The 72,089-nt window shown below is 32.2% G+C and overlaps 4 protein-coding genes across 5 annotated transcripts; 2 read left to right on the top strand and 2 right to left on the bottom strand.

The window, feature by feature from the left end:
- Positions 1-3,582: 3,582 nt before the first annotated feature.
- LOC141698253 (alkaline ceramidase TOD1) lies at positions 3,583-6,216 on the top strand. Of its 2 annotated transcripts, none has more exons than XM_074502919.1 (4): positions 3,583-3,854; positions 4,110-4,316; positions 4,655-5,215; positions 5,609-6,216. In XM_074502919.1, the coding sequence occupies exons 1-4, from the start codon at positions 3,593-3,595 to the stop codon at positions 5,956-5,958; spliced, it is 1,380 nt and encodes a 459-aa protein (XP_074359020.1). In that variant the 5' UTR covers positions 3,583-3,592; the 3' UTR covers positions 5,959-6,216. The 2 variants fall into 2 exon arrangements, with proteins under 2 accessions (XP_074359020.1, XP_074359021.1); XM_074502920.1 differs by having other exon boundaries at positions 3,583-3,886; positions 5,609-6,209.
- Positions 6,217-38,460: 32,244 nt separating this feature from the next.
- Positions 38,461-39,189, bottom strand: LOC141695232 (uncharacterized). The gene has a single exon (XM_074499491.1). It carries the CDS (start codon positions 39,031-39,033, stop codon positions 38,602-38,604), a length of 432 nt encoding a protein of 143 aa, XP_074355592.1. The 5' UTR covers positions 39,034-39,189; the 3' UTR covers positions 38,461-38,601.
- A 10,245-nt stretch (positions 39,190-49,434) lies between these two features.
- On the top strand, positions 49,435-50,202 carry LOC141696536 (uncharacterized). Its single transcript, XM_074500664.1, has one exon. It carries the CDS (start codon positions 49,435-49,437, stop codon positions 50,200-50,202), a length of 768 nt encoding a protein of 255 aa, XP_074356765.1.
- A 5,759-nt stretch (positions 50,203-55,961) lies between these two features.
- Positions 55,962-56,492, bottom strand: LOC141696535 (uncharacterized protein At5g01610-like). Its single transcript, XM_074500663.1, has one exon. The coding sequence runs from the start codon at positions 56,490-56,492 to the stop codon at positions 55,962-55,964; it is 531 nt and encodes a 176-aa protein (XP_074356764.1).
- Positions 56,493-72,089: the final 15,597 nt, after the last annotated feature.

The following is a 72,089-nucleotide window of genomic DNA, read 5'->3' as shown; positions in this document are numbered from 1 at the left end:
ATGTACGGCTCTATATTATTACTGAGTTCACTACTAACTTAAAATTAACTTACTCAATTTTAAAAGATAAAAAATGCATAATTAAAGTCAGAATAACTTGCAATCATAATATACAACAATGTAAAATTTACATTATTGTTAATATTAAAGTTGATTTTAATGAAAAATATTAGTTTTTGAAATTCAACGTATGTATGTATGGGAAAATGTTAGTTTTTTATTTACACTACTGTTAACAAAGTAAAATTAAATTATATGTATGTGTGTGTGTTAGCATGTAAATTATTGTATGTTACATCTCTTAGTAAATTATGATGGTTTCAATTATTTATATGCTAAATATCTGATTTATGTACATGTATAATCATTATTAACATCTAGTGAGACAATTGATTACTTACATATCATGCATTTATAATTATTCAAAAATTAAAATTATATAATAAATAAATTGCTATAATTTATATATGGTATTCACATTATCACTGACAAACAATCCATATCTATTTTTTACGCAACCGGATATCAATCATGGTTGTAACATAAAAAGAATTATATATTTTTAAGACTTATTATTGATATTCATGATTTTTTTAAGAATTCGAAAGAAATATTGTATTTATATCGTTATTTAAACCGTTTTTAAGTTTCTTTCATTACGACTCTAATATTTTTTCATATAATAATTTGATAACATTTTATACTATTATCCTAAAATTAAAAAAATTCAGTTCGATAAAGTTTTATAAATATCAGTTGAATTGGTTGATTCTTTCAAATTATTGAACAATATATATTTTTTCCTTAAATAATATAAAATGCATTGAATCAAATGCTACAATATAATATAGATATAACTTTTATTTGAATAATTCAAAATTTTAAAATAATTTAAAATATTTGTACAATATTATCTTGATCAATGAATATTGCTGATCTAAAAGAATTCTTTTTAAAAAGCTAGTTTTTTTAAAATGAAAAATTAAAAATAAATCGATTTAATATATCATCGTAGTTTTAACAAATCTCGTGAGATCTCATTTCAAATTTCAAATATTCTTAAAATCGGGGCAAATCCTAAAAATAATAATGCCTTACCAGTGAAGTTAGTAATTTTAATATAAATAATCAGTTGACTTGATCATATAAAGACCTCAAACACATTAATGTATATTAACATAAGATATTAAAAAAATTCACGTTATTGGAAAGATATTCTCGCCGACCTTGTAATTTAAATTTACTAAACGTAGAATGTGACGATGTTTTTCGGCCGGGTCATGTAGTCAAATTTCGAGTATTTTTTGAATAATGGGCCAAGTTCTAAAATGCATTGACTCATTATAATTCGAACTTATCTAAATATGTAATACCAATATAGATTATTTATATATAAGCGATTCTATTTTCAATATTTTTTTAAAAATTATATATGTACATTTTAATTACCTTTTATAATAAAAAAATATGTTAAAAATATATGAGATATATTTTCAAACTAAAAAATGATTAATGAATAGGATAATAATTCATTTATGTACTATGCCTAATTTTATATCTGGAATTTAATTCTTTAAAATTAATTGTACAAATATTCAACTAGGTATCCTTTTTTTGTGAAATTCAAGTAAGTATTTTTAAATTTAAATAAAATATTTATTTAGCACAGTTACATATTATGTTTATGATAAAAAATATATGTGACAATATGGTGTAGTGTTAAGAGGTTGTATAATTGAATGAAATAACTTGAGTTCGATTCCCACAAACCACATCTTTTATAATTTAGTTTTTTCAGTGAGACTTTTTAATCTCATGAAATTATACCCTTATTCTCATATTATATATAGAAGAGATTACACATGCCATGATCACGTAAATATATGGGAATAGAAATCTTGATGTCATCATGAAATATGAGTTAAGAAAAGTAGAAAATGTTTTAATCATGAAAAAAAATTCATCCGTATGTGTAACTTCACATTTTAACGATGAACTTTTCAATATATGTGATATGTAGCAAGCTAGGGAGAGTCCCACCGAGCGGGCACTCATTTTAAAAATTTTATTATAATATATATTAGCTTAAATTCCGTGCGAAGCACGGGTTCTTATTAATATTTAAAATATATATATATATATATATATATATATATATATATATAGAAATCGCGCGGTGCGGTGTCTTTTGTGGTTTGGGACTTTGCTCTCGTGGTTCAAACCGCACTGCACCGCACCGCATATTATTATAATATATATATATGTATAATATTATTGTACCTTTATAATAAATAAATAATTAAAATATTATAATCCCTTTATAACATAAATAAATATATATAATAAGTATATATGTAGTAACGTTGTAGGTTATAGTGGATGGTTGAATGCTACCGTTTATTATTTTTTTGTGAATGACTAAGATAATTTGAAATTTTATTTGATCTGTGCCAAAAAAATAGAAATTATAGTTCATGATCCAGATTTACTAAAATTATATTTTGAAGTAATACTATCAAATTGGAACTTATTTATTAATTCATTTATTGATGCATTGAAAATTGTAAACCGCCATATTTAAATTTATTATTTTCATAAAGAATTTAAACCGCTTAAACCGCACCACACCGCACCGTACCACACCGCAATTTCGTGGTGTGGTTAGCGCGGTTTAAGGCTTACACGGTGTGGTTACGGTTTGAGAATTTGGACAAACTACACCCACGGTTTGGTTTGCAGTTTTTGTCCAAACCGCACCACACCGCATCGCGAACACCCCTAGTCTCTCCTTAGTGAGAGTTTTGGTATTTCTCTCCTTTATTTGTGAGAGTATGATTTTTGATTTAATGATAAAAGTTTCGATGGGATTGCAATTATGATCGATAGCTCAAACGAGATTAGTTCCAACTGGATGTGATGAAGCAGTACATGTAAATATATCATATTCAACAAATGGCGTAATTGTTTGTCCAAAATAGATGGATTGATCAGCTATTATTTCTGTTTTATGTTTGGTCGACGCAACTATCTTTGTAGATGTCATATGACTTTTCTTTATTTAATTAATTTCTTACTCAAAAAAAAGGATACATATTATATTTACAATATTTTAAAAGATATTTTGAACCTCTCTATTTTATAAAATTGAATAGATACTCTATAATACCTTAAAAAGTTTCAAAATTATTTCCTTTTTAAATAATGATACCTTGTTTATTTATAAATACGTAACTATCTCCTTTATAACTTAAAATATTTATCATACTTTAAATATGTTAACATATATTTTAATTATGAATATTTTCAATTTTATTACATGTATGATAATATATGTAAATTATGTTATACTTGGAATGCATTTATTGGATTTCATCAATGTAAATTACTTAAAAAAAATTCAAATATCCTACCTACCAATAGTATATCTCACAAAATCTCCTGAGATTTATCAGAGACCAAGGTGATTTATTAGAGTAGGTAATCTGGCCCTGTATTGAAATTTCAGTATCTTACTTTTTATTAATAAAATAAATTAATTCGTAAAATATTAGAGTTGGCTATCAAAGAAGTAGAGTCTGTGTTTCTTTCTATTATGGGAATGGCAACTGCTAAGGCGAAGTTTACGAAACCACTTCTCTTCCAATCAAAACTCCTTTGTTTTTCTGTATTCTATCTCTTCACATCTCTGTTTTTAGCTCTTTATGTAAATCTCTCTTCCACCAATTGCATTTTAAGATCATCTCCTTTTGATCCAATTCAATCTCCTCTCTTTACTTACCCTTCTTCTTATGGACAACACAAACATGCCCTTCCCACTCTTCACTCCTCTTGCAGTTCCCCTGTTTTCTTCTCCGGTAAACATGAATATATTTAGGCTCGCGCTCAGGTGAGAACATTCTCGGACTCACGTATGATTCAACAATTTTTAATTTTTTTTTTATTGCATTACAATGCATAGAAGAAGTGAAGAACATGTGCAAATCAATTATTCTCAATTGTCACACGTTAAAACAGTTCTCATCAGAGCGCGGCCTTTAATGTATATATACAAAAGATCTCTTTGTTTTAAATGTTTTTCCTTTCATTTACGATATTCTATTTATTGTCAGATTATTGGATGGTTTTGCAAGAGATTCAAGAATTTTTAAAAAATTCTACCTCATTGGGATCAAAGGCTGTGAAATATATGAAGAAAAATGCCGATAGTTTTGGGGGAAATTTTAGTGCTAGGAAGAGATATTCTGATTTTGATTATGAAAATAAGGATGTCAATATTCCATGTGGATTCTTTAAGAAATTTCCGGTCAGTTTGTCAGGTTAGTTCTGCGGTTCTTATTCTTTCCTTTTCTTGTTTTCTATGTTTGCTATTAGATGCTTAGATTTTTTGTTGGATTTTACTTTTTGCATAAGAATATGTTGTTGATGAAACATATGAAAGCTGTATTGGCAATCCCTAGGAACACAGGCATTATACAGAGAAAACATTTTCCCAAAAAACAAAACTTTCTGAACAAAAACCTGAGCTTAATTTCAGAACAAAAAATATATTCATAATTACTTTTTCTTAACCTTCAGCTTGAAACTATGTATTTACCATAACTTTTCAGATTTTGAAACGACTTTTCGTTTTTCTGTGGTTTAATAATGTTTTCAGATAGGATTGCCATGCAAGCCTGCGATGGAGTAGTGGTGGTCTCAGCTATATTCAATGATCATGACAAAATCCGGCAGCCTAGAGGACTCGGATCAAAAACCCTTGACAGTGTTTGTTTCTTCATGTTTATAGACGATGCAACTCTTAACGGACTGTATTATCACAAAATGGTGTCTAGACTAACAAAAAACCATAAAATTGGGGCATGGAGGATAGTAAAAGTATCTAGTGAACATTTATATGAAAATGCAGCTATGAATGGGGTGATACCTAAGTACTTAGTTCATCGACTTTTCACAAACTCAAAATTTAGCATTTGGGTGGATGCAAAAATGCAGCTAGTAGTTGATCCATTGTTGTTGATTCATACTCTGATTATCAAGGCAGACGCGGATATGGCTATGTCTAGACATCCATTTTTTGTCCATACGATGGAGGAAGCTATGGCTACTGCTAGGTGGAAGAAATGGGGGAACATTAATAGCTTGAGGATGCAAATGGAATCGTATTGTGAGAATGGATTGGAACCCTGGTCTTCAAAGAAACTACCATACCCTTCAGGTATTTTATTCATAAAGTTTAAACTATTAGCCCATGTCTTAAAAAGTTGATTATATTGTGTGTAAACTTTAAGGTTAGTAGATCAAGTGGATTAGTGGATATAAATATGTTGCTACAATCTTCAAGGCTAATGAATTATGGAGTACTAGTATGTCACAACTTATAAACATAAATGTTGTAACCAGCAAACAAAACTCACGCAAAAAAATGATAGGGAAGATTCGTTCAGTGCCATGATTAGTTCTACATACAAGTACACACTGAAATAGCACACCAAGTATGAGTTTCCATACCCTTTGTACGAACTCTATATAGTGCATTGATGATTGATGACTTGTGTGGCCTGACTTGTCCTAATCATTACAGTTTCCATGTGATTTTCGTTTTGTACAGATGTGCCGGATAGTGCAATAATCTTGAGGAGGCATGGAGTTGCTAGCAACCTATTTTCATGTCTTTTATTCAATGAATTGGAGGCTTTCAATCCAAGAGACCAACTGCCTTTCGCATATGTGAGGGATTTTATGAAGCCGAAGTTGAAGCTCAACATGTTCGATGTTGAAGTGTTTGAGCAAGTGGCATCTGAGTACAGGCACAACCTTAATAATGTTAAAGTTACTGGTGCTCGATTTAGAGATAAATTAAATAGTAATACAGCCCTTTCCAACATGTTTAGCAGTAACGGTAGTTTCAGTAAGTGCCATGGATATCTTTCAAAAATGTGGGGTGAACTGCATGACTGAATTTCTTAAGTAATTTTTTTTGTTCATGTAAAATGCTATAGTTGATATCGGAATAGATTAATTCACTATGTGGTGTAATGATACTTTCACAAAGAAAAAAATTATAGAGATCGCAAACTAGATAGTCCCGTGAGTTTGTTTATAGCTAGAACATTCATGTGTTTTGATTACTGGCCCTGTGTTGGTTGTAAACTTACTGCGAGGGATTCATGATCAAACCGGCAGGTCTGAAGTGTTAATGCTGCATAATTCACACTAGTTTGGATTGTGCCTCAGAAATTCAGAACTCGAGCATTGTTTTCATTTTTGACTAACATGTAGTTTGAATGAAATTACCATACCTTTCAAAAACAAATAATCCATATCTACCTGATCACTGAATTGCCTTGATCCATTTCGTTTCGGATGTTAACTGATTACATGTTTAGCAGTAACGGTAGTTTCAATAAGTGCCATGGATATCTTTTAAAGATGTGGGGTGAATTGCATGACTAAATTTCCTAAGTAATTTCCTTTTTTGTTCATGTATAACGCTATAGTTGATATCGGAATAGATTAATTTAGAGGTTGGTGCAATGATACTTTCAAAAAGAAAAAAATTAGAGGTCGATGATTTGAAACTTGCAAACGAGATGGTCCAGTGAGTTTGTTTATAGGTAGAACATTCATGTGTTTTGATTACTGGCCATGTGTTGGGATTCCAGGCCCTGTGTTGGTTATAAACCTATTTTATATCGTGAAATTCATGACGATTACTGGCCTGTGTTGGTTGTAAACGTATTTTATATGGTGAAATTCGTGATCAAACTGGCAGGTCTCAAGCAGTGTTAATGCTGCATAATTCACACTAGTTTGGATTGTGCCTCAGAAATTCAGAACACATGAATTTTTTCATTTTTGAATAACATGTAGTTTGAATGAACTTACCATGCATTTCAAAAACAAATAATCCATATCTACCTGATCACTGAGTTGCCTGATCCATTTTGTTTGGGATGTTAGATTACATGTTTTTTACTATTAAGTATGAGGTATTGGTGAAAACTATAAAATTAAAATTTTGAAGTCAGGAGATTATTTTTCTTATTGTTCGGTCGACACACTTATCCATTTTGTTATTGTTCGGTCGAAACACTTATCCATTATTTTTATAGTAGAATTTCATTAGTATCAATACTTATCTATTATATTTATACCCTAAAGCTTTATCATATGATTTTCATTGGAGGACAATTTCTGTGGGATGCTTGCCGATGAGGTATTACCGGTCTCTTCTCAGCTTTTAAGTTGATTAACATATATATTTAAATACATTTAATTTTTACTCTGATAACATGGTCGTCTTAGCAAATGACCTCTTGAGTACAGTCTGATAAAAAATTTCAAAAGCACTCAAAACTGAAATATATGAACTCTCTAAACGGGCTAACTAACTATCATGCATGCTAGGTCCCACTTCTTAGGCACTGCAGATGATGTTGAATTTGCAGGGACTAAAATGATGTTAAATTTACAAGTTTAGGTGATGCTAAAACAAATATATCCCTCTCTGCAGCTTTTCCTTCACTGTTGTGCGCTTGGGGAGTGGTCAGAGAGCTGGACAGAACAAGAAGTCAAGAACTTATTAAGGAAGATTTTTCTGTTTTTGGTAGATTAAATCAAAGACCAAAGACATTAAATCAGTGAATCTTCTTTAGTTGCAGCTTTCTAAAATTTGAAAATCGGCATTATTAGGTGAATATAGCTCATTAATCCGATAATAGTTGATTAATCGGTACATTAATCGGAAACAATTTAATTAATTAAATAATAATATACAATTCTATTTAATCTCAATATGATTTCATAAGAATTAAAAAATAATTTCACTTATAATTAGTTCATATTTGAAATTTAAGTGATTTATACATATTTTTTTATAGTTATTTCATATATAATAATTAATACTCACTAGTCAGTACCTATTACAACAAAAATATGTAGTTTTGCTAAAGTGGCTTTAGGATTTTTCCTACAGTTACTTTAGGATCCTTTTTGTATATGAACATAGTTCGTGGAAAACATCAATAGAAAGTATTTTATCTAATTTTATAATTTATATTTAGCAAAAAAAAAGAAATTTATAATTTATCTTAGACAAAATTAATAACAAAAATTTCAAGACTATAATGAATGATAGAATACTCAAAACTTAGAATGTTCACGTTTTACTGTTTAAAATTTGAACATATATTATTTTTGATTATGATTATTACAAATTTAAAAACATATTTCATCAGATAACAATTATTCATACACACACTTATGAAGGTCCATTGACATTTAACGACCAAAGAACTCATGCATATGCTAATGCCTGTGAGTTCTCATTTGTGAAAAGCACAAGTTTCAATTGATCTGCTAGTTAATAAAAGAATAAAATGATCTTTGCTGATGAACTTATATTTGATTTATAGGGTTTTTGGAAAGACACATATACAAAATTAGACACCATTTATGATGAGATATATGAGAGAATTATTGTGTGAATAAAAAAAAAGGAGAGAATTATTGTGTGAATAAGAAGAAGTAGAGATAGTGTCCAAGAATAATCATTTTAAATTTGTCACCAATAATTTCAAGCAACTGCCGCAAACTGTCTTGGTACGAAACTAGGTTTATTTTAATTTTTTCTTTTAAAGCAAATTATAACAACTTACACGTTATTTCCAACAAAGCTGTGAAATCAAACATAAGATTCTAAAGACACAATAAACATTGCTATTTAGCTTCCATGTATATTTATTTGTTTAATGGTATTAAGTAGGAGATAGGATTATAGTACTTTAAATTTTCCAATCTCATGTTTGTTTTATAAAAAATTAGTGAAAGGTTATCCAAGTATTATAATCCTTTAAATTATCTTATCCCATTTTTATTTTGTTGGAGTAGAGGATATGATTATAATCCCATCTAATGCTTGGTGGGAGGAGGTATTGTTTTATACCCTCCTACAAGTCATTTTTTAAAAGATTATAATCCCCCTCATTGTTATCCCATAAGAAACAAACATAGGATTGGAAAATTTAAAGGACCATATTCCAATCCCAAGTAGTATCCCACAAAACAAACATAGCATAAAATTTTAAAGGATTATATTCCAATCCTATACTTAATCCTTTCAAACAAACTTAGGATTGGATTATTTAATCAGTATGACTAATTTTGATAGGATTAGTTATCCCCGAATTATTATCCCGGGATTATAATCCCATGAAACAAACATGGCCTTAGAGTATCTCCAACGGAATGCAACAGCTGTTAGCTAAAATTTTTTGATGACAGTATCATATATATATTATTTCAGTGAAACTGTTGTATTAGTTAGAAGGTTCTTCTTGAGATCATGTCTCATTGTTTTTTAGTCCTAATAATACCATACCCTTCAGGTATTTTATTCATAAAGTTTAAACTATTAGTCCATGTCTTAAAAAGTTGATTATATGCTGTGTGAACTTTAAGGTTAGTAGATGATGTGCTATAATATGTTCCGACAATCTTCAAGGCTAATGAATTATGGAGTACTAGTATGTCACAACTTATAAAACAAATTGTCCTACGTAACCCAGAACAAAACTCTCGCATCAAAATGATAGGGAAGATTCGTTCAGTGTCATGATTAGTTCTACATACAACTACAAACTGAAATAGCGCACCAAGTATGAGTTTTCATACCCTTTGTACGAGCTCTATATAGTGCACTGATGATTGATGACTTGTGTGGCCTGAATTGTCCTAATCATTACATATGTCCATGTTTCCATGTTATTTTTGTTTTGTGCAGATGTGCCTGATAGTGCAATAATCTTGAAGAGGCATGGAGTTGCTAGCAACCTATTTTCATGTCTTCTATTCAATGAATTGGAGGCTTTCAATCCAAGAGACCAACTGCCTTTCGCATATGTGAGGGATTTTATGAAGCCGAAATTGAAGCTCAATATGTTCGATGTTGAAGTGTTTGAGCAAGTGGCATCTGAGTACAGGCACAACCTTAATAATGTTAAAGTTACTGGTGATCGATTTAGTGATAAATTCAATAGTGATACAGCCTTTTCCAACATGTTTAGCAGTAACGGTAGTTTCAGTAAGAGCCATGGATATCTTGTAAAGATGTGGGGTGAATTGCATGACTGAATTTCCTAAGTAATTTTATTTTTTGTTCATGTAAAACGCTATAGTTGATATCGGAATAGATTAATTCAGTGGTTGGTGTAGTGATACTTTCACAAAGAAAAAATTTTAAGAGGTCGATGATTTGAAACTTGCAAACGAGATTGTCCTGTGTGTTTGTTTATAGCTAGAACATTCATGTGTTTTGATTACTGGTCCTGTGTGATTGTTAATTCACACTAGTTTGGATTGTGCCTCAGAAATTCAGAACACATGCATTTTTTTCATTTGTGAATAACATGTAGTTTGAATGAACTTACCATACATTTCAAAAACAAATAAATCATATCTACCTGATCACTGAGTTGCCTTGATCCATTTCGTTTCGGATGTCGGATGTTAAGTGATTACATGTTTTTTACTATTAAGTAACCAGGTATTGGTGAAAACTATAAAATTAAAATTTTGAAATTAGGAGATTCTTTTTCTTATTGTTTGGTTGATACACTTTTCCATTATATTTATGGTAAAATTTCATTAGTATTAAAACTTATCTGCTATTAAGGCTTCTGTCTAGGATATCATATGGTTTTCATATCATATGGTTTTCATTGGACATTTATAAGTTCTGAAGAGTTGGCGTTTGGCGTAACAAGTATAGACATTTAACTTGAGTAGATGTGTAACAGCCCGCACTTCCTGACCATTAATTCTAAACCAAAACTAAAATAAAATACAATTTACTAATACGAAAATCTATTACAAAGGCCGCTATTACAAACGCGCAGCTAAAAGCAGAGTCCAAAAGTCAATCTACTCCAATTCTAAGGTCCTCGAACTCCAATACTAACCAACTCGAGTCTTTTAGACGAAAACTAAAATATTAAAAGAATGAGCGGCGAAGCCCAGTAAGCAACTACCGTTTGACGGCTCAAAATAATATTTTAAATCTTTTTCGAAAACAGAATTTAAACATTCTTGACACATAACACAGATCACACAAAATCATACATATATTCGATAACAAGGTGAATAAAGATGCACATGATATAATCAATAATCATAATCAAACGCATTCTATAATCCACATAATCTAAATTCTTAATCAATCAATAAATCTTAATAACAAATTCTTATCTTTAGTCCCACAGTCCTAAATCACACTTTATGCCACACTTTGCCAGTGACCGCCATCTTATACTTTATGCCACACTTCCCAAGTGACCGGGTTCTAATTCTTATTCGATGGGGGGGCTAGTTCACATCCCTCTTCAAGTGTAACCAAATCTTGACAAGGTATCGATGTGTTCCGGAACGTGCGCAAACTAGTTCTAAGTTCTAAGTATCACATTGTCCAGTGATCGGATTCTAATTCTTATACGTGATTAAGACGGGGGATTTATTTGAATTCGTTTCTTATCAATCACATATTAATTTCATACATACGACAATCAAAACAAATATTTGAGCACATGAATCAAACAATATAAGATACATTACACAATAATACGGTACAATAAAAATTCACTTGCGTAATCAAACAGATAATTCAAGTTTCAAAATATACGGAACAACGAATAATCACTTACAGAACACGTAAGCAACAAATAATACAGAGCAACGAAAGTTACTTGCCTCAATCACGCAAACAAATAATTCACATTAGAATACACAATCAATCCTTAGCAACCCATCAAAAACGAAACATCTAAAATCTCGATCTTCTCCATCACTCCAATTCTGATCAGATCCTTATTGAGCCTTTTTGACCCTTTAAACGACATTTTCTTGGAAAACACAAAGCACGAAAGTTGTAGAGAACAAAAAGATCTTTCCGAAAAGTCCAGAATCACTGAATTCTGACTCATGAAGAATTTACTACGAATTTTACAAGACTGCTGATTTATGAAGAAAAGCCCCTACGAATTTTGATATTAAAAATGAGGAAAACGAATAGGATGTATTTATAACGATACAAAACTCTATATCTTAACCTACAAGTTATCCATATTAGAATCTGATCCAAATTTTAGGACCAATAGTCTAACCCAATTTTGAATCCTAGTCCTTATCTAATTTTAATCTTTTTTATTCTATTATTCTTTTATTAATCGAATTCTAAAAAAATTACGGGATATTACATACTACCCACCTTAAAAAAAATTTGGTCCCCAAATTGACAACAAATCTATACGTCTTCTTTCGCTAATCTCCTATAGGACAAACTTAAACTATGGTCCACAAGATCGAATCCTAGGGAATGTAGTAGTCCCATAACTAACACACTCCGAAGAACAATATGCTCTCATACCAACTGTAATAGCCCGTATTTCCTGATCATTAATTCTAAACCAAAATTAAAATAAAATACAATTTACTAATACAAAAAATCTATTACAAAGGTCACTATTACAAACGCGCAGCTAAAAGCGGAGTCTAAAAGTCAATCTACTCCAATTCTAAGGTCCTCGAACTCCAATACTAACCAACTCGGGTCTTTTAGATGAAACCTGAAATATTAAAAGAATGAGCGGCGAAGCCCAGCAAACAACTACCGTTTGACGACTCAAAATAATATTTTAAATCTTTTTCGAAAACAGAATTTAAACATGCTTGACACATAACACAGATCACACAAAATCACACATATATTCGATAACAAGGTGAATAAAGATGCACACTATATAATCAATAATCATAATCAAACACATTCTATAATCCACATAATCAAAATTCTTAATCAATCAATAAATCTTAATAACAAATTCTTATCTTTAGTCCCACAGTCCTAAATCACATGTTATGCCACACTTTGTCTGTGACCGGCATCTTATACTTTATGCCACACTTTCCAAGTGACCGGGTTCTAATTCTTATCCGATGGGGGGCTAGTTCACGTCCCTCGTCAAGTGCAACCAAAACTTGACAAGGTATCGATGTGTTCCAACATGTTAAAGTCGCATCTGAGTACAGGCACAACCTTAATAATGTTAAAGTTACTGGTGAAAGATTTAGAGATAAATTCAATTGTAATACAACCTTTTCCAACATGTTTAGCAGTAACGGTAGTTTCAATAGGTGTCATGGATATCTTTTAAAGATGTGGGGTGAATTGCATGACTGAATTTGTTAAGTAATTGATATCGGAATAGATTAATTTAATGGTTGGTGTAATGATACTTTCACAAAGAAAAAATTTAAAGAGATCGATGATTTGAAACTTGCAAACGAGATGGTCCCGTGAGTTTGTTTATAGCTAGAACATTCATGGGTTTTGATTACTGGTCCTGTGTTGGTTGTAAACTTACTTTATATCGTGAGATTCATGATCAAACTGGCAGGTCTGAAGTGTTCACTACAAAAAAAATGGGTAAATACAACCGAAAAAACCCGGTTGTATTTAGTTAAATTCGACCGTTTTTGGTTGTATTTAGCTAAATACAACCGGTTTTTGGGCCGGTCAAAAATGCTCGGGTAATATTTAGTAAACCGGTCGTATTTAGTATACGAGCGGCTAAATACAACCGCTTAAATTCGACCGAAATCGGTAGAATTTGTTTTCCACCTAAAATTTGAAAATCCCGCCCAAAAATTTGAAATTTTGAATTTTTTTGAAACTTCCGCCTAAAACATAAATTCGACCGTATACGGTTATAAACATTGTTCTAAATTCGACCGAATGCGGTCGAATTAACGAGCACCAGATTTTAAAAAAAAAACCTCGCCGGAAAAATTCTCAAATTCCGGCGAGTTTCAAAAAATACAATAATCATTCCAATAACTCCGATGTTGCAAAAAAAAGGATTTTTTCGGTCCAATTTCACACAACAAATTAGTTTGCATCATTTCCACAATTCAAATATAACCTCAACAAAAACATATCAATTATATAATGCATTTTCCGATTAAAATCATAACTTTCCGGCCAAACTCAAAATCATGTAAATCTCAACAAAATTCAACAAACTAGTATCCCAAGCATAGCTAATAACGTACAATCGATTATCAATAATTATATTAACATAAAATAAATCATCAAGAACAAATATATGAATCAAAAATCATACCAAATTTAATTTATACAAATTTCAAGTTTTCACTTCAAAAAATTCATACATATACTCCTCCAACTTTCTTAAACACAAACCCATAATAAAAAAACGAATTTAAAACACCAAATTTTAATGACCCATCTAAGTTTTTGTTCGAAAAATAAAGATAAAAAATGGTTTTTGAGATGCGGGTGATTGAGTTGTAGAAAAATAGAAGAAAAGGGAATTGGTAAAGGAATAAAGAGGGATTGGCCGGAAAAAAAATAAAAAGTTGGCCGGAAAAAGAAAAAGGAAGGGGGAGGGGAGCAGGGGGAGGGGGAGGGGAAGAATGAACAGGGGGAAAGGGAACGAGGGTGGGTGGGAACTGGGGTGGGGGGTTATAAAGTAAAAATAAAAGTATTTTATTTTATTAATTTTGTTTTTATATAATGTAAAATCAATCGTCAGATTATTCTTTTAGTGGTTGAATCTCGTGCGTTGGATAAAAATCACGGGGATCGCTGAGGTGTCACTATACTCAACTGTTATCGGTTGAATTTAGGAGTGTCATTTTATAAAATCAACCGAGATATACTATCTATTTTATTTTATAAAAAAGTCAAAATAATTTTTTAAAAATTATTATAATTATTTAATCATTCTTTTAATAAAAAATAAAAATTTTATAATTTGATTTAAGAGCTCCTTATTTTAATAAAAAATTTGGGACTAAAGAGTAATAAGAAATACTCGTCAAACTACTGATTGACTGCTAAAATAGTTGAATTTTAAAATAGGAAACCAAAAATATTTATTTTTTCTAAAATTTTTATCATATCACTAAAATATATATATCTTGACATACTTAAGGTTGGATCATTCATAAATAATTTTTAAAAAATCAAAACATCAGTATGGGACTAAACACTAGTAAGAAGTACATGTCAAAGTAATAGTTGACTGTTAAAATAGGAAACCAAAAACATTTATTTTTTTATAAAAATTTTACCATATCACTAAAATATATATATCTTGACATCCTTAAGGTTGGATCAATCATAAATAATTTTAAAAAATCGAAATATCAGTATGGGACTAAACACTAGTGAGGAGTACGGGTCAAACTAATAGTTGACTGTTAAAATAGGAAACTAAAAACATTTATTTTTTTATAAAACTTTTACCATATCACTAAAATATATATATCTTGACATTCTTAAGGTTGGATCATTCATAAATAATTTTTAAAAAATCGAAATATCAGTATGGGACTAAACACTAGTGAGGAGTATGGGTCAAACTAATAGTTGACTGTTAAAATAGGAAACCAAAACATTTATTTTTTTCTAAAACTTTTATCATATCACAAAAATATATATATCTTGACATCCTTAAGGTTGGATCATTCATAAACAATTTTTAAAAAATCGAAACATCAGTATGAGACTAAACTCTAGTAAGAAATACTTGTCAAACTAATAGTTGACTGTTAAAATAGGAAACCAAAAATATTTATTTATTTCAAAAAAATTTATCATATCCCTATAATATATATATATATATATATATATATCTTGACATCCTTAAGGTTGGATCATTCATAAATAATTTTAAAAAAATCGAAACAGCAGTATGAGACTAGACACTAGTAAAGAGTACAGGTCAAACTAATAGTTGACTGTTAAAATAGGAAATCAAAAACATTTATTTTTTTCTAAAACTTTTATCATATCACTAAAATATATATATCTTGACATCCTTAAGGTTGGATCATTCATAAATAATTTTTAAAAAATCGAAACATCAGTATGGGACTTAACACTAGTAAGGAGTATATGTTAAACTAATAGTTGACTGTTAAAATAGGAAACCAAAAACATTTATTTTTTTCTAAAACTTTTATCATATCACTAAAATATATATATATCATAACATCCTTAAGGTTGGATCATTCATAAATAATTTTTAAAAAATCAAAACATCAGTATGGGACTAAACATTAGTAAGGAGTACGGGCCAAACTAATAGTTGACTGTTAAAATAGGAAACCAAAAACATTTATTTTTTTCTAAAACTTTTATCATATCACTAAAATATATATATCATGACATCCTTAAGGTTGGATCATTCATAAATAATTTTTAAAAAATCGAAACATCAGTAGGGGACTAAACACTAGTAAGGAGTACGGGTCAAACTAATAGTTGACTGTTAAAATAGGAAACCAAAAACATTTATTTTTTTCTAAAACTTTTATCATATCATTAAAATATATATATCATGACATCCTTAAGGTTGGATCATTCATAAATAATTTTTAAAAAATCGAAACATCAGTATGGGAGTAAACACTAGTAAGGAGTACGAGTCAAACAAATAGTTGACTGTTAAAATAGGAAACCAAAAACATTTATTTTTTTCTAAAACCTTTATCATATCACTAAAATATATATATCTTGATATCCTTAAGGTTGGATCATTCATAAATAAGTTTTAAAAAATCGAAACATTAATTTGAGACTAAACTCTTGCAAGAAGTACTGTTCAAACTCATAGTTGACTGTTAAAATAGAAAACCAAAAACATTTATTTTTTTCTAAAACTTTTATCATATCACTAAAATATATATATATCTTGAGATCCTTAAGGTTGGATCATTCATAAACAATTTATAAACTAACCACTTGCGGTTGAATTTAGCAAAATTAATTACAGAACATTCAACTGTTGTAAAAGTAATTGAAAATAGTTAAACTTAAGTAAAAACATTAAAAATTAATTACAAGATCTAGAATGAATGTATAATTAATTTCTATTTACATATTTTAGCAATATTTAAAAATATTAATTTTATTTTTCTGATTTTTTTTAAAAATTACTTTTTAAAATTTTAAGCTGATATTTGGCTCCAATTTTTCACTGTCATTTTTTGGCGGGAAAATTCCCTCAAATTTTTATGGCAAGGCTAAATTCAACCGTTTTCAGTTGTAAAAGGCTTCGGTCGTAATTATTCGGTTGAATTTAAGCGAGGCTAAAGTAGACGGAATACGGTTGAATTTAGTGGAGCGGCTAAATTCAACCGTTTCCGGCTGTAATTGAGTTCGGTTGTATTTAGGCGGTTGTAATTGCTTCTTAATTCGACCGCCTAAATACAACCGTTTTTAAATATGACTGTCGGCGGTTGAATTTAGCCGCGTCTCCTAAATTCGACCAGATATGGTTGTATTTGACCCCGGTTGTATTTATGTAGTTGTATTTAGTCTTATTTTCTTGTAGTGGTTAATGCTGCATAATTCACCCTCACCCTAGTTTGGATTGTGCCTTAGAGAACACAAGCATTTTTTTCATTTTTGAATAACATGTAGTTTGAATGAACTTACCATACATTTCAGAAACAAATAATCCATATCTACCTGATCTCTGAGTTGCCTTGATCCATTTCGTGAGTTGCCTTGATCCATTTTGTTTTGTTAACTAATTACATGTTTTTGACTATTAAGTAATGAGGTAGGGGTGAAAACTATCAAACTAAAATTTTGAAGTCAAAAATTGTTTTTTATTTGTTCGGTCGATACACTTATCCATTATTTTTATAGGGAAAACTTGTAAGTACAGTTTGGAATGGAATTTCATTACTATCAATACTTATCTAATATTATATTTATAACATAAGACTTCTGTCTATTTCTGTGGGATGCTTTCCGAGGTATTCCCGTCTCTTCTCAGCTTTCAAGTTAATTAACATATATATTTAAATTCATTTCATTTTTACTCGGTTTCCAGTACTGTAAACATAATTTACGATAACATATTCGTCTTAGCAAATGACCTCTTGACGCGTGACTTTTGAACACTAAATGCTTTAAAGTCTGATAAAAAATTCAAAAGCACTCAAAACTGAAATATACGGACTCTCTAAACGGGCTAGCTAACTATCATGCATGCTAGATCCCACTTCTTATGGAGGGGACTAAAATGATGTTGAATTTACAATAAGCTTAGGTGATGCTAAAACAAATATATCCCTCTCTGCCGTTTTTCTTGGGTTCTAGTACACTTGTGCAAAGAGAAAAAATTATAGAGAAAATTATAATACGCTACAAATCCCTTAAGCATCCAGCCAAGCCAATCCAGGCAAGGAAAGAGTGGTCGCAGAGCTGGACAGGTACAATGTTCAAAATTAAAGGAAGATTTTTCTATTTTTGGGTAAATTAAATCAAAGATCAAAGATATTAAATCATTGAATCTTCTTTAGTTGTTGTTTTATAAAATTCGGAAATAGGCATTGTTAGGCTAAGATAGCTCATTAATTCGATAATAGTTGATTAATTGGAGCATTAGTCGGAAATAATTTAATTAATCAAATAATAATATACAATTCTATTTAATGTAAAATCCCACTTATAATTAGTTCATATTTAAAATTTAAGTGACTTATATATATTTTTTATAGTCATTTCATATATAATAATTAACACTTACTAGTTATAGTTAGAAATTAGTACCTACTATAACAAAAATATGTAGTTTTGGTAGCTTTAGGATTTTTTCTACAGTTACTTTAGGATCCCTTTTTCCCGTATAAATATATATATATTCAAAATTGTCATAACATTGCATGTTGAAAAATAGAGAAAACCTAATATTTGACCCAATTTAGGATGGCATTGTATATGAACATAGTTGGGGAAAACATAATAGAAAGTATTTTATCAAATTTTATAATTTATATTTAGCAAAAAAAAGAAATTTATAATTTATCTTGACAAAATTATAACAAAAATTTCAAGACTAATGAATGATAGAATACTCAAAAATTAAAATGTTCATCTTTTACTAAATTTGAACAGATATTATTCTTGATTATGATTATTACAAATTTAAAAACATATCTCATCAGATAATAATTATGAATACACACACTTATGAAGGTCGATTTACATTTAACGACCAAAGAAGTCATGCAAATGCTAATGTCAGTGAGTTCTCATTTGTGAAAAGCACAAGTTTTAAATGATCTGCTAGTTAATAAAAGAATAAAATGATCTTTGCTGATGAAGTTATATGTGATTTATAGGATTTTTGGAAAGACACATGTATAAAATTAGAAATCATTTATGATGAGATATCAGAGAGAACTATTGTGTGAATAAAAATAGGTAGAGATAGTGTCCAAGAATAATTTTTGTTAAATTTATTACCAATAATTTCAAGCAACTGTTGTCAACTATCTTGGTACGAAACTTACTTGGCAGGTTTATCTTAATTTTCTTATAACTTACACATTATTTTTAACAAAGATGTGACATCAAACATAAGATTTTAAAGAAACAATAACAATCACATCAATTTTAATGGACATTGCTATTTATCTTCCATGTGTGTTCTTAGAGTATCTCCAAAATGCATCAGCTATTAGCTAAAAATTTTAGGTGACAGTATCAGATATATATTATCTTCGGTGAAGCTGTTGGATTAGTTATAAGGTTCTCACTACAAGAAATTTGCTTTGACATAATAGTTTTGCACCGTTGTCTGACTTCAAAATTTTTCGTTGAATACCCAGCACTCGTCTGATATGAAGTAAGACAACGGTTTTTTAACCTTTGTTAGAACAAGATAGCACAACAGTTATGCAAGACTTGTTACAGTTCAAAACAAACAACGGAATTAAAAATAAGAACTGTTGTTGAAAACAGAGTAAAACAACAGTTTTAGTTCTACACAACGGTAAATTTGTGTCAACTAAGAGTATTCAATTTACAGTTCAAGACAAACAACGGAATTGAAAATAAGAACCGTTGTTGAAACAGAATAAAACAACTGTTTTAGTTATACACAACAGTAAATTTGTGTCAACTAAGAGTATCTAATTTTATTCTTAAAATTTTATGTCTATTGAAATAATGGTAATTTCAATTTCACTATTGTCTCAAAACATAACAACAACAGGTTTCAAGAAAAGCCTTTATTCTAATTTCTTTGTGACAATGGCTTTTTTTCAGCACCGTTGTGTGCATGGTATTAAAACAACAGTTTTGTTCAAATCAAGCGTTGTGTACATGCTTTTAAACAATTATTTTGAATATGGAGTAGGTGTTCACTGTTATCTCAAAACTATTCAGACAATTCTCTGTATAGTAGTAACATTGTTCTTTATATTTTAAGACAACACTGTCTAATTTTTACCAGTTACTTGAATATTATTGACACAATGGCTTATAATTTTTACCTATTAGATTATCTAGCATAAGGAAACTGTGTTGATAATGCATTACTTAAGGTGGCTGTTGTTTGAATATGTACTGTACAATGGTTGTTTTTGCTTTGAATCACCATTATATGTTGAAGTGTAAAATTTTTGCATACCAAATTCAGTTCATGCACACCGTCTACGAAAACTTAAAACTAAAATTTTACCAATCACAATTCCATATAAAACTAAATCCATATCATTCAATCCATCAATCCGCAACTTATCAATCTAGGAACACAATCCAAGCCAACTAAATAGAACTACATCCATAGACTTCAACATTCACGATACTTAAAAATAAATTCACCAAAAAACAAATCCTACAATCTGATCAGCGCATAAAAACTTGTACCAAACATCCAAAGTTTACTTAACGTCTCACATCACCAACTACATATTTGAAAACTTGTACTTGACCAAATATTTCTAAAGAAAATGATCAGAATCTAGAACTTTAACTTGCATAGTTTTTCATAAAATATTTTGCAAATTTAACGCGAATCTCATTTATGTCATCATCAGCATACACCTGGTTCGACCTACGCAACCACTGAAGTGTTAATGCTGCATAATTCACACTAGTTTGGATTGTGCCTCAGAAATTCAGACACATGCATTTTTTTCATTTTTGATTAACATGTAGTTTGAATGAACTTACCATACATTTCAGAAACAAATAATCCATATCTACCTGATCTCTGAGTTGCCTTATCCATTTCGTGAGTTGCCTTGATCCATTTTGTTTTGTTAACTGATTACATGTTTTTGACTATTAAGTAATGAGGTAGGGGTGAAAACTATCAAATTAAATTTTTGAAGTCAAAAATTGTTTTTTTAATTGTTCGGTCCATACACTTATCCATTATTTTTAGACTTAATTGCATAAAAATGGTATGAGTTATAATTTTTTTGCATAAAAATGGCTAATATATAATAATAGGCACCCGTATGACTCATTTATAATTTTCTTGTCACCCGATTGCATTCCGTTAGTTATTTTTAACGGATGTTAGGGTTTTCATAAATTAAAGTTGTAATTGTACGAAGATGGCCTAATTATAATATTTTTTACACAAAAATGATCAATCATGAAATTAAAATCAAAGAGCATTTATAAGATAAATCAATCACGGAATAAAAAACCAAACAAAAGTATAAAGGTAAACGACTTTCCTTTTGTAAAATTAAAGAATCATAACTTAATCTACATTTCTGCGACATAGCCAAGACGGAAAAAACACCTTAATCTATATTTCTGGGACAGAGCCAAAACGGAAAATGGTAAACCATAAACCATGTTTCAAACATAAGCATTCAGAAGTATATTAAACTTAACGCATTAATCTTCATCTTCTTCGTCTCCATCTCCGCCACTAGTTTTTTTTTGAAGCAGTCTTATGGTTCCTTCACTTAACTCTATCAGATCGACCACCAGCAAAGGGACTCGTAAGTGAAAAATCAATATACTTATGATTATACACTTTCACCATGAACCAGGGAACATTAATCACCTGCCTTCCAAAACTATAATATCCACATAAAATAAGTGTTAAAACATGCATATCAGCCATGTCTTACTTATAATTATTTAATTTCTTATTTTCATGTATAGTCTGATAACATGGAAAAAATAATTAAGGATACTAATGAAGAATACTAATGTACCAACATATCATGAATCCAAACTCCATATCGAATGGTAGGATTCAAAATTTTATGTTAGACAACATCTAGAAGTGATAGTTAGAGAATATCAAAGTTTTACATCTTAGGAACGAGACAACCCATACAAAATTATTACATTTTCAATAAGCACTATAAGCTAATGAGCATGATGTAAAGAAATACAAAAATATTACAGTATAAAGCCAACACATATAGAATAAACTAAAGAGAGACCTTCATGTTATACAGAAAAAGCCAATAAATACACACAAAGTCATGCACTCGATTTCACAGAAGAAATCAGCAAAATCGTTCTTTTTAACAGGGCTTGACAGAAATGTAGAAAGATTTATAGTTGCTCTTTAGTTTTTAATTCCGTGACTGATTTAATTTGTAAATACTCTTTGATTTTTAATTCTTTGATAGATCATTTTTGTGCAAAAAAATTATAATTCAGACCATTTTCGCGTAATTATATCTTTGATTTAAAAAAATTCTAACGTCCGTTAAAAATAACTTACGGAATGCAATCGGGTGGCAAAATAATTATACATGAGTCATACGGTTGCCTATTATCATATGTTAGTCATTTTTGTGCAAAACAATTATAACTCATGCCATCTTCGTGCAATTAAGTCATTATTTTTATAGGAAAAACTTGGAAGTACAGTTTGGAGTGGAATTTCATTACTATCAATACTTATCTAATATTATATTTATAACATAAGACTTCTGTCTATTTCTGTGGGATGCTTGCTGAGGTATTCCCGGTCTCTTCTCAGCTTTCAAGTTAATTAACATATATATTTAAATTCATTTTATTTTTACTCTTGTTTCCAGTACTGTAAACATAATTTACGATAACATAGTCGTCTTAGCAAATGACCTCTTGACGCCTGACTTTTGAACACTAATGTTGTGCTCCAGAATTTGAAAATGAAGATAAAAGAAGAGAAAAGAAAAAATAATTTTAAAATTTTCCTTCTTAGGCATGCTCCCGAGTTTTTTGACAAGAGAAGAGAAGTGAAATTTTCTAAAATTTTTAAAATTATAATTATAATGTTTACACTTATAATTAGTTCATATTTAAAATTTTAAGTGACTTATATATATTTTTTATAGTCATTTCATATATAATAATTAATACTTACTAGTTATAGTTAGAAATTAGTACCTACTATAACAAAAATATGTAGTTTTGGTAAAGTGGTTTTAGGATTTTTTCTACAGTTCCTTTAGGATCCCTTTTTCCCGTATAAATATATTTTTATATATATAAATTCAAAATTATGATAATATTGCATGTTGAAAAATAGAGAGAACCTAATATTTGACCCAATTTAGGATGGCATTGTATTTGAACACAGTTGGGGAAAACATAATAGAAAGTATTTTATCAAATTTTATAATTTATATTTAGCAAAAAAAGAAATTTATAATTTATCTTGACAAAATTATAACAAAAATTTCAAGACTAATGAATGATAGAATACTCAAAAATTAAAATGTTCATGTTTTACTAAATTTGAACAGATATTATTCTTGATTATGATTATTACAAATTTAAAAACATATCTCATCAGATAATAATTTAATAATTACGCATACACACTTATGAAGGTCGATTTACATTTAACGACCAAAGAACTCATGCAAATGCTAATGCCAGTGAGTTCTCATTTGTGAAAAGCACAAGTTTCAAATGATCTGCTAGTTAATAAATGTTAGAATAATATAATATCGGGTCATTCTATAACAGCTTGAGATTTTAAATTAACTGGTTCCTTGACATGGTATCAGATCTGAACTCAGGTTCGATCTCTGCCACCCCCAATATTTCTCATAATTTATGAGGGACACGAAAGACAAACTTATGCCCCAAAGATGGACGTCCGTCCACTCATCGACCCATAAATGGGCTTTCGAGTGTGGGGGAGTGTTATAATAATATAAGATCCTGGAATTTGAGATTTTAGAATAACTGGTTCCTTGACAATAATCTTGGAATTTGAGATTTTAGAGTAACTGGTTCCTTGACAATAAAAGAATAAAATGATCTTTGAGATCTCTATTGTGTGAATAAAAATAGGTAGAGATAGTGTCCGAGAATAATTTTTGTTAAATTTTTCACCAATAATTTCAAGCAACTGTTGCAAACTATCTTGGTAGGAAACTTACTAGTGGTAGGTTTATCTTAATTTTCTTTTTCAAAAGCAAATTATAACAACTTACACATTATTTCCAACAAAGTTGTGATATCAAACATAAGATTCTAAAGACACAATAACAATCATATCAATGTTAATAAACATTGCTATTTATCTTCCATGTGTATTCTTAGATTATCTCCAACGGAATGCACTTGCCTAAAAAAATTTAGGTAGCACTATCATATACATATTATGTTCACTGAAGTTGTATTAGTTAGAAGGTTTTACTTCAGATCATGCCCCATTCTTTTTTAGTCCTAATAATGCACAAGTTCCTTATAATACCAAGAACTTTTGATATGAAAATGCGTGGCTGAGAGAGCTAATATGCAAGCAGAGCAGAGAAGCTGGAAGGAAAGGTGAAGGATGAAGTATGAGAAAAAAGTTAGATAAGTGCAATGTAGGTTTGCCGGACTGGGGTCGAGAATACTTTAAAAATGTGAAAATGTGAAGAAGTCTTGAGGCGTTTGTAGAGAAGGATGATACTTTGAGCCTCTAGCTGTAACTGATAAAATGCACATGATCTGTACTTAATTAATTTCTTAACTACAATTTCTCTGCAAATTATCAAAGCATCCTCGGTTTCTTTTCCACATAAAATGAAAAGTAGTTAAAATTTCAACAATTATAGTTTTAGCTAGAACACTTCTGTTTTTCGCTAAATATAGCTAGAACATTTGTGTGTTAAGTGTTATGATTCACCTTAGTTTAGATTGTGTCTCAGATCACAAGCAGTTTTGTCATTTTGGAAGAACCTATTGATAAAATGAATCCTCATAATAAATTGTAGAGAATAAGTTATTCATTTGATCCATGACTCTGCAATCTACATACTGGCCATGAACGATCTTTCAGTTGTCCTAATTTTTTGGCTCCGATAGTGCATTAATCTCAAAGAGCCATAGAGTTAATCTATTTAATGTTATTTCTATAATAAAGGTTTAAATTCAAAATACAAATTGCCTTTTGCCTATATGATAGATTTCAAGAAACCACAGTCTGAAATTATATATGCACACAATAAACACTACTCAAGATACATAGACATTAAGTGAACTAAGAACTTATACTAATTAATGCTAATCAGTTTGTGATTTTTGGGGAAAAAAAACACTTTTTCAATGATGCCACTAGTTAAGTAAGATCAAAATTATTTTTGGTGCATAGACTTTGACACTTTGTCAAGAGACAAACTATATATGATGGTATATTGGTGAGAACTGATGAAACACACCCAGGCGTACACCTCTGATCACTCTGCAATATTATATATAGTATATGTGTATGATGTAAAACGAGAGAAAATAAGAATGTAAAGTAGTGATCTTATTATTACTTTGCATACAGGAAACAACTTAAGTACAAGGAAACTACGAAACCAACTAAGCCTATAAACTAGGAAACAGAAAGCAACAGAGAGTCCCGAAAATGCTCCACTACTACTTCTCAGGCCTGACTTATTCAAACTACGTCCATAAGCTATCAAAACATTACAGACACCTCACACTACATCACTGGACTCCACATCTCAGACATCATAATTTATTAACAAACTTTAGATTAATCCAACAAGCACCCCCTTAATCTAAACTTCTTTATTAAGACTCTTCACCCCAAGATGCTGTCTCATACGTTCGAATTTGACAATTGACAATGCCTTAGTCAGCACATCAGCACGTTGTTCCTCTCTTCGTACGTGCTTAACAATAATCTCACCCTGTTCCACACACTCCCTTTTAAAATGAAAACGGATATCAATATGTTTTGACCTTCCGTGAAAAACAGGATTCTTTTCCAAGTCTATGGCGGACTTATTATCAATGTATAATACCACAGGGCCAATGTGATTTCCTGTCACTTCCTTCAGCAAGTTTCTTAGCTAAATCCCTTGATACGCAGCAGCCGTAGCAACCATGAATTCTGCCTCACATGAAGACAATGCAACACACTTTTGTTTCTGTGAAACCCATGTTATCACACTCTCATTCAAGTAAAAAACCACCCCACTAGTGCTCTTCTTGTCTTCTATATTACCGCCCAAATCACTGTCGGAGAAACCTGTTATCGCATTATTTGCACTATCCTTCGAGTAGATTAAAACGCAGTTCAAAGTACCTTTAATGTACCTCATTATCCGCTTTGTTACGTTCAGATGAGTTAATGTGGGTTTTTCCATATAGCGACTTATGACTCCCATGGCATATGATATATCAGGCCGTGTATGAACAAGGTAACGCAGACCCCCCACAATGCTCTTGAACTCAGTAGCATTCACAGCAGTTCCTTCTTTGTCTTGGTGAGTACAATCTTGGGCTCCATTGGATACCTTGTCGAATTACAATCTTTCAACCCAGCCCTTTCGAGAACTTTTTTAGCATAAGCTTCCTGCTTCAATTCCACATAATCTGTCTGCTGATTTAATTCTAAACCCAGATAGTACGAAAGCTTACCCAAGTCGCTCATTTCGAAGTATTTTGCCATCTGCATCTTGAAATTCTGTATGGCCGCTTCACTTATTCCAGTTACTAGATATTTTGCCATCTGCATCTTGAAATTCTGTATGGCCGCTTCACTTATTCCAGTTACTAGAAGATCATCAACGTACACTGCTACTACTAGAACTTCACATGCTTCTCTTTTCGTATATATCGCATGTTCAAAAGGACAAAGAATTAAACCACTACAAGAAAAACGCAATCAGACAACACTGATTAAACAACACTCGACCAAAAAAGTGTTGCCCGAATTTTTCATACAATGGTTTTTTTGCAACCAAAAAATTGGGGTTGTCTGATGTTGATTACTATAAGCAATAAAAAAATGTTGTCTAGTAAAACCAATCAGACAAGTGTTTTCAAAACTAAGATGTTGTGCGAATGGGAAGGCTTTAGTATTACTACAACGCTTTAAAATCCATTGTCTAGTTGATGGAGACACAACCCTTTCTAAAGTGATGTTGTGCAAATGAGTAAAATCGTACAACGATTTTTAAAATACATTGTCTTAAAATGATTGAGATAACGTCTTGTTTAACGGTTGTGGAAATGAGACAAGTGTTTTTTCTACAAGTTATTTAAGCTCGAATCACACAATGTACAAATTAGGTATTGTCTAAATGATACCTGATAGACAAGTGTTTACATATATTGTATGTCACCAATATCAGACAATGGTCTAATTCTTAAAACCGTTGTCTTTCTTACTAAATTTAAAAACGTGTTTCACAACAAAATATTCAAATAAATCGTTGTCTAGTTTATTATAATAAAAATAGTAATAATTTCAAAAAAAATAATTTCCAGACAATTCATTTTAAATTTTTTAAAAACAACAAACTCTAATTAAATCCACTTTCATCTAGATTAAATATTTAAATTTTATATTTCAAAATAGTTTAATTATCTACTTTATAATTAATAAAAAAATTAATCACAAGTGCTTCAAGTTTACATTGTTAATTGTTCAATCCAAACAAGTGTTTTTCGAAAAAGCATGTTGCATTAATCTACCTTATACAAGTATTTTTAAAATAAAACACTTGTAACAGTTAGACAACTGTTATCGATATTTATAATCTGTTGTAAAATATGTAATACTACGACAGTCTTAAAGAAAAAACTGTTGTAGAATTCCAACAACGACATTTCCTGAAAAACACTTATGTAAAGTAACTTACCACAACATGATTTTAGAAAAAACCGTTGTCTATATTTTTACTAGTTTTAAAATTTTTTCGGAAAATTTATATGCCACTGTTAATTAATTTATATGAGTAACCAATAACTTACACTAAATTAATTTGTGTGTATTAAGATTTAAAATCATATTTTTCATAAATTTTTGAATTCTTTTACCTATTAGTACTAGACGTTACACAAATATTAATAGCATCAACAGATAATCACATTGATGGGATATAACGTGTATATTATAAATGTTGTCAGTGTTCATCTAAGACGACCTTTTTTCAAAGAAAACAGTTGTTTGTAAGTCTGATTCTTGAAATTTCTTAAGTGTTGCTTGTGATGAGGTGGCACCATGTGATTGGTGAAAAAACATTCACTTGGATTGTTAAGTTGGTATAATTAGAGCCGTTGATTAAAAGTAGATTTAATATCAGCCGTAAGATTTAAAAAAGTTGATCATCTAAGACAACGGTTTTTTTCAAAAAAACTGTTGTCACAATTTATTTCAGACAAGACTTTTTCATAGAAAACCGTTGGGTGTTGCCTCGTACTAGATTTTTTTTCATACCTGATGAAAAAAGACAAATTTTTTAAATAATTTTTTAGAGGATCCAACCATACGAATGTTAAGAAATACTCATTTTAGTCACATGAAAAAAGTATTAAAAAATTTCAAATTCATCTCGAATGTCAAGATTAGAAAAATCTGGTAAAAGCGCTACTTCCCAACACGAGATTCGTTCCCGATTTACAGGATTAATTTTTAAAATGATTTTTTCGACGATCCAACCGTACGAATGTTAAGATATATCAATTTTAGTCATATGAAAAAATTATTAAAAAATTTGAAATTCATCTTGCATGTCAGGATTAGAAAAATTAAATCTGGTAAAAGTACCCCTTCCGACAACGAGACTCGTTCCGGTTTATATGATTAATTTTTAAAATGATTTTTTCAACGATCCAACCGTATGGATGTTAAGATATATCAATTTTAGTCATAAGAAAAAATTATTAAAAAATTTAAAATTCATCTTGCATGTCAAGATTAGAAAAATCTGGTAAAAGTACCCCTCCCGACAACGAGACTCGTTCCCAATTTACAAGATTAATTTTTAAAATGATTTTTTCGACGAACCAACCGTACGGATGTTAAGATATATCAATTTTAGTCATAAGTAAAAATTATTAAAAAATTTGAAATTCATCTTGCACGTCAGGATTAGAAAAATCCGGTAAAAGTACCCCTCCCGACAACGAGACGCATTCCCGATTTACAAGATTAATTTTTAAAATGATTTTTTCGATGATCCAACCGTACGGATGTTAAGATATATCAATTTTAGTCATAAGTAAAAATTATTAAAAAAATTGAAATTCATCTTTCACGTCAGGATTAGAAAAATCTGGTAAAAGTACCCCTCCTGACAACGAGACTCGTTCCCGATTTACAAGATTAATTTTTAAAATGATTTTTTTGACGATCCAACCGTACGGATGTTAAGATATATCAATTTTAGTCATAAGTAAAAATTATTAAAAAATTTGAAATTCATCTTGCACGTCAGGATTAGAAAAATCCGGTAAAAGTACCCCTACCGACAACGAGACTCGTTCCCGATTTACAAGATTAATTTTTAAAATAATTTTTTTGACGATCCAACCGTACGGATGTTAAGATATATCAATTTTAGTCATAAGTAAAAATTATTAAAAAATTTAAAATTCATCTTGCACGTCAGGATTAGAAAAATCCGGTAAAAGTAGCCCTCCCAACAACGAGAATCGTTCCCGATTTACAAGATTAATTTTTCAAATGATTTTTTCGACAATTCAACCATACGGATATTAGGATATATCAATTTTAGTCATATGAACAAATTTTTAAAAATTTTGAAATTCATCTTGCATGTCAGGATTAGAAAAATCTGGTAAAAGTACCCCTCCCGACAACGAGACTCGTTCCCAATTTACAGGATTAATTTTTAAAATGATTTTTCCGACGATCCAACCGTACGGATGCTAGGATATATCAATTTCAGTCATATGAAAAAATTACTAAAAAATTTGAAATTCATTTTGCACGTCAGGATTAGAAAAATCCATTAAAAGTACCCCTCCCGACAACGAGACTCGTTCTCGATTTACAAGATTAATTTTTAAAATGATTTTTTCGAAAATCCAACCGTACGGATGTTAAGATATATCAATTTTAGTCATAAGTAAAAATTATTAAAAAATTTGAAATTCATCTTGCACGTCAGGATTAGAAAAATCCGGTAAAAGTACCCCTCCCGAGAACGAGACTCGTTCCTGATTTACAAGATTAATTTTTCAAATGATTTTTTCGAAGATCCAACCGTACGGATGTTAGGATATATCAATTTTAGTCATATGAAAAAATTATTAAAAATTTTGAAATTCATCTTGCATGTCAGGATTAGAAAAATCTGGTAAAAGTACCCCTCCCGATAACGAGACTCGTTCCCGATTTACAGGATTAATTTTTAAAATGATTTTTCCGACGATCAAACCAACAGATGTTAGGATATATCAATTTTAGTCATATGAAAAAATTATTAAAAAATTTCAAATTCATCTTGCACGTCAGGATTAGAAAAATCTTGTAAAAGTACTCCTCCGGACAACGAGACTCGTTCCCGATTTACAAGATTGATTTTTCAAATGATTTTTTCGACGATCCAACCGTACGGATGTTAGGATATATCAATTTTAGTCATATGAAAAAATTATTAAAATATTTGAAATTAATCTTGCATGTTAGGATTAAAAATATCTGGTAAAATTATTATATGAAAAACAATCATTTAAAAATTTAATTTTTTAATAATATGAAACCAATAATTTGTTTTGGTCCTTGGGCCAATCTTTCATTTCCCCCCTTAACAAAGTTTCGTTCCCCCCTTTACATCTAGATCTGAGAATAAATTCCCTCTCCCTCTCTTTCTCGGATTAGGTTTCATCGATTATTGATTTGTTTTCATTGTCTTTGATGTTTCTTTGTATAGCTCTCTCTTTCTCTTCTATATCTTCAATTAAAAAGGAGTAATTTAGAGCTTTGGTGTATGGATTCAAGGTACTGCTTTCATTCAACATCACTCTCCACTCTTAGTTCCATTTTTTGCCCCTACCTATGTATAGAGTTTTGATTTAGGGTATGGTCTCTCCCCTTCCCTCTCTCCCTCTCTTTCTCCCCCTCTACTCTCCTTGTTATGAAAAATCTATACATACATAAATATTTGCTTTGATTTGAGCCTCCTTTGATTGATTTGTATGTTTCTTTAATGGAGTATGGTTCCGTTTAGGGTTTCAATTCGACTTCAATTTGGGGTTTTAGTTCGTGTTCAAAACTACGGCTTTAGGGCTTATTTGTAAATTCAATGGAAGGTGCTTGTCTTTAATTTTGAGGTATCACTCTCTCTCTCTCTCTCTCTCTCTCTCTCTCTCTCTCTTTCTCTCTCTCTCTCTCATTTTAGTTCTTATTTTGTGCAGATTTTAGTTCTTATTTTGTGCGTACAAGTAAGTAAAGGGGATGTGGAGGGGAAAATTGAAGCTCAAGAAAAAAATTGAGTGTTTTGATGATTTGTGTAGGTTTGTTTCTGTGTGATTTAAGATGTTAGTGATTTTTTCTTCTCCCAATAGCAGTTTTGTGGGTGTGTCTGTTATGACTTGCATGAATGCTATATGATAGTTTCCGTAACATCTCTGTATAAGGTATTATCCATCTGGACTGTGTAATGATTTTAGGATTCCCACCACTCTACATGAAATGCAAATATGTGATCAGCTAAGAACTGACACAGTTACATTTTTTGGCTGAATAACATCAACTGCTATAGAAATTAGGTCAGTGATGCTTGACATGCTCAATCGTGGATGTCATTGCATAAGATGAGATATCTAGTTTTTATGTGTTTCGTCTTCTACTGTCCTTGTTCCTATCAGTGAAATAAATGTGGTGCTTAGATTATTAATGTTAAAAGTCTTACATGTTTACAAGTTTCTAGGTTCCACAAACCATGGAAATTCTTCTTGCTGAATTAAATAGGGTCTGCATATACAGTGTTCCAAAGTATATGAGTTACTCTGAGTCAGTATTTAAAACAAAAGAAGCTTACAACAAAGCCATTGGATATCAAGAAGAAGATGGAAAGCTTAAAAACGGTGATACATATGTAGAACGAGTGAGGTCATGTATGAAGCTATATGGAGCACTTGTTCAGGTGTGTCTCTTTGATCTAGCACTAATGTCTGCAGAATATTTGAGTCATTGTGCTTGCTCATTTTTAGTTTCAAGTTGCTCATTTCTAGTTTTAGGTATCACGGAAACTATGTGAGTCGTGTTGGTTTTTAGACAGAAGCTGAAGGAGTTAAGAACCCACATGGAATTGAAGAAGGCTAGGCATGGATGGCCAGATTTTTGAATGCTCTTCCAGCCAATTTATACACTGTTGTTTCACTGCAGGCCTTTATTGAAGTATGATCAAGAAATTCTTATCATTATATACAATTGCTAAAGTGGTATCAAATTTAATGTTATGTTTCCTTGCCCAGATGGCAGGCTTTGCTCTATACAGAAGATACAGATCTCAGTTCAAGAAGATGCTCAATATCATTTCCCGAAACTTTGTCAGTGCACTTGAACAACGACCAGATCTAGCCAATGTAGTCATGAACACTTCTTCCTGTATGCCTGCCTTCCTTCTGTCCACACAAAATTGCAAATATGAGTTTAATTTTCAGCACAAATATTATGTTTTCACTTGAGAAACTATCCTTAACATGTTAAACTAGGTATGTTTCTAAGCTTACACAAGATAAAATTTGTTGTAGGTAACTAGGTTGAATATCTTTTATTAAAAAGTGTTGGTGGTTTAACATTAAAATGCTAGACTTTTTAAGGTCTTAAGTAAGCAGGAAATTATTGTGTTTAAACTTCCTTCTGATCAGAACTAGATTCCTTTCTCTTATTAGCAAGAAATCGAGGTCAAGGCAGAAGAGAAGATTGGGGGATGATGCAAAGTGTAAGCTGTCTTTTATGGTCAAATCTGATCATGGAATATGTGAAGCTACTAGAGAGGGATATAAAGAGAATATTCCTGAAGAACCAGAACTATTTCTTGTGTGGGGTTTATACACATATCAAATATATACACACAGACATTAGGCATATAATGCAGGTGAGAGGGGAAAGGGATAAATTCAGCAAGTGATCTGTTGATAGTCCTGACCAACAGAGTTGCTACCATCCACATGTACAGAAAAAACCAGGTGCCAAGTTCTATTTTTCTTAAAACTTACAGATTTTAAATCTCTCTCAAATTACTCTTTCTTATTTAAAAAAATCTAGTGTACATCCCTTTATGATATCTAACAGTATTTAGTGTACAGTTAGGTCAATCACATCCAAAAGTTTGTCACAAGGATAAATAATTTTCTATGTAATTATGTTGTATGTAATTATGTTATAATTATGTAATTATGTAATTATGTTGTCGATTTATTTTGAAGATTGTTTTCTCCAGATTGGGAAATTGCCTATCACATGCTGTAATGATATTACAAGGACAACATAGCTCTTGCGGAAGACGTGAAGAGAAGCTGAAAAGGCCAAGTGAGCTCTGAGTAGCCAACATCAAATCCTTGTAGACTCTATATTTTCTTTAATTTGTAGTAGAAATCTTAGACTCGTGAAGGTAGTGATATCAATATGCTTTTAGCTTTTGTATAACTATGTTGCTGTGATTTTCGATCATGGATTAACTTTAGAACTTTTGTTTAGATTTGCAAAGTTAATTTCATTTGATTACTTGTTATATTTTGTGTAAGACAACGCTTTTAACAACCAAGCTTCATTAAAATATCATGTCTTTAATACTAAAACAATGCTTTCGAACACAAAACTTTGGTACAAAATTAACTCTCACAACACTAGTAAACCATTGTCTATAAAATATTAAGATATTGTATCAAAGGTATTCATGCAATATGTTTGGACAAATAAACAGTTGTATGTATCAGATCATGACATACATTAAAATCCAAAACTGTTGTGTGTAGAAATTTATTACAAGAGTTCTACGAGCTCAATTTCATTTTTGTTGTCTATCTGGATACACAACAACATTTATACAACAATAAGTGTTGTAGGATTGGTTTTAATGTTATACCCTACATAACGGTTTTCTGTGTTTGTGAGAACCCTTGAGTAATGTCGCTTGTTACGACGAAAATAAGCAAAAAACATTGTCTTTTCTGGATGTAATACAACAGGCTTAATCCATAATCATTGTCTGTATAATCTCAGACAACGTTTTTCAGCCGTTGTCTGATCCAACTAACAGACGGCGGCTCAATAGTCAACGGAAAAATAGGGATCAGACAACGGACATAAACCGTTGTTGAAGCTTGTTTTCCTTGTAGTGAACCCATACCTTCCAAGCATTTGCTCAACTTCGAGTGCCAAGCCCTTGGGGCCTGGCGGAGGCCATACAGAGCTTTCGATAGCTTGTATACCATGTGTTCTTGTCCCTGTTTCTCGAACCCCTCAGGTTGAGAGACATACACTTCTTCCCTCAAATCTCCATTCAAAAACGCTGATTTTACATCCAAGTGGTGCACACTCCAGCCATTTTTTGCCGATAATGCCAAAAGCAATCTGATTGTCTCCAAACGTGTCACAGGAGCAAATAATTCTTCAAAATCTACTCCTTGTTGTTGGACATGCCCTTTAGCGATAATTCGAGCCTTGTACTTGACAATCTCTCCTTTGATGTTTTTCTTTAACTTAAATACCCATTTCAGACCTATTGCCTTCTTGCCCGATGGTAACTCTGTCAAATGCCATGTCTCATTTCTCTCAATTGCGTTTAGTTCTTGCTCTATCGCCGTTTTCCACTCTTGCTTCTGTGATGCCTGAGCGTAATTTATTGGTTTGTCCACCCCCATAAGCATCAACTCATCAGGGGTCTCTACTTCTTCAGCATCTTCATACACTTCACTTAACCGTCTAAACATTCGTGGTTCACTTTCCTCGCTAGAGCCAATAGTACCCCAACCGGTTGAACTTTGTATTGATTCAGGTGAGTGTGTCTCCATCTGTGAGCTCTGAACAGGACTGGTAAACTCTGTTCTGCTTTCAGTTTCTGGATCTCCTTCACTGCCACTGCTACCCTGTGATAACTCTTGACTACTGACGTTATCACTTGCACCAGCTGCATAGTCCTGTTCAAAACCAATCACAGTGAACTGGGTCCCGTGCTCATCCCTCTGTATATTGTGTCCAGCCCAATCCCATGCCTTCTTTTCTTCAAAAACGTCACGACTTACACATATCCTCTTAGTCACAGGGTCATACAGCCTATACCCTTTCGTTCCTAGCTCCTTCCCGAGATTTATCACCACCCTACTACGATCATCCAATTTAGTAGTCTTGACACTCAGAATCTTCATATGTGACACACACCCGAAAACCTTAACATATTCCAAGTTTGGCTTTGTTCCCGTCCATGCCTCATAAGGCGTTTTTCCTTTCAAAGCACGCATGGGCAACCGGTTTAGTACATACACAGAGTGTCTCACCGATTCTGCCTACAAGTACGATGGTAGATTCATTGTCTTAAGGAAACTCCTGGTCATAGCCACAATCATACGATGAATCTCCTCCTTCACCGTGTATCCTCTCACGATGAATTGTCACTTTGATACTAAGGATTTCAATAATTATATTTTGTATCTCGGATTTTTTTGGTCACCGGCAATGTTTACTTGCAATTTGACCGTTCAGGTTTAACACAATTTTTATTTAAACTCTTAAGCAATCCTTTTTAATATTTCTGACCCTCAACTAAAAAAATTGTGTCGTTGAACCTTTGCATTAAAAAAATATTTTTAATTAAAAATTCAAATTTCTAAATGATATTGTTTTAAAATATATTAAAAATGAAAGTTGCAGATAACGTAATAATATTTCGAAAATGATAAAGCTCATTAGAAATAGAATTATACTGACTCGATAAATGAATAAAATGTATTCTGAATGCAAAACTAAAAAAGAATTTTATATTTTTTTTATTTTTTAGGAAAAAAAGCAAAAAATAATTTATAAATTACATGAATAAAAGTTACTGGCAAATGAAAGGGCCTTTTTAATATAATCATAAATCTTGAAAATTTGATACAAATTGAATTTATTATGAATATAAATAATGCGAGATTACAACTTTTTGAAAGTTATTCAAATAGGTCTTTGATAATTTTTTATCTATATTATTTTAAAATTTTGTAATATATTATACTCAATTTTTAACAATAATCTATAAATTTTTCTAATGTTTTTTTTTTGTTTTTATTAAATTATATTTAAAATATTCTTAATTTCTTAAATGTTTGGAAAATGTAAAATCTAATTCCCTCTATTTTTAATTGAATTTTTCCCGTTAATTGGTGAACTCTTTTTAAAATCTAACTTCACTATATTTTTCTACATTCTCCAACAATCAGTATGAATACCATATTTGATATATTTCGGCGATAAATCAGCAACTAATCCTCTGAGAATCACTAAAATCAACTGGTTCCTGGAATAGTACTGATTTGAGCTTAGTGATTTAGTTAAGATTAAATACTGATTTCTCGTCAAAATATAACAAATATGCTATGCAAATACGGTGAAGTTATTTTTAAAAAAAAGTTAACCGACTAACAGGAAAAGTCAAATTAAAAACGAAGAGGGGAATATATACATGAATATATAGTACACATGAAGGAGAGAGTAATGGATTAAACATGTGATTCTTATTGGATTGTAATTTGTATTCTAATATTAGTTTGTATTTGAGCACTTGACTATATATATATATATATATATATATATATATATATATATATATATATATATATATATATATAGGCAAGTGCTCAAATACAAACCAAACTACAAATCAATGAGATCCACATGTTTAATCACTTTCTCCTTCATTTTTAATTTTACTTTTCCCGTTAGTTGGTTAACTTTTTAAAAAAAAAAAATTCACCGAATTTTTATTCATCTCCCACTCATCGATTTTCATAGCATATTTCCTATATTTTAACGACAAATCAGTATTTAAACTTACCCAAATCAGTAAACTGAAATCAGTACCAATTCCAGAACCAGTACTTTTAGTGATTCTCGTTAACATAATTAGTAATTTATCGTCGAAACATATCAAATATGGTATTAATACTGATTGTTGGATGATGTGAAAACATATAGTGATTTTAAAAAGAATTCACTAATTGACGGAAAAAATTCAATTAAAAATGGAGGGAATTATGTGTAGTTGTGTGTGGGAGGTGTAGTTTGTAGTTTGTATTTTAATTTAGTTTGTATTGGAGTAAGAGTCTATATATATATATATATAATTGAAAAGGGATATAATTTGATTCAATGATTATTCTCCAATTTTGGTTATTAAAAATATAAATAAATAGTGTTATATGTCTGTCAAAATAATAAATTATTAAACTACTACATACATAGTCATAGTCTACTTATCTACTAAATTACAATCATTTTACAAGATATCGGGGAGAACTTTTTAAATTATAGGGGGTGTTTGGTTGATGGTTAATATGTCCGGTTAACGGGAATCAGAACCTTAAACCCATGTGATAGTGTTTGGATTACCGGGAAATGAGAACTCTATTTCATCTATTTCCTCTTAGTGGGTAAATCAAACCCACCATACCTCTTGGGTTTACATTTCATTCTCATTCACCCTCATTCCCATACCCTCCATTTTCATTCCCAATTCTCATTCTTATTCTCATTCTGATGATGCATCTAAACGCCTCCATAGTTTTACTTGGTCAATTACTCTAATCCCAATTAAAAATTTTGAAAAAAATAGTAATATAGACCGTTCTGTATAACATTAGTTTACATTAGTTTTGGTGTAACTAAGCATATGTAATTAATTTATTAGTGATTGAGAATAATTTGTTCATATCGTATGTCCGAACAATTACAATTTTATAAAAGTATTATATTAATACAAATCTCAATTATTTATTAGTACATAAAATTTATAAATGGGAGTTATTTGTTTTTGACTAATTAAACTTGTATACATTAATCAGTTTAACAAATCCGGGAAAATGCAAGAATTGAATAAGATATGAACATTTTTTAACCACTTAAATTATCTTATTTACAAATTATTAATTTATCAAGATTAATTTAAATATTACTCTCTCTATCCCAAATTAGTTGTCTCTTTAATTTTTGCACATAATTTTAAGGTGTTTTAACCGCATATTTCCATTAATTATTTTTTAAAAAAATTGTGAATAAAATTAAGATTTAAACTTTTGTTCATAAAAAAAAGGAGATATACAATCAAATCATCTTAAAATAAATACGCTTAAAAGTTAAAATTGACAATTAATTTGGGATGGAGAGAATATTATGGATCCAATTATATATATTTGTCAAGCACGAATCAAAACACGAACACAAAGTAGATCTTTTTTTAGTAGATCAGAAACCGAAAAGACAAGTTCAAGTTAAAGTAGATTACTAAAAACACATTGACTTTTTAACATAGTAACTAAAAACACATTGACTTTTCAAAACCTTACTTCTAATCCTCTTCTTCCTCGAAAGCCGTGACAGGAAAGCTCCTAGAAATTCCAGTAGGGGTACCAAACGTAATCTTCCCCGAACTCGGGTCATCAATTCGGATATCCGAAAGACTGACCCAAATAAAAAGCTCCTTAGTCTTGACACCTGTCAACTTCATCATCCGACGGTTCTCAACGAACGCAGTCACTTCCGTATCGTAGCTTGTCTTGCGCCCTATCGCACGGAATAAATGCTCCTTTTTCTTCTTTTGTTTAAGCCACACAAACCCTGTTGCATGGTTATGACCTACCTCAACGACGTCGTTTAGCGGTAGTAAGCCCGTTGGTAAGTTGATGCTTTGGAGAAGCTCTTTTGATTTTTTCTTGCAAAGGGCCTCGTCGGTGACTATCTCGGCGTTCTCACGGTGGTTTTGGATGAGTTGTGACGTCATTTTCCGGTGGTGTTACTTAGAATGGTTTTGTGTTAGTGCAGGTAACGAAGAGGTTGTGTGTGTGAGAATATATAGGATGATAAGTGGATGTATTGGAGGAGGAGATCGTGCAGAATAAAGGGGTGGAATATTTTTTTTTAAAGAACCAATTGAGATTTTTTGGTGTATTATTGAAGAATAATTTAATAATGGACGTTACGAATCGTCTACAATTTGTAAACGTATCAGGATTTTAGTAGACGCGTTAATGAATTTAAACGGCAGATTGTAACAATCAAAACAAATAGAGAAAAATGCCCACAATTTATTTAAAGAACTAGAAATATTTGAATTATTTTATGTAATTAAAAATATGCCTCATGTGCATTAATATTAAAAAGCATTTATATTTATGACTTATGTACCAACTGAGGATCATAAAACTCAATGAGTATGTACTTATAAATATCAAAGTCCAAACTAATTTTGATATATTTAATTTTTTATCAGCACCGTAGTTGTGGATTATAAATATTAAAAAAAAATAAAAAATATTAAAAATGGTAGCATTCAAAATCTAGTGTAAAATTAAATAGGTGAATCATAATATGTCAAGTAAGTTCAATTTTTTTATGCTAGTTAACTCGCAGCCGCTATCCTTCGGTGCGCACGGGGTAAACCCTACGGGCTCACGTAATAGCCTGCAAATCACGTGAACCAAGATAAACTGCATTTAAGCGACGTAATAGTCTGCAAACCACGTAGGTAAACAGCATTTAAGCAACAGACTCTGACTCATGAGGTATAATCATAAATTTTCCTCCGGTGGGGTTCAAATCTTTGACCAAGAGGATAGTTATCCCCTCTTTTAACCAACTGAGCAAACCATTGCGATTCAAAATTTTTGGATATCGTGTTTATTAAATATGTGTAAAAACGGATTTTCTTTAACCAAAATTGACTTGCATAGAACCTAATTCTATTAAAAACAACTTTTCATTTATCAATCTTACCCCGAATTGATGTTGTTTTGGAAAATTGGAAGATGGTGAGGCCTATTCACTTGAACATCATTTTTGTTTATGGGTATTTTTTTTATCCGTAGGTCCGTTAACGGATCGAATTCGCCTAAATTCATATCCAAATCCATTTAAGTTTATTTGATTCGGATCGGATCGGGTCACAATTCAGATATTTTACATGTCAATTCATATATGCTGCATTTAATTTAATGGATAATGGATCGGATTTCGGATATTCATTAATTTATTTATATTTATTAATAATTTTTAGCTAATCAACACTCACCCTTATTTAACATGAACAACAACACACTCACTTCACCTTATAAAACTATATATTTAGTTTGATATTCTTTTCTATAAAATTAAAAAGAAAATAAATGCACACAATTGAAAAAAATATGCACAAGCATTAACTTGCCTATATTGTAAATAAATAAATTCGGGTTAGAATAACTATACTACAAGCTAAATTAATACCATATCTCAGGCATTAAACAACTGTGTGTATGCAACAACATCAAGCAATAAGGCATTCTCATCTAACTGGCTTGAGAGCTAATAAGTTTAATTTTGTTTCACTATATTGAAAATTTTAAAATGTGATATATGCATCCAAAATAAAAATAATCATTAAAACTCCATTATAGCCATGGATTTCCTTTTTGGGATAAGGCCAGTGAGAAATCCCAACTTAACTTGCATATATAGATTATAATGCAATTCCTGCACAATAAATTAATCCACTGTAACAATAAACGATAGGGAAAAATTCTAAAAGAAATCTGGGTGAAAATAGTACATGCTCCTCCAAGTGCTGCAGGTGCTTCCAAGTATTCACCACCCTGTCGTGATCCTGATTCTCTTTCTTGTATTGTAGCTTTACATAGGGCTGAATGAAAAAACTCGCCAACCTGAGAAGGGAAAACTCGATTTATAAAAAAAGCCTAGTTTACAAATCATAATAAGCGACTAAGCTAGAATGCGATTTTCACCAGACAAAATGGAGATAGTGGAGTTCAGAATAATGAATTAAAAAAAATAAAATCATTCAACTACTTCACACATTCCAAAAGGCATATTATGTTAGGTCACACAACACTTTTATCATCTCCATAACCTAAGCCCTCTTTCCAGTTTTCACTACTTAATAAGTTCTGAGTTGTTCTGCCAGAGTTAGTCCGAGTCCTGATAATCTCTCTTTCTTTTTCTAACTCAATTTTTAGAGATTGATTCAATTTTAGCAATTCATCTCTAACATAAAAAGCATAATCTCTTTCTTTCTGAGTTTGATGGAACATAACTAACTCTTTTTCCAAATAGTCATTCCTTTTCTTATAAGCAAGATTTTCAGAAGTTAGTCTTTCACATGTTAAAGTTTGATCTTTGTAACTAATAAACATGGTTTTAAGATATAATCTCAACTCAGTAATATTATCAGTATAAAAAGTATAAGTTGTTTGAGGTACCAAGTTAAACCGCATTTAAGCGACGTAATAGTCTGCAAATCACGTGAATCAAGGTAAACCGCATTTAAGCGACAGACTCTGACTCAGGAGGCATAATTATAAATTTTCCTCCGGTGGGGTTCGAATTTTTGACCAAAATAATAGTTATCCCCTCTTTTTACCAACTGAACCAACCCTTGCGAGCAGTTCAAAATTTTTGGATATCGTGTATATTAAATATCGTGTATATCGGGTCACAATTCAGATATTTTACATGTTAATTCATATCTGCTGTATTTAATTTAATGGATAAAGGATCAGATTTCGGATATTCATTAATTTATTTATAATTACTAATAATTTTTAGCTAATCAACATTCACCCTTATTTAACATGAACAACAGCACACTCACTTCACCTTGTAAAACTATATATTTAGTTTGATATTCTTTTCTATAAAACTAAAAAGAAAATAAATGTACACAATTAAAAAAAATATGCACCAGCATTAACTTCCCTATATTGCAAATAAATAAATTCGGGTTAGAATAACTATACTACAAGCTAAATTAATACCAGATCTCATGCATTAAATAACTTTGTATGCAGCAACAACAAGTAATAAGGCATTCCCATCTTAACTGGACTGAGAGCTAATAATTTTAGTTTTGTTTCATGGTATTGAAGTTTTTAAAATGTGATATATGCATCCAAAATAAAAATAATGATCAAAACTCCATTATAGCCATGGATTTCCGTTTTGGGACAAGGCTAGTGAGAAATCCCAACTTAACTTGCATATACATATTAGAATGCAATTCCTGCACAAGAAGTTAATCCACTGTAACAATAAATGACAGGGAAAATTCCTAAAAGAAATTTGGGTGAAAATAGTACATGCTCCTCCAAGTGCTGCAGGTGCTTCCAAGTATTCACCACCCTGTTGTGATCCTGATTCTCTTTGTTGTATTATAGCTTTACATAGGGCTGAATGAAAAAACTCGCCAGCCTGAGAAGGGAAAACTCGATTTATAAAAAAAGCCGAGTTTACAAATCATAATAAGCGACTAAGCTAGAATGCGATTTTCACTAGACAAAATAGAGAGAGTGGAGTTCAGAATAATGAATTAAAAAAAAATCATTTAACTACTTCACACATTCCAAAAGGCGTATCAGCTTGAGAAGCACTTATATGTCCAGGACCTGCAGGCCTGGCACCATAGTAAAGTGTAAAAGAACGAATAAAGAGAATTTACATGCAAGACAAGGAGCTTTACCAAGAGTGACAAGATCATTATCTATAACTTAAGATGACTAAGAACACAGAGTCTCTTACTATACAAACTAAGCATTTTGCTGAACAATGAAAAGGAAAAATATTGCAAATATTAAGTAACCTTCAATACATCATAAAGAAATGAAGCAAAAAATAAGCAGTATTGAACAGATATTCACACACACACATATTTATATATATAGTTAAGAAAAAATAAAAAAAATCATTTGGTAAACTAACCTATTAAACTCTCTGCAATGTGGAAAAGACTGCCCACATTTCTCTTAATTCTTTATAAGAAAATGAACTCCTTCAACAGGACCAAGGGGCATATTCTTGCCCTTCTATAATCCATAATGATCTGGAATCTTATTAATATGCAAGCATTTAAGAGCTACATGTGAGTGATTGCAGAGCACCCCTGACGATTCAAAATACTTCAGCTGCACTCCACTATGCGATCCATCAGCAGAGTAGTAATAGTATAACACCTTTCGAACTGCCAAGGCCTTCTAACTTCATACGTGATTTCAAGGCCTCTGTCACTTAAATTCATATCTCTTTTAACATCTATATCTAGAGTTCTCGTCTTTTTACGTTCATGTTCAAATAAAAGAAAAATGTCTTATGATGTGTTAATGCTAAAACCACATCCTCGTCATAATTGACATGATTTTGCTTGTTTAGATTGAAATTTAATTAACAACTTAACAGATTCTACAAACTCATCTTAAAGGTTGCCTTTCGTCTTAAAGTAAAACACAAAATAGAGAACATAAACAACGGAATTAAATCACAGGAAGGTATATAAATCAAAAAGATTAGTTATCAAAATCGTTCAACTCGGTGAAAGATTATAAATCATAACTTATTTACAGTTTAAAAAACACAATGAGCATACTAGCTTAGCAAGTCTTTAAGTTGTGAAACACCATAAACATTATAAATTCCTATATTGCTAAAACTTTATATCGACTATTTGCCATTGCTATTGAATTCTGATCTGCTAAATATAACGCTGATACATTATGGACTGTGCTATAGTCTGCCATTTGCAATATCACCTATATTCAGCCCGGTTCCAGAGTTCCAGACTTCCGACAAATAAAACAAGATTTCCAAAAAATAAATAATATAAAAATACAGAGATAAAAAAACATTACATTATTATATCAGAAGAATGAGATCACGATAAAAGAGTCACCTATATTCATGATTCACAAAATAAAAGGAGTTTTTGCACTTGTTTCTTCTCTTTCACTTGGGTACATTTGTAATGTTAAATCTGGAAAAAAAATAAGTTAAATCATACAAATATGTGTTAAATAAAAAATAAGATTTAATCAATAATATCTAACTAAAATATTAAAAGTGGCTTACTTCTTCATCAGGAAGTAAACAAGAACGGCTTTCATCAATTACTTTGTCATCTATGCTAAAAGCTAATTCGGACGCAATTGTTGTCGCTGGTACATGAGCTAGAACATCTCTTGCAATTTTACTTATCGTCGAAAATCTTGAACCATTGACTGCCCATCATGTCAATATATTAAATTTGTCATCCATTGGATGGGTTTCCTCTTCTAGGTACTGATCAAATTCTGATTTGGGAACATGTCGAGAATCAATCAATCATTCTCTTTCTTTTCACTTCTTGAGTCACTTAATTCAATATTTTTTGTAGTCGTAAAGTGTGTTCCACAAATACTATGCATAAGATCATCGGTCCCTATATCACCAATTATGCTTTCCGTGGAAGTAACTCTCCCTCCACAATCAATGTAAAGATCAAAAAAAGATGTTCGGACTTTCTCTACACGTGAATACGAGACATCCTTACCATACAACCTATTATAATAATATTCAATATTATCCATCTTGTATCTAGGATCAGGAACAACGGAAATAGCTAAACACAAACTACATTCGTCCCAATACTTTGAAAATTTTATGCTCATTAGGCCTGCCATCAACCGAAGAAACTCTTCTAGGCTGTTTTTCAACTCCATCAGTTCCATTTTGATGTCAAAAATATCTGGGGAAAACATATTTGTAGTAGGGTACTTGGTTCCACTAAAATGTACAGTAGCGTCCTTAAACATTTTTAAACAATCATGCACTAAACGAGCCACTTTCCACCCTTCTTTTGAGGGATTAAACTTATAGTTCTTATCCATGCCCTCTATATATTTAAATACTTCTTCATAATTCAAAGCAACATCAAGCATATCATATGTAAAATCCCACCTATATTGGACAGCCACATGAACCTATTTTTTCCATGTAACTTTAATTGACTCACGACTAAATTAAACTTTTATTTTCTGTAAGGCGACTTGTTTAAATACCTCACAATTCCACGAATATTATATAAAAGTTGTTTAATTAAAATCAAACCATTTTGAACAATCAATTTTAGAATATGTGCACTACAATGCACATAAAAGAAGTCACCAGCACACAGAACTCTATCAGAAAGCCAAGATTTTAAATGCCTAACGATACTATCATTTGAAGATGCATTGTCAACAACCTTAGAAAATAATTTCTTATCTAAATCCTACTACATGATTAATTGCGAGATAAATATGAATAAAGACTCTCCATCATGTGGCCATACAATCCATTTGTAATTTAAGATTATTTTTTGTAACTCCCACTCATTATCAATATAATGTGCAGTTAGACATGGATATGCAAAATTTTATGCCTCGGATTTCCAAATATCAGTCGTAAGTGTGATTTTACAACCTATATTATCAATCTTTTCGTACAGCCTTTTTTCCATCTCTCCATACATTTTGATTATATTGGATCTCACTGTGTTTCAAGTCACAAGTTTAAATTCTAGTCGTAATACTTTACAAAAATTCTCAAAGAACTCGTGATCAACTATATTAAATGGATAATTATGCTGGATCACCATTTTTGCTAGATCCATTCTACTCTTCTCTTGATCAAATTTAATTAATGTTTCAATCCCAGTAGAACCCTCTGATTTTTTCATAGTCATAATTGATTTTTGCCCACTGTCTTTATAAATTTTTGTGTTGCACCTCTTAATATGTTGAGCCAAATGACTTGTTCCTGAATTACTATCTCCGACAAATGGTCTTTTACAGTGCTTACATAACGTCTTATCATTCCCCTTAGCATCTTTAAACTTTGTAAAATCAAGTCATACCTTTGATGTTCTCTTCCTCTTTTTTTTAGATCCACCATCGCGTCTGTATTTACATCAGCATCTACATCCACTATAATCTGATTTTCAGCACTTTTATCAGTTAGATCGTTACCTATAGCAATATCATGACTTCCATTAGCCTGAAAAAGAGAACAAAAGAAAATACTAAATAAAAATCAGATATATTGTTGAATAGGAAAATCAAAGAAAGAATTAATAAATAAACGTACCATTATGATACCCAAGCCCACAACCGAATATGTACCGGACCCAACAACCCACCACAGGTCAGTCCGAAAAAACTAGCAATTTGGTACACATTAGTTGTTGACTTGTATCTATAAAGGACACAAATACTCTTATTCTTATCGATGTGGGATGTTACAAACACCCCCTCTTATAGGATCGACGTCCTCATCGATCTCACAAACACACATACGGAACCCGGGCAATGCCTCTGCACTTCCGGCCGGGCAGAGCTCTGATACCATTTGTGATACCCAAGCCCACAACTGAATGTGTACCGGACCCAACAACCCACCACAGGTCAGCTGAAAAAGCTAGCAATTTGGTACACATTAGTTGTTGACTTGTATCTATAAAGGACACAAATACTCTTATTCTTATCGATGTGGGATGTTACAAACACCAAATGTAACCACTCGGGTCAAATCCCGAGCCTTTTTCGAAAATCGGGTCAAGTCCCGATTCCGAGTCCGAAATAAGCCGAAGCCTACTGTCCCAAATGCAGCCAACTTGGGTTACGACTGGCCCACCACAGGCCCCCAAAAGATCATGATTTGTTGGTGCACAAAGTAGTAGTACTTTGCCTTATAAACTGAACAGAAGTATCAAATCTCCTCGATGTGGGACTGGGGCGTTACAAACTCCCCCACTTAAACTCCTGACATCCTCGTCAGGGCCGAAACAGACATCCCATAGGTCCAAGACCGTACCTCTCTAGCCATTGTGGGATAATACTGGCTGGCTTCGTGTCCCCACCTCCGGACCTCTTGCCATTATGGGATAATACCACCAGCCTTCGTGTCCTCACCTCCGGCAACTTGATTCTTCAAGCTTTCGAGAGTCGGCCCTGATACCAAATGTGACAACCCGGGTCAAATCCCGAGCCTTTTTCGAAAACCGGGTCGAGTCCGGATTCCGAGTCCGAAATAAGCCGAAGCCTACTGTCCCAAATGCAGCCAACTTGGGTTACAACTGGCCCACCACAGGCCCCCAAAAGATCATGATTTGTTGGTGCACAAAGTAGTACTACTTTGCCTTATAAACTGAACAGAAGTCTCAAATCTCCTCGATGTGAGACTAGGGCGTTACAACCATGATTAATAATGAAAATTAAGGTTTGATTTTGGATTGAAGTTATCGGGCGTGCTTTTGCATAAAACTTGAATAAGGAATATATAAGTTCATGTTATAAGTATTAGGTTTAGGGTTAGGCCTACCAACTAGTTAGATACTTAGATGTTAGATTATATACTATTTATTATAAATATATTATGTTATGTTATATTATATTATATTATATATTTATATATAATTAAACGGATCGGGTCATGGATAACCGGATCAGATCGACTTAAATCCATATCCAATCCATTTATTATTCAAATGTCCCATATCGGATCGGGTTACGGATCAGATAATTTTCAGGTCAGTCCATATCCAGTAAAAAGGACCTGGATCGGAGCGGATCCCCTCTCCATTTACAGGCCTACCTATGTGCTTTGTTTCCCGAACACGAACATGTACTACTTTTAAGCCTAAATACATGTTCATATTATTCGGGAGCTTGATCAAACTTTGATTTAAATTTACACGTACTATATAATTTAAAAAGTGAATAAAATTAATATTTTATTGATAGTATCACTACAACAAAAATCAGTAAAATCCACCATTAAAAATCAGTGGATTTTAGTTATAATCAACCGAATTCGGTTGCTTTTAGATAAAATCCACTGAAATAGGTTGGGGGCTTTTAAGAGGGTGAAATTTAAGTATTTCGGTGGAATTTATTTAAAATCCACCGGATCTTTGGTCGCTTTTATAAAAAATTAAATTTCAAAATTATAGATTCAAATTTTCACAATAATTTGAAAATCCCGCCACTAAAATAATCTACACCGGAAACGATGGATTTTGACATCAATTGTTTTTGAAAAAAATGATACGATAGGAGCAGGGGAGCATGGCCCAAATAACTTGGTCGAATTTTCTAGTTGGCATTATAAACAAGTCTTCAAATTAATGCACACCATAAATATGCCTATCACAGACATTTCAAAAATGTGTAATTTTTATTCATAATTTCAAATCTGTTATATATTTGAATGACTTTTAACCTTACAACTTACCCCATTAATTCTCACACCCTTTGGCTTTTCATTTTACACCATTTGGCTTTTCATGCTACTTGTAACCTACAAACTCTAGCCCTATATAAACCATTGTAAGATATGTGATTGAGATATGAAATGAAAATCTTCTCTATTCTCTTAGTAATTTTGTTCTTGTAATGCTCTCTATATAATATATTCTATATTAGTTTGTAACACGTTATCAGCACGAAAGCTAATAAGATCTGTGAGTGTACCAGAAGGAGAAGTTGGTTTACGAGTTTACACGAGTTTCTTGTCAACACAAGTACTAGTACTAGCTGGGTGATCATTACTTCCTGTCTCTACAAAAGGTATGCCCATGTTTTAATTGTTAAATGAATATATTACCGCAGGCATGATTGCATGTTAGTAAAACTAGATCCATAACATGCTAGTCTATTCTTTTAGTTCATATTTGTCATGTTCACGTATTACACTTTGCGGGTGGTTAAATATATAAGTGGATGCCTGTATAATATTCTGTACTAATCATTTATGCTAATTGCTTGACCTGATTTTCATGCCTGCTTAGTTGAACATTTGCGTAAGTAAAATTAAAATCACTTCACTTGTTTTCTGCTTCATGAATTATTTGTATTAGTTCTTATGTTATCCCTTGCAAATTACTTAAGTGGCTTGATATTTTTATGCTATAATCTGAATGTTGTACAAATTTAGGGAGATTTACACTTTGCACGAATAGTTAAAAACTAAAAGCTAGGTTATGCCTTGTCTCCTGCAGCTTTTATAATCTATTTCCGTGACTAAGAGTTGATGTAGCAGTAATTTATATTTGTTTTACTTGTGCATGCGTGTTAATAATTGTCATGTTAACTAAGATGGGTTGTTATCAATGAATAGCATATATTTTAGTCTCTGAGACTTAACTAAAATCATGTTCTATTAAACTTGTTGATTAAATGCATCATTATGTGCAATATATTATATTTGTTTAAGTGAGTATATTTGATAAGTGATAATCTGTTTCTTTCGCAAATTATTTGTTATCTTGTCATAAAAAATTATCGCATTACATTATATTTATGTGCATAAATATTGATGTTGATTCGAGTTTTGTTTATTTTTAGTGAAAATGTCGAATCTTACGAAACTTGAGTTTAACGCACTTGATGTCACCGGCAAAAATTATTTGACATGGATTCTTGATGCTGAAATCCATCTTAGTGCAATGGGTCTCGGTGACACCATAAAAGAGGGAAATAAGACCTCTGAACAAGACAAGGCAAAGGCCATGATATTTCTTCACCATCACCTTGATGAAGGCTTGAAAACTGAATATCTGACTATTAAAGATCCATCAACTCTTTGGAAAGATCTCAAAGAAAGATATGATCACCAGAAAACGGTGATACTTCCTAAAGCTCGCTATGATTGGCTACACTTGCGATTGCAAGATTATAAAAGTGTGAGCGAGTATAACTCTGCCATGTTCAAAATTACATCTCAATTGAAATTATGTGGCGAGAATATCACCGATAAAGATATGTTGGAGAAAACATATTCCACTTTCCATGCCAATAATATGTTCTTGCAACAACAATATCGTGAACGTGGATTCACGAAATATTCTGAGCTTATTTCTGTGTTGCTTCTTGCTGAACAAAATAATGAACTTTTGCTGAAAAATCATCAAGCACGTCCCACTGGCTCAACACCATTCCCTGAAGTGAATGCGGTGACTAATAATGAATATATAGATAATAAATCATTTGGACGTGGACGTGGGCATGGATATGGACGTGGACGTGGGCGTGCCCGTGGTCATGGATTTTGGCGTGGTCGAGGCCGAAATCAACAAAATCGCCCCCACTTTAAAAGGAAGCCTTACTATCAAAAATAGAAAACAAATGAGGAGAAACCCGAGGGAAGTACGATGGTTAAAAAGGGTGAAAGTACTTGTAGCCGTTGTGGAATGAAAGGTCATTGGAGAAGTACATGTCGTACCTCCAAGCACTTTGCTGACCTATATCAAGCATCTTTGAAAAATGTTGAAACTAATTTCACCGAACAGAATGATCCTTTGGGGATTGCTCATCTTGAAGCACATCTTGGAAGTGATGGCCAAGTTGATCCTTCGGCCTTTACTCACATGGAAGTTGGTGATTTCTTTGAAGATGTCGATGTGAATATGCCTAAATTTGGTGGTGATGAGCCTAAGAATAATTAAGAAAGGCCTTACTTGCTTGTTGAACGTTTTCCTTATTTATTTTGGATTGTTAGTACTTAATTTTTGAACTATGATAATCATCCTTATCAGTTGCTTATGTAATTTTCTTTAATGAAGTACTTGAGATGTTTTACCTCTACTTCTAATTTTATTTTATTTTTCGTGAAGAAATATGGCCAGCAACCTCTCATTATGTGCTATAAAAGATGAGGAATCTTTTTGTTTGGCAGATAGTGCAACCACACATACAATTTTAAAAGATCAAAAATATTTTTCGCATCTAACATTAGCCAAAGCTAATGTAAATACAATATCGGGTGCATCAAATATAATTGAAGGCTCCGGAAGAGCAAGTATAGTGCTACCTAATGGTACATGTTTGTTGATTGAAAATGCACTATTCTCCACCCGATCAAAAAGAAATCTTTTGAGTTTTAAAGATATACGCCATAATGGCTATCATATTGAGACAACAAATGAACTTGAAAGTGAATATTTGTGTATCACGACTACTATCTCAGGGAGGAAACATGTGATAGAAAAACTCCCATCATATAATTCTGGATTATATTATACTTTCATAAATCCAGTTGAGTCACACATGACTATTAATACAAGATCTGTTGACCCGACAAATTTTATTATATGGCATGATCGTTTAGGCCATCCGGGTTCAACAATGATGCGAAGAATTATTGAAAATTCAAATGGACATCCACTCAAAAACTTCCAAAGATTTTTCATGTGTTGCTTGTTTTGAAGGAAAATTGATAACAAAACCATCCCTTGTGAAAGTTGCAATCGAATGCCCAAAATTTTTGGAGTGAATTCAAGGAGATATATGTGGACCAATTACCCCATCTAGTGGGCCATTTCAGTACTTTATGGTACTCATTGATGCATCAACAAGATGGTCACATGTTAGTTTATTGTCCACTCGTAATGTTGCTTTTGCACGACTCCTTGCTCAAATAATTCGATTACGAGCACAATTTCCTGATTATAATATAAAGAAAATACGATTGGACAATGCAGGAGAATTTACATCCCAATCTTTTAAAGATTATTGTATGTCTATTGGGATTGAAGTGGAGCATTCTGTTGCCCACACACACACTCAAAATGGTCTTGCCGAGTCTTTCATTAAAAGGCTACAACTAATTGCGAGACCATTACTTATGAGAACAAATTTACCAACTACTGCCTGGGGACATGCAATATTACATGCGGCTTCTTTAGTTCGGTTAAGACCGACTTCTTATCATAAATATTCCCCACTCCAACTGGTAAATGGTCAAGAACCAAATATCTCTCACTTGAAAATTTTTGGGTGTGCTGTTTATGTTCCAATATCCCCTCCCCAACGAACAAAAATGGGACCCCAAAGAAGATTAGGGGTATATATTGGATTTGATTCTCCCTCAATTATTAAATATTTGGAGCCCAAGACTGGTGATTTATTCACGGCAAGATTTGCCGATTGTCAATTTGATGAGACAATTTTTCCTGCATTAGGGGGAGATAAGACAAAATTTGAAAAAGAAAAGCAAGAAATTTTGTGGAATGCAGTGTCCCTGTCTCATTATGATCCTCGTACAAATCAATGTGAACTTGAAGTTCAAAAGATTATCCACCTACAAGAAGTCGCAAATAGATTGCCTGATGCATTTACTGATGTCAAAAATGTGACAAAGTCACATATACCAGCTGTTAATGTTCCTTGTAAGATTAAACTTCCTGAAGAAGATAATAAAATCATGCTAGCAAATGAGTCTAAAGCACGCCAGAAGCGTGGAAGACCTATTGGATCCAAGGATAAAACTCCAAGAAAAACAAGGAGACTTGATAATAAAGCTGGAACATCAAATGACATCGTAGAATTGATGATCACTGAAGAAACGTCTTCCAAAGATGATCAAACACCTGAAATTGTTGACAATGAAGAGATCTCGATAAATTATGTCATTTCAGGAAAGAGGTGGAATAGAAAAGAAATTGTCATGGATGATATATTTTCATATGCAGCTGCACTTGACATTTCTGAGGAAATCGAGGATCATGAACCTAGATCGATCTATGAATGTAAAAGAAGAAATGATTGGCCAAAATGGAAAGAAGCTATTGAAGCTGAACTGAAATCACTTGAAAAACGCCAAGTTTTTGGACCTATTGTCCAAACACCTGCAGGTATAAAACCCGTCGGATATAGATGGGTATTTGTGCGTAAAAGAAATGAGAAAAATGAAATTGTGAGATACAAGGCACGCCTTGTTGCTCAAGGTTTCTCACAAAGACCGGGAATCGATTACGAAGAAACTTATTCCCCGGTAATGGATGCAACAACATTCAGATTTTTAATAAGTTTATCAATTCTAGAAGGGCTCCGAATGAATTTAATGGATGTTGTAACTGCCTACTTGTATGGATCACTCGATAGTGACATTTACATGAAAATCCCTGATGGGTTAAAAATGCCTGAAGCATATAGTTCAAGACCCCGAGAGATTTACTCAATTAAATTACAGAGATCATTATACGGATTGAAACAGTCGGGTCGTATGTGGTACAATCGTCTCAGTAAATATCTTTTGAAAGATGGATATACCAATAATGTAATATGTCCATGTGTTTTTATTAAAAGGACAAAATTGGGGTTTACTATCATTGCAGTATATGTTGATGATTTAAACATCATTGGAACCCCAGATGAACTTAATGAGATGATTGAATATTTGAAAAAGGAGTTTGAAATGAAGGACTTGGGTAAAACAAAACTCTGCCTTGGTTTTCAAGTTGAACATTTATCTACTGGAATCTTTGTCCACCAGTCTTCGTATATTGAAAAGATTCTTAAACGGTTTATTATGGATAAGGCATATCCTGTGAGTACACCCATGGTTGTACGATCATTAGAAAAGAATAAGGATCCATTCCGCCCAAGAGAAAAGGGAGAAGAACTTCTTGGTCCTGAAGTACCATATCTTAGTGCCATTGGTGCACTAATGTATCTTGCCAATTGTACACGTCCTGATATTGCATTTTCTGTCAACCTTTTTGCAAGACATAGTTCTGCTCCAACTCGAAGACATTGGACTGGTGTGAAACAAATATTTAGATATCTTCGAGGAATAATGGATATGGGTTTATTTTATTCTAAAGACTCAAAAGTGGAATTAGTTGGCTATGCAGATGCAGGATATCGGTCTGATCCACACAAAGGAAGATCACAAACAGGTTATGTATTCACATATGGTGATACCGCAATATCTTGGCGGTCTACAAAGCAGACTCTTGCAGCAACTTCTTCGAATCATGCTGAGTTATTGGCGCTACATGAATCTAGTCGAGAATGTGTTTGGCTAAGGTCTTTGGTCCATCATATTCGAGAATCATGCGGTCTGTTAGTCAATAAAGGAAGCCCTACTATTTTATTTGAAGATAATGAAGCATGCATAACTCAGACTCGAGAAGGTTACATTAAAGGTGATATGACAAAGCACATCGATCCAAAGTTCTTCTTTACCCATGAACTTCAACAAAGGGGGGAAATTGATGTTTGTCAGATTCGATCATGTGAAAATCCAGCAGACTTGTTCACAAAAGCACTTCCTACATCTTCCTTCGAGAAGCTAGTACACAAGATTGGGATGCGTAAATTTCGAGATCTATGCTGATTTTCATAGTCGTGTTAAAATGAGGGGGAGATATAATGCACTCTTTATTACACGTGTAACACATGTACTCTTTTTCCTTCACTAGGGTTTTTCCCACAGGGTTTTTCCTAGTAAGGTTTTAATGAGGCATGTTGTTTATACGAGTCATTCAAGGGGGAGTGTTATATATTTGAATGACTTTTAACCTTACAACTTACCCCATTAATTCTCACACCCTTTGGCTTTTCATTTTACACCCTTTGGCTTTTCATGCTACTTGTAACCTACAAACTCTAGCCCTATATAAACCATTGTAAGATATGTGATTGAGATATGAAATGAAAATCTTTTCTATTCTCTTAGTAATTTTGTTCTTGTAATGCTCTCTATATAATATATTCTATATTAGTTTGTAACAAAATCAGATTGTATAAACAACTACAATATGGGTTATCAAAACAATAATCTCAATATTCATAAATTCACTACCAACAATATACAGCTTCATATCTCTTATTCTTTCCAAGACGCACACGAGCTTCTTTATATTCATGACGCTAGCAGTGAGCTTCCTTATATTCATGACGCCAGTGAGCTTTTTGAAATTGTTACTAGTGTTGGCTTAATATTCCTCTCATCTTATCATTTTTCTTTCTTGTAAGTCGACTTACATGTATACATATTTACATGTCATGTTTGTGCCTATTAAGATTAGAAAATTGGGGGATGATTATGTGTGTATAGAGACTAGGAATTTTTTTTAAAGCAACTGAGGTGTAAGGACACGGAGACGAGAGTTGTTGAGTTACGAGAGAGAATTAGAGAAGGAGAGAAAACTAAGGCAGAGAATGAAAAAGATATATGGACTATTGTGTTATTCATCCATTGAATGCTTTTCTTCCTTACTTAATCAAGATTAATGGCTGCAGATTGATTGTAGCTTGATGATCAATGTGTCCTATTTTTACTCAATGAAAAGCTAGTAATAACATTAAATTCCATCGATTAAAATCGACCGAAGTTAAATTTCACCGATTAAAATCCACCGACATTAAATTCTACCAAAAACGGTCACTTTTATTCATTAGTCAAAGAAAATTCTAGTTGACTGTCGGTGGAATTTAACGTCGGTGGATTTTAGTTGGTGGAATTTAATCATTTTCGTTGTAGTGTATTTTCGATCTATTTTAAAATATAACTTCCAAATTATAAAATAATTAATCGATTATTTTTAGTATTAAGTCAAATATTGATCAATTTATATTTTAAAAAATCAAAATTAATATGTTATTAAGGACGGATAGAGTATTTATATATTAAAAACAATTATCTAATAAAAAAGAGAAAACATATTAGAAAGAAGAGTATTTATATATTAAACAATTATCTAATAAAAAAGAGAAAACATATTAGAAAGACGAGAGGGGTAGAGAGGATCTGGGGTGGTAACTTTGCATACATGCAATTATCTGTTTTCCATTCTTTCAAATTTAAATTTTGCACAAAAACAAGAATTATTAATATACATTTTGATAATTAGAACAAATACACACTTGAAGTTGAATTCTTGAACTAAGAATAAGAGCCAAAAACAGGGCACACCCTGCAAGAAGCCTTTGTTGGTGAATTTATTAAATTGTAATCACTGCCTACATTGCCAGGCAAATAAGTCAAAGTTATTATGCCTTAATCCCTAAAACATGCATGAAAATACTTCAAACCAAATAAAACAGTAGGAACAAATGAACAATAATAGTAGCAACTGTTTGCCATGCAATTTTAGTTTTTCACCTCCACCTCTTTCTTAGCCTCTTCCATTTTTTTCACCTCGACCTCCTTCTTCACCGGCTCCACAACTTTTGCTTCCACCTTCTCCTCCTCCTCTTCCTCCTCTTCGAAAGCGGAGATCGAAAAAGTCTTCGTAATTCCAGCAGTGCCAGTGAAAATAATCTTCCCAGAGGCAGGATCATCGATGCGAAAATCAGTGAGAGATACCCATATCATAAGCTCCTTCGCCTTAATACCTGTGATTTTTTTCATCCTATGCTCCTCCAAAAACCCTGTCACGTCTGTATCGAATGTCGCCTTCTTGTTAATGCCTTTAAAAAAAATTTCCAACTTCTTCTTTCGAGTGACCCACAGGAACCCAGTGGAGGGATTGTGCCCTAGCTCCACCGCTTCATCAACTGGCATGACTCCAAGTGGAAACTTCGCTTTCTTTAGAAGCTCAGACATTTTCTTCTTGATGGCTACTTTGCCCGTCACTATTACTGCATTTTCCCGGTGACTTGCTATTAACTGTGATGCCATTTTCTGTGAAGTTGTGTGTGTGTTTTCTTTCTGTGTTCCAAATGATGAGGATATGGGAGACAATACCAGGTCTATGACTATATATATAGATGTTTAGAACACTTACATTTCCTTGCAAATTTAAAGTATTTTTTTAAAAATAATTAGACATGTATTACAATTATTTTAACAAATCTTCGGATCAATAAGAATCAAACTGAACGATAAAAATAAATAATTATAATTTTATTCCTCTCTAGGCTCTAATTTAAAAATTCGAACCCGAAACGAACCCAAACAAAACCTGATGGGTTTGAGTTCGGATTTAGTGGTTTGAATTTTTCCGGGTTCGGATTCGGATTTGACAAAAAAAATTCAGTTCGGATTTGATTTTTGTTATACCTGTTTTGACCTACGCGATTGCCATTTTTAGATATAAGACGAGCAAAAAACGGAATATGATTATATGTACCAAAATTTCTTATTTAATTTTAATATTTATTTTAAGTAATAGTGCTATTTTTTATTTACCAAATTTTCACCCCCACAAGCGCCCACATCACTTGAACTATTGTAAAGAACATGTATGGTCTTCAAATGATAGGGTCATTTACAAAAGAAAAACTAAAAAAACATGACGCCTAGAATCTAATAGTGAAGATATGTACGACGATGTGCATATATTTCGATTAATTCAAGAAAGTAACGAGGAGAACACATGAAATAGAACATTAATAAGCTTAACCAGTTTCACAGTTTTGGCAGCAGCAGAATAAGAAAAATCGTGATTTTAGTACATTCTCCGAATTTCTCCCTCAGCATCGTTTTTAGACTTGAATGGATTTCTCAGCCCATCGATATTGAATTTTAGATAATCCTAAATTGCTTATATATATGCATGTTATTCAGAATTGTCCGTAAAATCCATGATGCCGATCAATTCATTTCACTAAAAAAACAGGATCTTTATGAACGCAAATTTGGTCGGTAATTACAATAAATGGATCGGTACGTATAAGGTAATTACAGTCGGAGAGTATTGTTCGCATTAAGTCGACCTTTTTTTACTTCTCTGGTCGTAATTTTCATTGATTGGCCGATGAATTTCTCTACACCCATAAGCTGACATGTTAGAGCAAGTTCAACGCCATATGTAAAATAGTTATATTTATTGTTATAATTTGATATCAAAAATTATCTTTTCGTCCTAAAATATGTTAGAGCAAGTGCAATGCAAAATACAACTATAATTTGGCACCAAAAAGTGTCTTTTCGTGCTAAAATAAAACTTTAATTCCAATATTAAATAAATTTTGAAATCAGATATTTTCTAATTTACCTAAATTTTGTTACTTTCCCCTAAATTGTTAGTTGTTAGTTCTAAAATACCATATAAATCCTTCTTAAAAAAATTATCGAAATCATTAACAAAACACACAAACACATCAAAATATAACACTCTAACATCCCAAAAATATAGGCACGACTAACAAACTTGATGACAAGTTACTCAATAAGGTCTCATTAAAAAAGGATTAGATCTCAGTTTTATTAAAAAACGGATAAATATAGAAAAATATGAAAGCGTGAAGGGGAAGGGGATGAAGAAGTTGAAAGTAGAGAAGTGACGGCTAGAAACCTAAATTAGGCGCATATTTACAAGATCATGGTACTTGAGCTATTGCTTGACGATTTTATTAAAAACTGTGTATCTAAGTTAGCACAAAAGGAAACGTATCTATTCGTTGAGAAGAATGATCTTGTTGTTGAGTGTTAATTCAAAACTAGCATAATAACCATCCATCGTACAATTATAATGTTTGTATAGCAACTCCAACAATATCTTTATATAGGTTTTTGTGTCAAATTTTGAAGAAATGGAGATAAAATTTCTCTCCAACAAAATTCATGCCCCCCTCTATAATATTAGGAACTTCGAATGCTTCCTCACTTTTAGGAGTGAATATTCCCTCAACTATTATTATATTATTATTATATTATATACTTCTTCCCTGTTATTTTATATTTAATGAATGAATATAAAGAGGGTAGTAAGTGTACGTTTAAAACAGAACGATTAAACTTAATCTGTAGAATGTCGTTAGTATGTTTACAAATAAAAAACTACAAATTAACATATATGTTGAATACATTGTTGACCAAAATCTTGAATTTTATTTAAATAAACTATATGTACTGCTCTATGTTATTACTGAGTTCACTACTAACTTACAATTAATTTACTCAATTTAAGAAGATAAAAATTGCATAACTGAAGTCAGAATGACTTGCAATCATAATATACAATAATGTAAAATTTACATTATTGTTAATATTAAAGTTGATTTTAATGAAAAATATTAGTTTTTGAAATTCAATGTATGTATGTATGGGAAAATGTTAGTTTTTTATTTACACTATGTTAACAAAGTAAGATTAAATTATATGTTTGTGTGTGTGTTAGCATGTAAATTATTGTATGTTACATCTCTTAGTAAATTATGATGATTTCAATTATTTACATGCTAGATATGTGATTTATGTACATGTATAACCATTATTAACATCTAGTGAGATAATTGATCACTTAAATAATATGCATTTATAATTATTCAAAAATTAAAATTATGTAATAAATAAATTGCTATAATTTATATATGGTATTCACATTATCACTGACAAACAATCCATATCTATTTTTTACGCAACCAAGTATCAATCATGGTTGTAACATAAAAATGAATTATAATTTTTTAGACTTATTATTGATATTCATGATTTTTTCAAGAATTTGAAAGAAAAATTGTATTTATATCGTTATTTAAACCGTTTTTTAGTTTCTTTCATTACTACTCCAATATTTGTTCATATAATAATTTGATAACATTTTATACTATTCTTCTAAAATTAAAAAATTTCAGTTCGATAAAGTTTTATAAATATCAGTTGAACTGGTTAATTCCTTCAAATTATTGAACAATATATGTTTTTTTCTTAAATAATATAAAATGCATTGAATCAAATGCTACAATAAACTATTATTTGGATAATTCAAAATATTAAAATAATTCAAAATATTTGTACAATATTATCTTGATCAATGAATATTGCAGATCTAAAAAAATTCTTTTTAAAAAGTTAGTTTTTTTAAACTGAAAAATGAAAAATAAATCGATTTAATATATCATCGTAGTTTCAACAAATCTAGTGAGATCTCATTTCAAATTTCAAATATTCTTAAAATTGGGACAAATCCCAAAAATAATAATGTGTTACCAGTGAAGTTAGTAATTTTGATATAAATAATCAATTGACTTGATCATATAAAGACCTCAAACACATTAATTTATATTAACATGAGATATTAAAAAATTTCACATTTTTGGTAAGATATTCTCGCCGAGCTTGTAATTTAAATTTACTAAACGTAGAATGTGACGATGTTTTTCGGCCGGGTCATATAGTCAAATTTCGAGTATTTTTTGAACAATGAACCAAGTTCTAAAATGCATTGACTCATTATAATTCGAACTTATCTAAATATATGTAATACCAATATAGATTATTTATATATAAGCGATTCTATTTTCAATATTTTTTAAAAATTATATATGTATATTTTAATTACTTTTTATAATAAAAAATATGTTAAAAGTATATGAGATATATTTTCAAACTAAAAATTGATTAATAAATAAGATAATAATCCATTTATGTATTATGCCTAGTTTTATATCTGAAATTCAATTCTTTAAAATTAACTGTACAAATATTCAACTAACTTTCCTTTTTTTGCGGAATTCAAATAAGTATATTTAAAGTTAAATAAAATATTCATTTAGCACACTTACATATTATGTGTATGATAAAAAACACATGTGACAATATGGTATAGTGGTAAAAGGTTGTATAGTTGAATGAAACAACTTGAGTTTGATTTTCACAAACCACATTTTTTATATAAAATTAAAATCAGGGGTAATTGAGTCTTTTCAATGAGACTTTTTAATCTCATGAAATTATACCCTTGTTCTCCTATTATATATAGAAAAAATTTAGCCTTCAATTCTAGTTTTGTTTTATTTTTAATTATACATTTTAATGAAATTGGTTCATTCGTAGGATCATTTTTTCTTTCTTTCATCCTCTTTTATTTCCGTTTCACGGGACTACTCCCTTTGGATATTTTTCTTTTAGGGGGTAAAAAAAAAGAGTAATGCGAAGTAACCCGAACTTGTACTAAAATAATTATAAAATGACGTGGCATAATACGTGTCGAAATTTATTTTATAGGCACATATGAATGCACATAGTATCCCAATATTATTATGAGAAAAATTATCATTTATAAAGTATTTAGGGAAAAAAATTTAATAATATTTAGGACCTCTAACATTTTCCCAAAAAAAATTCAATAGAATCCGAACATTTTTGCCACTACCAAAATTCACTTAATTCAACTGAAATTTACAGTGTACTGGAGATAATTTCCAGCACATTCGTGTTTTTGTTAAAAATAGTACACTGTTTCCTTTCTATTTGGTATTTTAATTTTAAAAAATATATTTATCATAACATAATAATGCAAACAATTATATTGAATAATATTAGTGCACAAAAATTTACACCACATAGAATGTAAATTTAGAAAAATGCATGTATGTAATGAACTTATTTAACAAGAATGAAAGTAATAGTCAAGAGGACCCAAAAGGAAGTAACTAGAAACAATAACAGTGAGGAATTGAACCGTGGTATGTGTTAGAAAATGGAAAGTTTGAGACATGTTTTAGACATGTTCTTAATGTAATTTCCTAAATTTAATTGTTGGAGGTTATTCCTTGTAATGAGGACTTAAACTTTCATGTTTGGATCTAAGTCAATTTCTTAGTGTAATCCATAAAAAAATTGAGTTGAAGTTAGTAGCTTGAAAAGGGTTGTGTGGGTTTGTCCTACATTGATTAAGTAAGCGAGGAATTTTACTTAATGTTTAATTATAATATTTACTGACTTATTATATTATTTTAATATGAATATTGAATCTGAATATCAGGATTTGGTGTAATGCACTGAACTGATTATCCACCGGGGTACAAAGTGTGAATTATCCTTTGGGGTACAAAGTGTACATAATCCGTCGGGGTAAAAACTATGCATTATTCACCGGGGTACAAAGTGTACATTATCCGTCGGGGTACAAAATGTGTATTATCCACCGGGGTACAAAGTGTACATTATCCGTCGGGGTACAAAGTGTGCATTATCCACCGGGGTACAAAGTGTACATTATCCGTCGGGGTACTAATTGAGCATTATCCATCGGTGTTCAATGTATGGATTATCCATCGGTGTACTAAGCATTATCCACCAGGGATGGGCTATTTCTGATTCTGAAAATATTTATTAAATGCAGTTAAGTCAGAATATTTATTTTAATTAATATATCATATTCAATTATGTTTTGGGATGTAATATATATACTGAACAAAATATTTTGGAATATATATGTTGAAATATACATACGTAAAACCCTAGCTATCATCTTCCTCTTTTTCTCTCCTCCAAAATTATATAGATTAGCATAGGTTTTGGAGACTGAGGTCTGGTCCCTGTTTGTACATCGAGTTGCTGTGAACCGGTGTGCTGTTGATGTTTTATCCTGGGAGGGTTATTGCAGTCTCTGAACATAGTAAGTGAGGGAAATAAACTCTTCAAGAACAGCCTCTTCCTCTCGAGGGATTGGTGACTCAACTATGATTGAAATCTTCATTACGCTAAGCTTTCTTTCTCTTATTTTTCTTTTATAGTTGTTGATTATGTATTATTTACGACCTTCGTGTTTTGTTTTCGTTATTGGTATTATTGCCTTGTTCTTGTTATTGGTTATATAACTTGCCTCATTATTTTAGTATAGTAGTAATTTACTATTGTTGCTTTCCCAACAATATTGAAGAGTTTATTTTGTTATATAGTTATTTAACGAGATGGTTAACGAAACTGATACTCTTGTTGGTGAGACTCCTGTTTTTGTTGGTTCTGGTTCTGGAGTTACTACGTCCACCATAGATTGGACCACGTACAGATTTCCACAACCTATTGATTTATCGGGCATGCCTGATAAATTCAGTGGGGGGCTTCTTTTTCTCGCTGACAGAAAAAAATGAAGCTCTGGTTAACTGTTAAGGGTCTATGGCCGGTGGTGCAGTATGATCCTCATGTTGTGGATCAAGAAAAGGCTGAAACTATGACTGTTTATGCGCTATGGGCTGAGAAAGATAGGGTGGCTAGAGCAATCATTCTGGCTGCTCTAGCGAACACTCTGTTTGATGTTTATTCATCGGATGCTTATAGTGCTAAGCAGTTGTGGGAGAAGCTGGACCAAACTCATAATACTGATTCTCAAGGTCTTGAGAAGTATTCTGTGGCGAGGTTTCAGGAGTTCAAGCTGGTGGATACCAGGTCCATGACTGAGCAAGTACATGAGTTTGAGATGTTGGTGCATGTTTTGGGTGAGTCTGGAATGGACTTACCTAGAGAAGTTTAAGGTGATGGCTATGATTGAAAAGCTCCCTAAGTCTTGGGAGGAGTTTGCTCTCAACCTGAAAAGACAGAAAGGAGAGATCACATGGACATACCTTATGTTGGACATCTCTGTGCAGGAACAACACAAGTCCAAACAAGGACATGTGATGCCTGTTGAACATAGGAGTAGTTCAAAGGTAAACGTAGTGACTGTTAGGCAGAAAAGGAAATCTGTCAGTAAGAAGGATAACACTAAACCGAAAAATGACAAGAACAAGGCTAAGAAACCAAACGCAAACAAACCTTGTTGGTCTTGTGGACAGACTGGTCATTGGAGTACAGATTGTCCTATGAAGAAAGCAAAGAAAGCTGGAGTGGTAGCTCAAGCAAACACTGTGCTTGGACTTGCAACCACTAGTGGACCTATGGCTAACATGGTTGTTGGTGAGGTTATTGCCTCTGACGCCAATGACGAGTATGTTAACTACAACCCTGAACTACTTTCCGCTTATCTGTCTAATGAATGGTTGATTGATACTGGAGCTAATGTGCATATTTATGTTGATATTACTCTGTTTGTATCTTATCAACAGACTCATGGAGTGACAGTGATGATGGTGAACGCTAGTGCTGCTCAAGTGCTTGAAATAGGAAACGTAGACCTGAAGTTTGCTCCTTGGCGGATTCTATCTCTCATTAGAGTGCATAATGTTCTCTCTATTCGTAGAAACATTATTAGTGGAAGCAGTTTAGTTAAGAATGGTTTTGAACTTTCTCTGAAATGTAATAAAGTAGTTATTACACATACTGGTACTTTTTATGGCAAGGGTTACTTGTCTGATGGTTTATTTTTAATAAATGTGGAGCCTGTTTTGGGCAGTTTTATTAATGATAGTGTTGCACCTTCTATTAATTGTGTAGAATCATCTGATTTGTGGTACTTACGACTTGGTCATTTAAATTTTGGTGCTCTAAAGAATATGATGAATTTAGAGTTGATTCCAAAGCATGCCATTGATAAGAAAATTAAATGTCAAGTATGTGTGACTGCTAAATTAACAAGGAAACCATTTCATAATGTTGTTAGGGATTCTGGCTTGTTAGATTTAGTACACATAGACATATGTGAATTTGGTGGTGTGTTGACTAAGGATCATTATAGATATTTCATTACCTTTATAGATGATTGTAGTAGATATTGTTATGTTTATTTGCTTAAACATAAAGATGAAGTACTAGATAAATTCATTATGTTTAAAAATGAAGCTGAAACACAAACTGGCAAAGTGCTTAAAAGGTTGAGGTCGGATAGAGGTGGTGAGTATACGAGTACCTCGTTTAATGAATTTTGCGCAAGCAATGGTATAGTTCATGAGGTGACTCCTCCATACACACCTGAGTCTAATGGGGTGGCAGAGCGAAAGAACAGAACTTTTAAAGATATGATTAACAGTATGCTGATTAATTTGGGGTTGCCTAAGTACATGTGGGGAGAGGCTCTGAATACGGCTTGCCATATTCTGAACAGAGTCCCTCTGAAACACATGGACAAGACACCTTATGAATTATGGAGAAAGCGTAAAACTAGTTTGAATTATCTTCGTGTGTGGGGGTGCCTAGCCAAGGTGCTTGTCCCTGAACATAATAGAAAGAAACTAGACCGAAAACTGTTGATTGTGTCATTTTGGGCTTTCTTGAAACCATAATTGCTATGAGATTTTTGGTTTTAAAATCTGACATAGATGGTATTATGGCGAATACGATAGTTGAGTTTCGTGATGCAACATTCTTTGAGGATGTGTTCCCTATGAAAACTGGTATACCACAAGGTACTTCTGATGATGAGCCCACTTGCACATCGAGATCCATTCCCGATCATGTGGAAAGGATGACGAATATGGGGGCGGATCCTGGTAGTAGCTCTACTCCTAAAAAAGTAGAGGAACCTAAAAGGAGTAAGCGTGCAAGGCTAGTCAAGGACTTTGGAAGTGACTACATCACTTACAATGTCGAGGACGAACCTTTAACTTTTCGTCAGGCCATGAATTTTTCGGAATCAAGGTACTGGAAAGGCGCTGTGAAGAGTGAGATGGACTCCATTATTTCTAACGGAACATGGGAGTTAGTCGATCTCCCTCCTGGGTGTTCTACTATAGGATGTAAGTGGAATTTTAAGAGGAAATTAAACCCTGATGGTTCAATAGATAAGTACAAGGCTAGGCTAGTTGCTAAGGGCTTTAGGCAATGAAAAGGAATTGACTATTTTGATACATACTCTCATGTTACTAGATTGACAATAATCAGATTGCTTATTGCATTGGCTTCCATACATAGTCTTATTATCCATCAGATGGATGTAAAGATAGCTTTTCTTCATTGTGACCTTAAAGAAGAGATTTATATGGATCAACCTGAGGGATTTGTTGCTTCTGGTAACGAGAGGAAAGTATGTAAGTTAGTCAAATCCATTTATGGCCTAAAACAAGTTTCTATAGACTAGCATAAGAAGTTTGATGAAACTATTTTAGGCTTTGAGTTTTTAGTGAAAGGAATATGTCCTAATTCCAATCAGGTATTAGGATTTAGGAATAACTCTTTATGTAATCTGTTTTGATTTCATTGATATTAATAAAGACTTGTTTTGTTTTTATTATGGGCTATATCTATTTAAGTGTTTAAATAAGATATACCATAGTTTAGAGTAAAGCTTTTTATGGATTATGATGAGATCATAATAGTGAGACCTAAAAAGATGATAACTCTAAACTTAAATAGTTCCTGGTCATAGGATTACTAACTGGTAATTAATAATCCGCAAAGATCGGTACATACTATGCTTGCTTCATTATGAAGGATGTCTGTTCTCATAGACATTTGTGTGGTGACACTATAGCTAGTATGTAGGTGCTTATTATAGAATAAGTTCATTGAACATGACTCGCCTAGCTGAACAACTGATGGAGTTCACTCACGTGTCAGCAGTTGTTCGCTTAGTGATAGTTGTACAAGTATCCTTAGACTTGAGGTCATCATAGTCATCTTATGTACACTGAACTATGCTTTGGTTTAGTTCTTAGTCTCCAGGGACAATTATTAGGGCTCTTCTGGGTATAGGAATTTGTACACGAAGATAGTGTATGATCAATAAAGGATCTACCCCTTCCAGTGAAGGAAGCGAATGTTCAAGGCTGATCCACTTATGCTAGTTCAGGAATCTCTGGCCAGAGTAAATGAAATTAGAAAGGAGTTTCTAATTTGCATAGAACTACGCATAGTAAATGGTAAGCAAAGTGATTGAATTAGATAGGCTTGACACGAGATCCATGCCTTGTATTTAATCGGGACATTGTAGGGTAGAAGGAGTTTATTGTACGGTAACTATTCACTGACAGGTTCTTGGTATTCTAAGCAGTGAATTCATATTATCCGGATAGTCGCGATATGTTGAAAAGCATCACTCACGATGTAGAATAAATATGATTAATTAATTAATCATATTTAATAAATTAGAGAATTTTATATAAATAATGATAAAATAGTTTTATTATTATTTATTTCTACTACCGGCTTAATATTGAACCTATAGGGTCACACCATAAAAAGAGAATGATTTATTGGTGGAGGAATTAATTAATAATGGCTAATAATTATTTATTTGTGAAATAAATAATTAATTGGCAAATTTAATAATTGATTAAATGAGATTTAATTGATTATAAATTAATTAAGAAAAGTTCTTAATATTATTAATTAAGGATTTAATTTTTGAAAATTAAACCAAGAGAGAGAATTAATTCTAAAGTGTTTAGAAAAATAATTAATAATTAAAAGGTGTTTTAATTATTAATGAGAATAATAAATGGGATAATAATAATATTATTTATGGGAAAATTTCAGCTGAAAATTTTGCCTATAAATACACTATTATAGACCCTATTTTATTAAAAACCCCAGAAACCCAAAAGTTTCAGAAAACCAAATTCTCTCCACCTCCTCCTCCTCCTAAAAGTCGTTTTCTTGGTGGATACCAGTGGAGTGCTTCACACTTGAGGAGCAACTACTAAGGATCTCTGATCGTTGTCTCCGAATTAATTTTAAAAGGTTAGATTCGATCCCTCGAATTTTTATTCACGATTTATATGCTTTTATTTGGATTTTGTGTGTGTAAAAGTGTTTTTCCATGCCCCGCTGCGTTAAAAATCCAACAATGGTATCAGAGCATAGGTTGTATACATATAGATCTGTGGTAAAAAATTCAGAATTTTATATGCTTGTATGAATTAATTATGATTTTTACAAGTTATATTATGGATTAATTTTGTCTGATGAGAAATCGTTTCTCAGAGTAATTTTGAATATTGATCTGGGTTCTACAAGTGTTGTAGATCGTCTGGGTATTTTTTCATAATTTTAGGATGTATAGATTTTTTATTATGAATTTTTGAAGTTGTTATAATTAAATTCGTAATTAAATAAATCTTATATATATATATTAGTTGTAAGTATATATATTTGTGTTTGTTTCTACATCTGCTTTGCTGTTATCTGTATTGCACGGATTTAAAAGTGAAGGACAGAGAAGAGATCAGACATGTCAGGTATGCACGCAAACCGATGAAAAGGCGGCGACAGTACACGCACAGGGGAGGACCGCGCGTCGACCACGCGCGCGTGGGGCTCACGCGCTGGCGTGCCACGCGCGGCGCGTGGAAGACACGCGCTGGTGACGTCAGCATCAGGGTTTTCGGACGCGTGGAGCGCGTGGGTGCGCGTGGCGGAGTTCAGACACGCGCCTGACAGCGCGTGTGCGCATGTCGGCGCGTGGGGAAGCTTGTTTCGGCGCGTGCGGGCGCGTGGAAGCTCAGAATGGGGTGATTTTGGTGCCGTTGGATTCGTCTTTTCGAGACGCTTCTAATGGTATATTATATGATATTTTATGAAATTGTTTCGAACTGTTTATAGCTAACAGAAGTGTTTTTAAGTTGTTTTTAACTGTTTAAATTGCTTTTAAATGTTTCATGTGATACATAGAGATGTATAATGCTTAGACGAATGTGAAAGATGATGTAACATGCCTACCTTGATGTTTATTCATGTTGATATATGTGATATATGCTTAGTTTATCATGCGATGATAGATTTAGGTGAACTTAAATAAACATAAGGCGTTTGTTAGACAACCTAGTATAGTGAAATTGTTTCATAACCTTAAAAACAATATTATGAATACAATCATGAGATTCTTGTGTTTGTGAAACACATAATTGAATATGAATTTTCGATATGAGAGAAAGGATGATTCTGTCAACAACAGATTTCTATCTGTAAGAAAGGGTTATTAAGTGACGCCTCTTGACAATGCTCCACCCGATCTGGGAATCGTCTGATTATTGATTATTGATTTGAAATATTTAATTTAAAAGGAAGAATTTCTTTATAATATGATTATGATTGTAACGTAATATAATCCCTCTAAAATTAAATAATATCAAGTAGTAATTGGCCAATGATACAACGGGCTTGTACATTGAATAAGAATCTAAAGGTCGGTACGTGCTACAGCCGTGGGCCTTTGGGGACTGATTCAACTGTATGGAATGTTGGGTTAGACTTGACTTAGAATATTGAGTTTGTCGTGCTACAGCCGAGACTCAATTATTCAAGAGGCTAAAGTTTGATTAGGGAATAACATGAGATGTAATTGACAAGAGTTGTCTGCCTATTGAACATTACATGGCGGTTCGTGCTACAGCCGGGGTCGTGTAATGGAATGTAGGATCCTTATTCTCACTAGCATTATGAATGCTTAATTTTTCACGTAGGGGGTTGAATAAATTAAGAAAAACTAGTGGGAGCCACTTATGAATAAAGACCCGATTCATATAGTGTTTTTGAACTGAAATCGAATATTTGCTAAGTGTTGTTATGTGTTTATCATTTACAGATTTACTTTGTACGTTATGTCTTCTGCACTATCACTCAGGAGCATACTAGATGCTCACAAATTGACTGGTCCTAATTATGCTGACTGGCTTCGAAACTTGAGAATTGTTCTCAAGATTGAGAAGCTGGAATACGTGATTGACTCACCTAAGCCTACTGAACCTGCTAGTGATGCACATAATGATGAACATGTTGTGTATCGTAGGTGGATAGATGATGCAAATGTTGCTCAATGCATCATGCTAGCTTCCATGAACATTGAGCTACAGAAGCAACATGAGCATATGGATGCTCACACTATCCTCATGCATCTACAAGAGTTGTATGATGTGGCGGGGAGGATAACTCGATATGAGATATCGAAGGAGCTGTTCGGTTGTAGGATGTCTGAGGGATCATCTGTGTATGACAATGTACTTAAGATTATCAATTTGATTGAACGTCTTAGACAACTTGGTTTTACCATGGATGGGGAGCTGAGCCAAGACTTGGTCTTGCAATCGCTTCCGAGTTCGTTCTCGCAGTTTGTTGTGAACTTTCACATGAATAAGTTGGATGTCAGCCTGCCTGAACTCCACAACATGTTGAAGACTGCGGAATCGAATTTTCCCCCTAAGAAGAGTTCTGTTCTTCTAATTGGTGAAGGTTCCAATCCTAAGAAAAGGAAGAGGAATTCTTCCAAGAAGAAGAAAGTAGGTGAGAAAACGCCGGTTCCACCAAAAGCTGAAGACCCCAAGAGCAAAGTTGTTTGCTTTTACTGTAACAAGGTGGGGCACTGGAAGAGGAACTACAAGGTTTACCTTGCAGAATTGAAGAAGAAGGGTAGTGAGACTACCGCTTCTGATTCAGGTATGTTCATGATAGAAGTGAATATGTCATTTCTACTTGGGTATTCGATACCGCCTGTGGTTCTCATATCTGCAATTTGTTGCAGGGACCAAGGAGAAGTAGGACTCTTGAGGAAGAGGAGGTGATTCTACTGATTTGAAATGGAGCAAGAGTTGCTGCTGAAGATGTAGAATCATTTCATTTACATAGGCCTACGGGCAATACTATTGTTTGAAATAATTGTTATTTTGTTCCCTCGATTGTGAGGAATATTATTCCCAAGTTAGACTTGGATGGATTTTCATTTATTATTGAGAATAATGAATGTTCTATTCTTAGAGATAATATTCTTTATGGACGTGGTGCTTTAAATAATGGTCTGTATATATGTGACATAATTTACTTCAGATTGAAGAAACTAATAAAAGAAAAGGGATGATGAAAATCTCACTTCGTTGTGGCACTGCAGTCTCCATTTAGAAGACATGGAGAGAGGACTGCAAATTTGCTAGGAATGGTACACACAGATGTATGTGGATAAATGTCTAAGCAAGCCATGGGTAGATTTTCATACTTCATTACTTTTATAGATGATAGATCTGGATTCGGATATGTGTTTGATGAAACACAAGTCTGAGGCCTTTGAAAGGTTCAAAGAATATAAGTATGAAGTGGAGAAACAACCAAACATAGTATTATAACTCTTCAATCAGATCGAGGTGGTGAATACTTTAATGGAGTGTTTCTAGATTATCTCAAAGTAAATGCTATAGTCTCTCAGTGGACTCCTCCAGATTGGTATCTGAAAGGAGAAATCGAACTTTGTTAGACATAGTTCGGTCCATGATGAGCTATGCAAATCTTCCAGTATTCCTATGGGGTTATGCATTGGAAACCTCAGCATATTTACTGAATAAGGTGCTTTTCAAAATCTGTTCCTCAAACTTCATATGAGATATGGAAAGAAAGGAAACTGAGTCTTAAACACGTTAAGATTTGGGGATGTCCAGCTTATGTCAAGTATTGACCCAGATAAGCTGGAATATCGATCCGTAAAATGTAATTTTATGGGATATCCTAAAGAGACTATAGGGTATTTCTTAAACACCGATCATCGGGTGTTTGTCTCCAGACATGTTACCTTCTTGGAAAAGGAGTTTATCCTTGAAGGAAACAGTGGGAGTAAAATTGAACTTGATGAAGTTCAAGAAGCACAAACTACTACAGATCGAGTGGAAACACCTATTCTGACTGAACAACCTTTTGTGGAACAGCCCATTCATAGATCAGGGAGAGTGTCTCGCCAACCTGAGAGGTAATATGGCCTTGTCATTGAGAATGACAATGAGTTGTCAATCATTTGATGATGACGACCCTGTGACCTATAATGAGGCTATGAGTAGTGTTGACTCAGAGAAATGGCATAGTGCCATGAAATCCAGAATGGAATCTACGTATACGGTATACAAAAGATTGATTATAGCAGATGGCCAGGTGGAGACCTATAAGGCCAGGCTTTTGGGAAAGGGATTCAAACAAAGGCAATGGATTGACTTTGATGAAACTTTTTACATGTAGCCCTGTTAAAATCAGTTCGGATTTTGCTTGCGATTAATGTGGTTTAAAGCAAGCTTCTCGTAGATGGAACATTCGTTTTGATGAGATAATCAAAGAGTTTGATTTTATCAAAAACGTGGATGAACCATGCGTCTACAAAAGGGTTAGTGGGAGCGCGATAACATTTCTTGTATTGTATTGAATTAGAGATGACACACATAACAACATAGCAGACCCACTCACAAAGCTACTTTATGAAAGTCACTTTGATCGTCAAGATGGGTATTAGATACCAGAGTGATTGGCTTTAGTACAAGTGGGAGATTGAAAGGAATATGTCCTAAATCCAATCAGGTATTAGGATTTAGGAATAACTCTTTATGTAATCTGTTTTGATTTCATTGATATTAATAAAGACTTGTTTTGTTTTTATTACGGGCTCTATCTATTTAAGTGTTTAAATAAGATATACCATAGTTTAGAGTAAAGCTTTTTATGGATTATGATGAGATCATAATAGTGAGACCTAAAAAGATGATAACTCTAAACTTAAATAGTTACTGGTCATAGGATTACTAACTGGTAATTAATAATCCGCAAAGATCGGTACATACTATGCTTGCTTCATTATGAAGGATGTCTGTTCTCATAGACATTTGTGTGGTGACACTATAGCTAGTATGTAGGTGCTTATTATAGAATAAGTTCACTGAACATGACTCGCCTAGCTGAACAACTGATGGAGTTCACTCACGTGTCAGCAGTTGT

Source organism: Apium graveolens, chromosome 11, assembly GCF_009905375.1.
Source record: "Apium graveolens cultivar Ventura chromosome 11, ASM990537v1, whole genome shotgun sequence".
NCBI lineage: Eukaryota > Viridiplantae > Streptophyta > Magnoliopsida > Apiales > Apiaceae > Apium > Apium graveolens.
This window is presented reverse-complemented; position numbering and strand designations above follow the sequence as displayed.

Bases quoted from the DNA above. Each gene is read 5' to 3' on its own strand.
- LOC141695232 (XM_074499491.1), bottom strand. From the start codon at position 39,033: ATGACGTCACAACTCATCCAAAACCACCGTGAGAACGCCGAGATAGTC.
- LOC141698253 (XM_074502919.1), top strand. From the start codon at position 3,593: ATGGGAATGGCAACTGCTAAGGCGAAGTTTACGAAACCACTTCTCTTC. The intron at 3,855-4,109 runs GTAAACATGAAT...ATTTATTGTCAG, and splicing joins TTCCCCTGTTTTCTTCTCCG to ATTATTGGATGGTTTTGCAA. The intron at 5,216-5,608 runs GTATTTTATTCA...CGTTTTGTACAG, and splicing joins GAAACTACCATACCCTTCAG to ATGTGCCGGATAGTGCAATA.
- LOC141696536 (XM_074500664.1), top strand. From the start codon at position 49,435: ATGTCGAATCTTACGAAACTTGAGTTTAACGCACTTGATGTCACCGGC.
- LOC141696535 (XM_074500663.1), bottom strand. From the start codon at position 56,492: ATGGCATCACAGTTAATAGCAAGTCACCGGGAAAATGCAGTAATAGTG.